The sequence below is a fragment of the Sylvia atricapilla genome, chromosome 4 (genome assembly GCF_009819655.1).
Source record: "Sylvia atricapilla isolate bSylAtr1 chromosome 4, bSylAtr1.pri, whole genome shotgun sequence".
Lineage (NCBI taxonomy): Eukaryota > Metazoa > Chordata > Aves > Passeriformes > Sylviidae > Sylvia > Sylvia atricapilla.
The window spans coordinates 8255509-8327597 of record NC_089143.1 but is presented as its reverse complement, the minus strand read 5'-3'; the positions used below and the strand labels follow the sequence as shown (position 1 = coordinate 8327597).

General features: G+C 37.1%; 2 protein-coding genes across 5 annotated transcripts in view; one reads left to right on the top strand and one right to left on the bottom strand.

Moving 5' to 3' along the window:
* Positions 1-11967: 11967 nt before the first annotated feature.
* YIPF7 (Yip1 domain family member 7) lies at positions 11968-41533 on the bottom strand. 2 transcript variants are annotated; one of them, XM_066317069.1, is made up of 6 exons: positions 41390-41533; positions 39546-39662; positions 38321-38484; positions 36365-36510; positions 31749-31930; positions 27095-27731 (listed from the first exon to the last, which is right to left on the bottom strand). In XM_066317069.1, the coding sequence occupies exons 2-6, from the start codon at positions 39659-39661 to the stop codon at positions 27569-27571; spliced, it is 771 nt and encodes a 256-aa protein (XP_066173166.1). In that variant the 5' UTR covers position 39662; positions 41390-41533; the 3' UTR covers positions 27095-27568. The 2 variants fall into 2 exon arrangements, 1 of the variants encoding a protein (XP_066173166.1); XR_010743416.1 differs by lacking the exons at positions 39546-39662; positions 41390-41533 and adding an exon at positions 11968-11983 and having other exon boundaries at positions 27369-27731; positions 38321-38476.
* Positions 41534-60644: 19111 nt separating this feature from the next.
* The window catches only part of GUF1 (GTP binding elongation factor GUF1), an 18475-nt gene continuing 7030 nt past the window's right edge, over positions 60645-72089 (top strand). The window contains exons 1-11 of one of the 3 annotated variants that reach the window (XM_066317055.1): positions 60645-60824; positions 62106-62217; positions 63048-63196; positions 63385-63465; positions 65013-65090; positions 65906-65989; positions 66444-66508; positions 68305-68508; positions 70050-70189; positions 70760-70883; positions 71269-71401. In XM_066317055.1, the coding sequence (XP_066173152.1) occupies positions 60684-60824; positions 62106-62217; positions 63048-63196; positions 63385-63465; positions 65013-65090; positions 65906-65989; positions 66444-66508; positions 68305-68508; positions 70050-70189; positions 70760-70883; positions 71269-71401 (1311 nt within the window). In that variant the 5' untranslated portion in view covers positions 60645-60683. Of the gene's footprint in view, positions 60825-62105; positions 62218-63047; positions 63197-63384; positions 63466-65012; positions 65091-65905; positions 65990-66443; positions 66509-68304; positions 68509-68864; positions 69005-69456; positions 69492-70049; positions 70190-70759; positions 70884-71268; positions 71402-72089 lie in introns of those variants that run through there. The other 2 variants (XM_066317056.1, XM_066317058.1) reach the window with 2 other exon arrangements.

Here is a 72089-nt window from a genome sequence, read left to right as displayed (position 1 = left end):
CTCATTATACAGAGAGTTAGGTTACATTTATATTCAAATGACAAGTTATGATTCATATTTTAAAAAGTTTTTTTTTTGATAATGCTAAATAGCCTGATTAGAAATATATCATTATGGTACATTATGTCAACCAAATCTTTATGAGGCAACAATGAAACTGCCTTTAATGTTTATCTTCAGTGACGTCCAGAAACAGAAACTGAAGCCAAGCATGATCATGCCAAGAATGGAAATGGAGGAGTTGTCCTCATTTATAACAAACACACAGCTGGGTGCACAGCTGCTAACCAAGGGGCCAAAGCACTAGCTTCCTGCTACCTTGGAGGGTCTAATTACAAAACCCAACTGGACTGGCTTTGAAAACTGCAAACGCGGAGTCAGGGTTAATTTAAGCGTGGTCTGGAATACTGTCGAGGTAAGACATCTGAAACAACATCATGTCACTAAGTGGGGATATTTTATACAGGTCCAAAGGGCTATTAAATGAAAAGAAAGTACTCTACTTCCTGGGGTACTTATCTTCAAAGTCCTAACTAACCGAGTTTGCTCGATCTCATTTTACAACACCATATGGAAAAAAAAAAAACACAAAAATAAAAAAGAAGGAAAAGCACGCCAAGCCAATCCTCCAGATTCTTCTTCACTTCTTCAAAGTGGAAGTCAACACATAAACAGAAAAATTGCACTTTTCAGTCCGACTTATTTAGCACATCTCATTAAAAGAAGATCTAGAAAATCAGATAGAAAAATACAATATATGGGTCCATCTTCATTATTCTTGTTGTATAAACCAATGTTACGGCAAACTAGGAAACAAAACTGTCTTCGCTATATTTAGATATTATTGTAATTTCACCACAGTTTCCTGCATTTTGAAAGATTTTAAGATAGCACAGGAAAAGGATTTCATAACAATTAAAAACTGAATTTAATTAGTGTCTAGTGGGTTATTAACAATCGCGGATCAGCTGTTTTAATGGAAGGACCCCAACTATAAAGTCTGCAAAAGGTTTCTTTTGCTTGTGTGCATCACAATATTTTGAGATGGGACTTAATATCTGGCAAAAATTTGTATTTTAGATAAAATTTGTCTTCCAGATTTGGTGATTATATCACTTCATTTTACATTTCCTCTTTCTGATAATCTCTTTTTAAAATTTTTCCTAGTTTAGAATATTGTTTTTTATAAACACTTAAAAATGAAAAATTCAATTATTGTACATATATTGTACTGTAAAGAAAAGTGGGCAAACCAGTTATAATCCAAATATGTCACTTAATAATATAAACTGAATACATTTTGTCCAAAGAGTAGATCCAGCATGCATTCTTAAAATATTGGTAAATATAATTTTATCAAGTTCAAATATAAAATTCATCATCAAGTGATGAATCGATGGTGTAAGAGGGTAACACAACAGGAGGATTTATGAAATAATGTGCAAGATCCTTTCTGCATTTCCTCTGATATCTGCCTTACTTGTTCTCCCATTCTGCAACTTTATCTTTTGTCACTCCCTGCCTTACTCCCTGTCTTCGCTTTAAGTTTCAGGGACCTCCCACTTTTCTATGGAAGTGTCAGGAAACATTCTTTAGAAGCAGCTGGTGAAAATGCTTTGTCTTGCCTCTTTGCTTAAAAAATTGGAGCAAGCTGTTGAAGAAGGGCAAATCCTTCCTCCATCTCGGCACTTCCTTTTGCCCCTGCATGGAAAGGACAGCTGCTCCAGAAGAACATAGTTTTCTTTTTTCTTAGCACAAACTGATAACTGCATGACATTTGCTCAGGAAGTCTGAAAAGCCAAAAGCTTTCTCAGATACCTTTTAATGCTCTTTGGGATTACTTTGTTACAGTGAGGCATGCAAAATTTCATGGAAGGAGTGGGGAGTTTTCTTCTTTCTTTGTCCTTTGGAGCATTTTGATCACTTCTGAGTTCTTTGACTTCAACAGTCAGATGGTTCACCGCTACGAGACAGGAATCTTGTGGGAATTCATGAAGTGCTATTGCCCTGCACTGTCACTTTCACATGACTTGTAATGTGCTTTTCATGCTTTCTGCTCTTGGGCAGATGCAGAAGAATGTCACATTCAGACCAACTAAGGTAATGTTTGCCTGTCAGTTCTGTTTAAATGAGTTCATATACCCCCAATAACTACAAATCACATCTAAAGGATAGCTTGATCCACATGGATTTTGGGTTTGGGGATTTATAGTCACCATGGTTTTGAAAAATAGACAGCACTACAATAGTATCTTTAATGTGCTTATGTTGTTTCCCTTCATGTTGTATCATAAAGTCATGGCAGACAACAGCAAAAGTTCAGGCATCTCTCTTTCAGACAAATTAATCCCTTTCCTACAAGCACAATTTTGTTTTCATTCCAAATCAGTTAAAGTCCAGGTACTTGGATAATTTGTGCAGCTATCATTGAAGGATGCAGTTTTTTCTTGAAATCTGCTTCTGAGTATGTTTTTCCTTTGTTACAGGTACTAATAATTTTCTTAAATACTGTTTTAACTTCATTTCTCTCCCATCTTCCTGTTCTTGCAGATTCTCTTTGCACAGTCTGGAGTGCATTTCTGCAGGTGCCTCCACTGCTCCAAGTGGAACTGCTGGAGGCTGGACAAGGCTGAAGAACATGTGGGGAAGCACCTCCAGACTCGAGCAGCTCTGATCAACAGCCTGGAAGTGAAAGGCAAACAATTAAATGGAGGAGAACATTATTTACCTTCTTCCTACATTTCTGACATCATACATATTACATTACAAAAGGGTTCAGGACTCAGGAATAGATGCTCGCCTGTGAGAATGCAAGGCATAGATTGTATATGCATTTGTGAGTGTGTTGCTTAGGATCAGAGGATAAAAGCAAGTTTAACCTTTTTTATTAATTAATCAGCTGCAAATCTGCTTTTTATAAGTTTATAAGGGTTCTGTTATCTATTCTCTAGACATCAGCTTCCTTTGACATGAATGAGGATTATGTAAACTCAGTTGTGGCGACATTAATTTAGCTATAGGAAAACATTTTTCCAAGTAATGTAACAGCACTTTTCTAGGGCATACATGTACCCTTTTTCATCAATAGATGTTCTTGTGGTTTAGAGGAACACTAGCTAAATACTGTACAGTATTTATTTAACATACAATGTGGACAATTCTTTTTTCCTTAGTATTTTCATCATGTGGAAGAACTTAACTCTGATTATGTGATACACCTGTACCTCATTGAAATTTTCTCACATTGAAAATTTTCTTCTATGGAAAACAGAACTACAGGTGCAAAGTGGTTGTTTTCAGTGACTCATCTGTTGCTACTGATTTCTAAAACTGTCCATTTGTTATTATCTAGAGTTGTAATTCCTTAACCACACCTTACACCTATGTTGTCCTGCTAATTTAGAATCTTCGCTTCTTCTGTAGATGGATAACTCTGTTAATTGTGCAGCAGACTCAGATAAATTTCTACCTGTTGTTACCATAACAGTAATGGAATAGGGGAAAAAAGAACTCAGGATTGCATCAAATCTGAACCATTCAAATCTTCCTTGCTTATTCAATGCAGGAAATAACACCCTCACAAAATCAGTTTTGTACCTACTGTCAGATGGTATTTCTCTGGTCCGTGTAGGAAAGTACAGCTCTTTCATTTCCTCTTTCATACAGGCACATGTATGGCAATCTTCTATCTTGTCTTTTATCAGAGGAAAAGTCAGGCAAAGAAAATGCAAGGCTAATTATCTATTTAATCACTACTGCAGTGATTAAAGGGTGAAGTCATAGATAATGGTTCTTCGTTGGTTCTGAGAAAGGTTGTTACAGCAGCCAAAAGACACAAGGATATCATAAAGCAGTGCCACATCTAGCAAAAAAAGCTTGATGCTGCCAGCTCCCTGGTAAAAATCCCTTTTAAATCACAATAAAAGACTAAATCCCTAGCATAATACTTTCTGAAAAGAAAAATACAGCCTGCCAGTATCCTGTCTTAGCTGGGAGGTAAGGAAGATTTCATTCACTGTTTATCAGTGTTTATGCCCATGCCCTTTCTGTACAGATGGAAATGTAGTGAAGCAGAAGCTATTTGGGAAATAGAAGCAGGCTGGCAAAGACTTAGAGCAAGATATGAAAATAAAAGGCTCAGTACTATTTGTTAGAAATGGCAATGCAGACTAGCTCCATATCTGGAATGAATGCTTAACTTTTTCAAGTGCAGTTAGCTTGTTGGTTGTTTGTGGTTTTTTTCCACAGTTTCTAGTCTTGAATAGTTATTAATAAGTGTTCTTAATCAAATGGCTGGTTTACATTTGAATTATATAGGAATGGATAGCTGAGGAAGGAGGAAAAAAACCTAAGGTGTCAAATCACTGTGTCTAAAGGTTTGCTGAACTTTTTTAAGACTGTTTATGTGCCAGTGTCAGTGCTCGGTTCTAGCATGTATTTTTCTGGCTCCTGTACTAATAAATGAGCTTGATGTCTCCTGAGGGATTGACACAGTATGACCTTGGATAAAAGAAGATATTGTTTTTTTCTGTTAAATATAGGATAGCTCTGCAGTCCTACAGAAGTGTGTGTTTCAAAATATTGGAAGCAATAATTGAAATAATTAAATACTCATACCCAAGCATATGTAAGACTTTTTCTTGAAGGCTAAACAAATCATGGATACATAAAACAAGGGCAAGAAGAAATTCTTCAGAATCTTTCACACAGATATAGTGTCTTGAAGTCAGTGCTTAGAAAAGGCAGCTGAGCTTGACAGGAAATCAAGAAACAAAAGAAAATATATGGACATGCTCCAATCCCCAAGGGATTAATTTCTCTGCCCTTCCTCCACCTTACCTGTGCTGCCAGAAGGCTTACCCTTGTGCACTGCACTCTAGTGCTGATCCAGGACTCACACTGCTTTTTTTCCAGAGGAAAGCCTACTTAAGAGGGGCTGCCTTTGCCCCTGGCACAGAAACTCTTCTCATCTGCTTTGAAAAAGTAAAGGGTCAAGCTGAAGTAGTTAAAGCAGTCAGCTTATTTATTGAAACAAGATGAAAAGCAGAATGATCAGAGTGAGGTATGTAGTTTAGAATAGAATATCTCTGGAGTCCTTAAGCTCTTCACAATTAAAATATCATGAGAGATTTTAATATTTTGAAATCTCTCCCTTTTTCTCTACTACTTCCAGAAAAACCTTGATGTTCAATATTAGGAAAAGTTTATAGATAGTCTAGTCTGTCTAATGTCAGGATTGTGTTCACTGGTATTATGCCAGTTTTCTAGCCACCTCCTGAGCAGCAGCTTGTTTTTTTTGTTTTAGTCAAGGATAGTGTTTTACTGGCAAGAATAGTATGAAAAAAATACTGCAGTATTTTTTGTGAATTCCAGCCAAAAAAAAAAAAAAAAAAAAAAAAAAAAAAAAAAAAAAAAAAAAAAAAGACAGTGGAGAAAAAAAATGAAATAGAAAAGAAGGAAAGGAATATGGCAACAGCACAAGAAATTAAGAAAGACATTAATAAGCAAACAAGATTATCAGGAACTATAGCAAATATCCAAACCCAAAATTCTTAAAAAAATTATTGGTGAAAAAAGGAGGAAAATAATTGTTTTAAAAATCCTAAAATAGTGTTATGTTGACATATAGTTTCCAGAAAGACAAAAAGGTAAGAAAACTTAGTCATTTTACTTCTCCTCCTACTTTTTTCCTTTTTTCAGTTCCTTGGTATTTTCTTGCCCTCTACTAATAAAATTTTTTGCCATACTTTTTTTCCCCCTTGAATAACTTTTTGCTTTTACTTTTTAGCCAGGTATCTTAAGCATTTTTTTTCTAGATTATTGAGGCATCCTCCCATTTCTAATTTTGCTGTGGTGCATCAACCTTCACTATATATCAGTGCAGTGTTTTATTCATCATACAATGGCCACTGTCTCTGGCTATCTACTATCATCAGTTTTAATACATCTCTTTTAAGTGATTTCTTCTTCCTTATCAAATAGATGGAAAATAATAACAGGGACTCAAAAGACAAAAGCAATTTCAATCTGTATTTCAAATAAAATGAGAATTACTAGTAACACACTTATTTTTGCATATCTGAAACTACAGCACAGTTTTCATTGACCTGGGGATATGAGGACAGCCAAGGATGAACAAAAACTCTGAATCCACCCTTTTTTGTAAAAGTATTAATTTTTGCAAGAAGGTATAGCTATAATCCAACTTTGTCAATATATACAAAGATATTATTAGGAAGAATAAATATGCAGACCTTTGCCAAGATATTCAAGATTAAATTTCCACATCTTATTTCTCTTTGCTATCTCTGTTGTTTGTATAAATATATTTCCATGTATAATTCTGTACACAAGAGTGGCACTGTGCCCATGAAAATTTTGGTCATTCTTTTTCTCTCAGAAAACTTTGAACAAACTGCATTTCATTAAGAAGTGTATGTGTACTTCTGTACTGTCCTCCACAGTATATGCAGAAACTAAGAATTTGTATCTTAAAGGCTAAAACAGAATCCAGAGAGTTACCAGTGTCCCAGAGTCATATAGTGACTTGGAATTTATCAGTGACTTGAAAATTTCCAGGACATCAATTCCTGTTGCTTGCAAATACAGACAGGCACATCACATCAGGTCTTTTAGAGTCCTCTCATAGATAAATCTTCCATTTTGTTTTTCACAGCAACAAGATCTTGGCATCTTATCTGGTGGCATGCTACGAGTTATTTAATATTAAAGCAATTACTACTACTACTCCTCTTTCATTTTCATCAGAAAAGGCCACTGTCTGTAGAAGAAATTCTTGCTTTAAGCCACTAGGTTCATGCCCTCACCTTTAATATTGTAAATTTTCAGGTTTGTTTTAGCCTAAGGCCAAGTTTTGAATATGATATTCCAGTCCTTCTCTAAACTGAAAATATTCTCATCTGAGTTCTTCACATTTTGTAGCAAAAATTGTGGAAGTACTATCAAAGTTGCAATACAATCAGTATGACTTTTGTAATACCGATGAGATCTACAAATGGGGAATTTTTATTGCTGCTTACTTAATTGCTGCAGGGTTTTTATTCTCTTCAAAAACAGTGGCAACTGAATTCAACAACAGAAAATGCTCTTACATACTAGGCTGATAGTTCCTTTCAAGTCTTCTTGCAAAAATTTTCCCTGTATTATTTATCAAAATTGGTAAAAGTTCAAGATGGGTCATCCAAATAACTTTCTCAATATAGATGCCTTGCTGAAAGTGCTCATTTTTTTCCTACATAACCCTTCTAGGTGAGAAAGTCAAATCTGCCATGGTACTGAGGACCATGCTCTCAGATTTTGGTGGGGAATGGCACAAATAAACAGAAATTGAGAGAAGACTTCCAAGAAACACTGAGTTACAGGTGAAAAAATACAGCAACTCTTTGAAATATATAAACTAATTCAAATAACATCTAAAGCTGTCAAAATTTATTAGCTTTCTTTGGATATCTGAAAAGTAAATCCTGCTAAATCTCACATATGCCTGCAACTACATGCAGAGACTACAACAAAGTATAACACTGATTTTTCAATTTTTTTTTTTCCCTTGCTGGGTTATTTTGCTTCTAGTATTGTCTTCCTCCTAACATTTCTTTAGGTTAGTATCTCTGGGGGAGTTTAGTGGTAACAACAGAGAGAGTGCTGTCTCAAGGTGGAAATAGTAGCCATTTAAATAACACACTGCTTGCAGCTGCTTAGCACAAACCAGGTAAGATAACGTAGTGGTTAAATTCCCCATAGCTATTACAGCTTGCCTGCATTTATGTTCCATTCTAAATGCTGAATAGAGTCCACAGGACAAAGCTGAAATGCTCAGTCTGTTGCTTAGATACTACTTTCACAGGCTTCATATGAAAAATCTGTGTATACAGGCAAATAAACAGATAAGTTAATAGGCTGAACCTGCAATGGACAAACATTAATCACTCCTTTTGTACTATCTTTTGTACTATATTTCAGGATGGAAGAAACAGGTGTGGAATAAATAGACTAACACAGTGCAAATGAAAATATCTATGCCTTGCTGGGATGCCTCCTCCATGCATAGATATTTGTGGCCACTCTACCCTAATGAAACAAGTTACATGTTTCTGCATTCATTTGGGTCACTTGACTTATCTTTGTCTATTCTTGCTGTATAGGATACAGAAATTAATATCCCATTTGTTTACTTATGCAAGAGTCACTTATAATTTGTGACATTGCAACAACAGCTCAAAACCAAGATCATATCCTAAAGTTAGAAAGTCACCTTTGTCAAATACATTATTGGCTTTATTCCAGAACTGGGAGGAGTTAAATTTGAAATGGTTCAAATATTCTATTCAGAATGCCCAAATTATATCTAGTGAAAACTGCTTTACTAAAAATAGATGCTGTTCTGCATAAGCATTAGATTGGTTCCTGCTATGCCATTTCCTCAGTAGAAGAAAAAAAAAAAAAAAGAAAAAAAAAAAAAAGAAGAAAAAGCAATTTTGGTATGTGTTCTGCTCTGCTAATATTCAAAAATTAATTTGTTAATTTTTTTTAGCACCAATAATTTATGACTTAGAGCAACATGCTCAACAACCCCGGTGTTATGTAAAAGCTGACTGTTACAACATCACAATACAACAGCATTACCTATTATGTAGTTTAGGTGATACATACTACTCTTGTGAAACACACCACAAATTATAAAGCACTTTGGAGCAAATCCATTCTGCTCCGCTCAGCAAAATGAAATGGCTACACAAATTACTGCGTTTTGCCTTTTGTTATATTTTTTTGTTAATCCCCTGCAAGAGAAGTGTGTATTTTCACAGGCTTTGCATTAAGGAACAATTGTGAAAGCAACAGAAACAGAGCAGAATTCAATACCTAGATTCAATGCCTGGTACCTCTTTGCTGGAGGGAAGAATAGATAGCAAAATAATTCTGAATAAGGAAACAGTTATGGTTTGTAAACAAATTTTTAGCCCTTGAACTAGATATAATCAGTTATTTAGTTCTGCCTTAAGGATTGTTTTTTATATCAGTTTGTTATTTAGTTCATATAATTACTGCAAAGATTAAAAAAATCAGTCAAGATATTTAAAATGACTAATCAATCTAGCTATCCACATTATTTGTACTTTCCATCAATTTCCACTACCAAAGAGTATAAATAGCTGCTAAAGACCACTTCTGTTGCAACTTCAGGTTGAATAATTCTTTAAATGTGCCAATTTTTATATTTCTGAACCTGGATTTTTTATCTGGCAGGGATATAGTAACTACTGACAGAATTACTGGTCTTTAAAATTCTTCTGTAAAGAGTTATTGTAACAATAATGACATTCCTTACATTATGTGCTGTCTACAAAGTTATCCTATAGTAGATTATAATTTTCCAGGCATGGGGTTTGGTGAGAGAGACTGAATTTTAGTGATTGGTTTCTATATTTACTTTTATGAAATGAGCCATGCTTAAATATTACCAGTATAAATATGCTTATTAAAAAGAAAAACTTAATCTTCTCACCAAGAACCACATCTCAGTAGACTTGATCAGTTGTTTGGGTTAATTTTTCTTTAAAAGAATATTATTAAATACTGTATTTCTATTAAATACCATGCTTGATTTTTTTCTCACCTTTTCCCTAAAATGTGTTTACAAGTCTTTTTTGTCTACAGGAATCGGTGGTTATTTAACATCTATTTTCTACTAAAAACCAAGAAAACAAAGAGACACAAGCATTTAACCAAATCTTTTGACAATTTATAACTTATAATTTATAAACAAATCAAAGTCATATTACAGATTTTCTGCTGTGAGCAAGGTAACATTCTTCAGTTCCTTCCACTTGCATAACACAATATCTAACTTTTTTTGCATCCTAGCAATCCCTTAGTTTGTGCAAAGGGATGCACACTGAAAAAGGGATGAGGGAATGTTTTTATAGCAAACCAATTCAACTACTTGATACTTCTAGGCTTTCCAGAATGGAGAGGAGTAATTTAGGTACCTAAATTCCTCACCGGGGATGGGGAGCACAGAAATGGGAAGGAAAAGTCTCTTCAGCCTTCAGGTTAGATGATCCTGATGTGCCATGGAGATCCCTGATGGTTTGGGTTGAGCACTCACCAGAGCAACTGGCAGCTCCCTCCTGGCCAGTCCCTGCAGAAATCAGGGTATTCAAATGCAGGGAACATGTGCTCAGGTCTTCTGGAGTCAGAAGTCCTGGAGGGCACCTCTGACAGCGTGAGAGCTGGGCAGGGTTCCCATACCCCACAATGCAGCTATTTCCTGAGATACCTTCTTGAGTCTTCCCTTCTTCTGAACTTCTCTTTTCAACCAAGGGCTGGATCTTGTTACACTCTAAAACCATCTATTTCATGATAAAAGGTGATGAGAAGCAAAATCACCTTATGGAAGTTATTCTGATGTTTAGAGTATCACAGGGAGAGGGAGCAAGCTCATTACAGCATGGCCTCCAACTGCATGAACCAGCATGGAGAAGAGGCCTTTGCAGAGGAGTGACCTTATGCCTCTCAATATACTGTTTTAGTGATAATGCAGAGGTACAGTTGGATGGAGCTTTTAGTGTTTGAAAGAATTACATCATGTATTAGACTGTGGTTTCATTTACTGTAATTAAAGCACTTTGATGCCTCATGGCTAGATGGTTCCTTTCTGGTTTTAATGTAAGTGAAACCATATATAATACTGGAACTATCATAAATACAGGTACTTCAGCTCATAACTCATAATCAGTCAAACTCTACTTTTGTTCATAAAAGAGCTCATGGAATGGCCATGTTGACATAATGAGAGGCACTGTAGATTATTCTTTTATTTGAACATTTATTCATTCATCTGTTCATTTACTTATCATTCATGATTTTATTTTTATGATTTTTGCACTCATCTTGAACAATACAGTTACAGAAAGCTGCAGTTCAGCAAAAGTATGTAAGCATTTAAGCATGTGAGTTGCCACTTTGAAGTCGCATATATTACATGTATTACATAAGGTAGTGCAAGTGGTCTCAGGAGAGCTTTGCCAATGGTAGGGTTTGCTCAAAATGCCTGGGTAGATCTTTTAGTCAGCCCTTCTGTGACGGGACAATAAAAAGCTGACATTGCATGTTTGATACAGTTTATTTTGGCAAATAATAAAAAACTATTTGAAAATTAATTCGTTTCTACTGTTATCAACAATCTGTTCAGAAGCTCTTGTCCTTGAAGACAAGAATCTTAAGAATTCACCATAGGGGCTGAATTTTCTGGATTCATGTGGAATAATGCAAGCCATTTATATTAGTCATCTGCTACAGGAAAATATGTATGTGTGTATGACAGAGATATATATATTCTACTGGTGGAGCTAGGCATCAGGACTGACTTCTGAAAGGCATTCCAGCATTCTGAGAAGATGTTTGAGGGTGCTTAAAGCTTGAATGAATGCAAGCATACAATGGTGAGGAGCCACAGCCAACAGCAGGAATTTCCCAAGTTAAGAGAGTTCAATGAGGACAGGACAGCTGATAATATTTTTCTCTCATTATTTTTTATTTATTTATTAAAAGAAAAACAACAACAACAACCCAAAAAAACCCCAAAAAGCATATAAGGAACAAGAAACCCATTCTTTGCAACCAAACACAAGTGTTAGTTAGTTGGGGTTTTTTAATCACCAAATTAACCTAAGAGCTTTTTTGTCAATCTGGGGAAATCGGGAGGAGATTTAGAAGCAAAGTCAATGAACTTTTGAATGTTATATTCTGTTCTATATGATTTAGTACTCTGCCTCCATATGGAAAATCAAGTTAATTTCAGTATATGATTCCAACTTGTATATAACCTTGTCTCCTGATGATGTCTGCACTGACATCTCATGTCTATGAGCTGGTATGGAGTCAATATTCCTGTGTAAGGAATGCATCTAAATTGCACAAGTTTCACCATGCAGTCAGCCTAACACTTGTAAGACTGTGCACACTGGTGGGCTGCCCTACCATGCAACTATACTAACAAAACAATACCACAAGAAATTAAAAGAGTTCTACAAAAAGCAAAAGGGGGATAAAGCATACGTAGACATCTAATTCTTACAAGGCTACATTAACAAGATAGCAACATAAGAAGTAGTAGAAATTATTGGTATCAGGAGGGGATCACTAACTTAAAGGAATTAAGTAGAATTTACCAGGGCAAACATACCAGATATGGTGAAGTGATATAAAATTAGGGACAACATTAGGTAAAGAGTAAAGACAAAAAGCTTGTTTACTTGGGAGTGGATGAGAGTGGTAAAGGGAAAAAACTGAGAAGTTGAAAAAGGAGAAAAAGGGAATGTAAGCAGAAGTGTGTTCTTTGACTAGCAGTTTAGCAGTATCTGTTGGGTAGTCTTCTGTCTATCCCACTTAAAGAAGGTAAATAAATCTGTTATTATGCAGATAATATGTTTCTGTGGTCAGTAGGGTTACTTGAGGAGTTTTCTCCAAAAGTGGTGAGGGGATACATGGAGGGGGTGGACCAATCCTAGTAGCTGTAATACTGAACTTTTAGCAGAATCCATATTCAGGGTTAGGCATTGAAGCTCACAGTGAATTTACTTACAAAGGCTAGCAAGGTAAATGATGCATCTCTAAATGCTGAAAACACTCAGCCCCTTATTCTAAATTAAATTCAGTATTCAGTATGGCTGTCAGCTGCCAAAACTGCTTGTGACTTATCTGTATTAGCATGGAAGTAGTGAGAGCCATATTTACTCAATCCTGTAATGGCTATATGGGATGAGTGAGACTCAGATTCAGTTCTGTTCCTTACCTGAATTAGACCCACATCTTCCCCAGCACAGCAAGAAATTATATCACTTGGTATCTCCTGATCTGTTTTGGGATATTTTCTGCAAAATTCTTCTAAAATTACTGGATCATAATTGATGTTTACCAGTCTTCTATTTATGCCTAGAGGCTTAGATAGCCTTACCAGGGTTATAAGGAAATTTGGAGTTCTTTAGTTCTGAATGTGCAAGCATCATTGTCAAACCTCAAGCACATATGTGGGGTTTGGATGTGTTCCAGTTGTAATGCTAAGGACTCCAGATACCTTCTTTTGAGTACAGCTAACTTTTGGGTTGGGTTCATAATTTTTTGGAATCTGCAGGAATTTTGCAGTAATTTTATATTTTGCTGATCACAGCTGAATGTCTTACGATCGTTTTCTGAAACAGTAGACAATATGCAGCACAGAAGTTTCTGTACAGTACAGAAGCTCAACATATGCTGTTTACAGTTTTACATTACCTTCAGTATCATAAGGCTCCAGTGGCTGATACATGCTTTAGAAACACTGAGAATTTCTGCAAGTTTGTGGTTTTAAGTGGTCTATGATTGTCCTGCTGTGAAATTACAGAAACAGCATACTTTGTAACAAATTCCATTTTAAGTTTTCCCCCTTCCACTTGTAAAAGCAACCAAATAACACTTCATTTATTGTCTACTAAATTAAACAGTTGTAGAATTACTGTAATGTTCCCAGTGGCTTCCATTTTGCTGTATACAAGCTGATAAAACTGAAATCTTCTCATAATGTCCTGCTGGGAGAGAGGCTTGGGCTTTGTTTTGATCTGAACATTTTCTGTGTAATTTCTCTCTTGCTTTTTATTCTACTAGCCATCTTTTTGTGCTGCTTGACCACTTCCCATTAGAAAAGCAGACAATCTAAATTTAAGTGTTCACTAAAATGTGGTAATCCTAGACTCATTAAAATTAGACTTCTTCAGATATTTCAGTGTACTGTACAGGCCTTGATACTAAACTCTTATATCTCATCTCAGATATTTACTTAACTCAAGTTATTGGCAGTTGCCAATAAAAAAAAATTATTGCCAATAAAAAAAAATTCACAGTGAAATGTTGAGAATTATCCTGATGTTAGAAAATAGAAGATGTATTCACAGGCTTACAGTGCATGTATCAGGAAGAGAAGCTGAGACAGCAAATTGTCACAAAGACAAGGTTAAGGGGCAACCTAATAATAGCTTACAAATTTCTGAAAAACATACGAAAATGCAGAGACAATCTCTTCTCACCTGTGGCAAATGGCAAAAGAGGAAGGTTGGAAGAAAGGAGGAACTTCACAAAGAGCTTGGTGCAGCACTGGAACAGGTTGCCCATGGATGATATGGACATTCTAGGAAGTTTTCAGGATCTGACTAGATAAACTGACAGCTGACACAGCTCAGTGCTAGGAATAGTAATGCTTTGATGGGGAGGCTGCACAATATGCCCCTCTGATGTTCCTTCCAAACAACATTTCTCCAAACCTGTAATGTACCTCTGTCATTCTCACTTCTTAATTTAGTGGAAGTGCATGTGCAAAAGTTTTGTGGATTTTCCTTCTGAAAATGGATGATTATGTTAATTGTTTAAAAAATTTAACAGAACTGCATTTTTTTTTTCCTACAGAAAATAAGCACATCCATGAAAAGCAACAAGGCCTCATTGTACAGTAAAGCTTCCTTTGTCTCGTGAAGAACATGGTGATGATGGAAAGTCAGAGACTGTAAATTACCCACATGGAGCCTTAGGTTTTAAGGGGATATGGACTGCAACTCTTAAAGTCTTGGACATTTATGAGAGATGTTTTATTCCCTACCCAAAAACCTCTTTGGCTTCTTATCCTTCCATTATTCAAGGAGCATGACTGAATTATTAGCCAATATTATAATTCCTTTCTTATCTAAAACTGAAATCTTTATGCCCCCTATTAAAGAGTGCAGAGAGACAATACCAGTAAAGGAGCATTCAGTGAAATCCTTTCATGCACATTCACACCCAATGCAAGCTACTTCAGCAGACAGAGCACTGCCGTGAGAATGTATTCTCCCTCCTTTCTTGCATCCGCTTCCTTCAGCTGTATAACATCTTTGCTTTTTGTCATAGAAGAAAAACCTGCAGCAATGCAGCCAGGGGTATCCTAGCACTTAATGGCCAGGCTCTGAGCCCACACTGGTGGGAGCAGTGTATGTTTGCTGCTGTCTGTGTTGTACAGAGATGGTGTGCATATGATGCATTACTTTTAAGATTCACAGGAACAATGAAATAAATCCTATGGGAAGAAATCAAATCCGGAAATGACCAATACAACAAAAATGATCAAATAATTATTTTTTCATTGGACTAAATCTATGTAATTTCTGCCTCAAACCTTGCTTGGGAAAGTGATTTTACAGGCATGATTTAAAGGTAATCAGAGATTACCTATCATGCTTGTCAATCTTTGCATTGCATTGATAGTTTACAAAAATAGCTTTAAAACTAAGTAAGGTATATTTCCTGATTCACTTAAGAATATGTATGAGCTTGCAATAGAGTAGACACTCCAAGGGACTTTTCAGAGCTTTAGCAAGGAAAAGCTTTTGGATCCCAGTTGAGTTCTTCAGTGTATAAGTCTGCTGGGCTAAATATGCATCTCATGAAGAGAAAGTTTGGTACTGAATAATGAATTCTGCCCAAGCCTCAAGCTTTGTTGGACTTTTCCCTATAAATTTCTGATGAATTGGTAATGCTGCACTAAAGAAATAGATTAGAAACTGGCTGATTCCCTTCACAATAGTGACCTCAATTTTGTAGATGCTAAGAATCACAAACTAATCAAACAGTCTCCTTCTTTTCATTAGAGACAAGCATTTTATTTTACTTCTGATTCGTATTTATTTTTTTCCCAAGGACCTTTTTAGATTCTATCAACAAGTAAGACCATTTTCCCTAAGGTATATTGTGATTTCTCAGCTTCTGAAGCAAAAAAGATATAGAGGAGGTTCTGGCATGAGTTAATTTATTTACAAGTACTTGCTTCTACTGATTAATGTTTTTCTGAACCAGAAGGAATCTGCTTTCGGGTTTTGTCATTAAAAATGTGAAAGCAATTCTGGTAATGCAAACTTTTCTTTCTCTGGCATGTCACAGCTATTTTACAGTCCACAGAAAGTAGCAAACTGTCTATTTTTCTGTCCTTAAACCAAACTCCTTCTGTTGACCAGCAGGACGATGTTGTCCAGTCATTTCAGGTCTTGATATTCCTACAATCTGCACATTGATATTTGATAATGATCTTACTCCAATTTTTACTGTAGTGCAACTCAGAGTGAAAGCCTATATATATATTTTTTTTGCATTATTTTCCCACCCTAAGCACTAGAATTATCTTTATTATCATCCTTGGCTTGTAGAGAGGAGTAATTCCCCTTTCTGCAAGAACTTGTGGACAAAACTGTACATTCTGCATCAGCTTGGAGGACAGCCTACTCAATCAGTGCTCTCCATTACTCCGAAATGTAAAAAAAGTATTTAATTTTTGCATTCAGCAGCATCTGGTGTTTTCAACTTTAGCATGCCCACCTCCCCATTAATCTACCAGAAACAATGCCAAAGTGAAGCCAAGTGAAGCCAAGTTTAGGTGGTTGTAGAAATTCAGCACTGTGAGAAAGCTGTGAGGAAGCCTGTAGCAGAGTCATAAGGAAAACAGAAGCATATAAAATCTTTAAGGAAACACAAGGACTTGGAGGACAGCAGCTGGAGACTGGGAAAGACTGCCCAGCAGAAACCCTGTGCGTGTCTCCTTGACATAGCCCTGCAGCTCACTGAAGCCCTTTGACATCTCTTACATGTGTTAGACAATGAAAGATTGCTTTATATTTTGAGACCAGATGTGTTTTGATCACAGCATCTCTTTGTGCACGCCTAATTGTGCCTGAACAGTAGGACAGAGTTACAAAGGTACCATGAATCATCACCAGTATAAAAATCCTAAGGCCTGGTCCCAGCCTATCTGCCAACCAGTCTGATTAGCAAGTAAGAGACAAAAAGAGAGACCGATTTGTCCCTTTGTCCCTTGTGCACTTTTCCAAAAGTTTTATGTTGATATTGGTTATACTCTATTTGGTGTACAATTTATGAACAGCTGAAATGCTCTCCACCATCACTACCAGAAATTTATGTATTCTCAGTTTTCATCAAGAACATTAAAAGCTCTACCCTAATGCCAGTGAATCTAGGGAGAGGGTTTCTATTGACTTGGATGAGGGATGGAGCAGTATCCAAATGAGGTAGAAAATTATTTTCTCTGTTTGCTGCTTATCAGGAATTAATCTGAAGAACAGCTGACTTTTAAAGAAAATAATGAAAATAGTTAATTCATTCTAATTGCTCTGATGATATAGAAATATTCCAGCCCAGGATCTGACTAATTAGTTTGAAAGAAATATTTTGGACTGATTGAAAATCTTCTTTCCTTGCTATTAAATTTCAGTTCACATTGCTTAATAATGGAATGTAACTCTAGAAAATCCCCACTGCAATAGAAAAGGGATAAGCAAAATGATACAAGCACCTCTGAGATTAAGGCATTGACTGAGTTCTCTGTGTCTATATTCAAAAGTATAAAGAATAGTGCAATTTCCTTTTCTCCATACTTCTAACTAGCACTAAGCTATGCAATGTTCTTTCAGTGATCCAAGTTAACTGAAATTTGAGACATAGCAGCTTAAGTCAGCTTTGTATTCCTGAAATTGAAAACAGCCCACTCTTGTCATTTGATTCTTTCTGGATATCTTATCTACCTGTGCCTGTGCCACACCAAATTTGCATTCAACCCATTATTTGTTTTTAAATGTCATACACTTAAGCACATCCTGGACATACTAAGGTAAAAGAGCAAAACAATTTCTATTTCCTCAAAAGTTTGATGACTGTTGACATCTAATTCTCCCTCAAATTTCCAGCACTAAGGTTGTATTGCTGTTAATTCAGATGGAATGGAAATTTGTATATCTGTTTCAAATAAATATGCAGACTTGTAAAAAAAAAAAAAGTTATCTGGGACAAAAAACTTTACACCAGATCTATCAAAAAAAAGCACTTGTGCATCTATTTGCTAAAATGGAGTATGCCCTATCAAGGGCAAAGAAGTTACTATAAATAGTAATAAATATATTATCAAGAGCATATGGTGGATTGTAAAGAGTTACTGCTGACATGCACATTGCCTTGTCACACTGGACTGCAGAATATATAGTACTTGGTGGAGTTTGCTGCAAAAATATTTCTGGAATTCACTGGACTGATTACACAGTAACAGACTGACCAACAGATTTAAAGATATTTGATTATTTAAAACATCACAGGCTATTTATAAAATAAAGCCTTTTACTGAGTTAGCTCATAGCTAATATATTGTTGAGGTCAAAGAAGCAATTTACTGAGCTCCATCTAATGGGGAACAGTGTGCTTAAACTAGTTCTGCCAGCCAGGCTGATTCTGCATAGCTCTCACCCTTGGCTGTGGGCAGCAACTGTGAGTTGAAAAGTCAGAAAACATGCAGAACATACTGAATATTTTACAAGAAACTAAGGCCCATCAGATATTGAGGAGGCTGAATGTCTGGGTAAGAGTCACTCCATAGCCCGGACTCAGAGTCTGGATTCCAGCAGTACTGATTTTTGGTGGAGTCCTTTCCCTAACAGTTGCTGTGGGAAAGAGGAGCTAAATCTTCCTGAACTTCATCCTGCCTGAACAGTACAGTGGCTAAGGTCCACAGGTGTGAGTGCTGGGTGTAGATCTGGCTCAAAGACCTCTACTCCTCTGAGCTGCCTCACATAGGATATGTCCCTCTTGTCATAAACAGTGTAAATATCTCCCGGTTCTGCTGTAGTTTATGTCTCTCATATTTTAAAGAGACTCCTGAGACTCCTAAGCAAGGAAGGGGAGTTGTCACATTTGCTCCCATCCTGGTCTCAGAACAGTTGTGTTTTCCACTCCTCTGATTACTCCCTGAAGGTTTTAATGAGGATCATCAAAGGAAGACACACACTCTGCCTGAGGTCTTTTTTTTGCCCTCCCCACGCTAGATAGATGTGCTCACTGGGAAGATGTGAGGTGTTTTACAGTGACAGGGAAAAGGCAGAGGAGAAGAATATGGCAAGTAAGAGAGAATCTTGCTGGCTGGAGGCTACCCATGTCATATTTGTCATATTCCATCTTTTGTCATTAGGGCCACATCGTCTGATATGAAGTGCACTGCGTTTAAAGACTGGGGACCATGCATGTGGGGGCTGCGTATATAAGTGAGAACTTGCTAATTTGGGAAAGGATATTTCACCTGACTATTTTTGTGAGAATTCACCTTAGGCTCCATCATCTGAGTGCCTGATTTTTTAAGAATTTTTTAAAGAAACTAAACTCTCCTCACAGCATGTTTATGGAATGTGAAAGAATCGTTATCCTTACTGAGAAGTCTCCAGGCCAGATGCTGAGAGATGCTTGTACCTAAAGGATATCAGTGGGATATGTCACTAAGCACCTATAGGATTCACAGCCCAAATGTCTGCCCAGGGTCTGATAGGAAATCCAGCAAAGTGACCGAGTTGAATTTACGTGCACTAAGTCTCAATCCAGTTTATTAGACACAATTCCTTTTTTTAACAGAAAAAAAACCTTATCCCCTTAACTCCTTGAACTGCTTGAAAAATGTTGGTAAACATATGTAAACAATTTATGTAGCAACTGATGCTGTAGCTTCACATTGCCCAGTTCATTCAAATCTGAACACATGACATTGCATACATAGGGATTTGTAGGCACAAAGGGTATTATTACTCTTGCCATGCATTGTATTTGCATTGTGATTTTCCTTAAATGTGCAGCATTGTTTTGTTAAGCAATCAGAATGCAAATACCACTGGCACAGCTAGAATACATTCAAATGCCCAAGTACACAAAGAATGCAAACTGTGCAGTAAAGCACACAAAGCCCAACAAGCTCATTAGTACCATACTGCAGTGATTACAGAGCAAAGTGCCTTCTGAGGTGCACCAGGCAGGCTATACAGAGGGAAAGCTTTGCAGTGTTTTAATGCAATGATATTTTTAATGCAATTGTGAGCTGCCACAGTAGTCATATTTCACCAGCATAAGCTGCTCTGGAAAAGAGGCACTATTCTCTGCTTGTACCTTGCCTAGGTATCATTCTTGATTAGCCATTAGGTACTGCATAATAGTTATGGGGATGAGGATACTAATTCTAAGGATAAGAGCTATGATCAGCCAGACCAAAGCTCCATCTAGTTCCACATCTCTTTTCTGATAAAACTCAGAAGCATATTTTTAAGCAAAAAACAAGAGAAAACAGGCATATATAGAGTGACTCCTTCTCTGGTATGGCTTTTGAGATTCCAGCAATCAGCAGTAAGGATGTGAAAATTTGAACTAGACTCCATGAGGGTCCTCTAGCAGTTTGATTAGTTTCATGGTCTCTGTTGTAACTTAATGACTCAAAAGCGGATAACCAACTGTCTATCGTACTATTCAGCATCCCTGCCAGTACATACACATACATGCCTACACACACAGGGAAAAAAAACAACCGTACACTGTCCAGTATAGGCCACCTACCACTAAAACATTGTGGTATGTCAGTATAGTGATTTGAAAGGACTGCTGAGAGAAAGGTTAAAGTTTTAAAGGAAAGCCACTGTGTGGCTGTCATGGTGTCAGAAACCATGTCAACCCTTCTTTGAGACAGAAGATGTACTAAAATGTCCTCTTGGTGTTCTTTCCTGCACTGATTTTTTTTCATGAGTCTATGATAATTCAGCTGTTATAACAGCTAGAAAGTTCTAGTTTTAAAAAAGTTTTAATTAGTCTGAAATACAAAAATGTCTTTCATTCTGCTTGAAAATGTAACACACATAATGTTTCATCTGGTGGAACCAGATGAAGACCTGTAAAAGCTGTGGTCATGTAGGGACCATAGCTCTTCAATAAGCCCTAGCCATAGCCTAGGAACTGAACAACCATACATATATCTTCTGGCCATGAGCAGCACAGAGAGAAGCACGATTTCTCTTAGCAAAAACGTGTCTACCTTATTCACTGAACAAAGTTTGTGGGTCTAGTGGACATTTCTGTGGAGCTTCTTTCTGCACTGTAGGGTATTCTTAGCAACTGATCTGAGCTTCCTCTTTTTCAGCAGGACCCAAGCAGTAAATCAGACTGGTTTAAGAGAATAAGTGCTGGAATAAGAGAATTTAAGTATATAGGCGGGGATGGTGGTGAAGCAAACTGCAAAGTGCTCCATTAAACATATCACCTCTATGTCTGCCCTCAGAAATTCACATCTCCAGGGTGATCTTCTCTTTTGAGAAGTGGTCCTTTTTATAAGGCAGGAAGAATTAGGTATGCCTATATCTCAGTCAAAGAGTTTCCTACGCAGTGCCAAGTTATTCAGCAGCACTCATTATGCAGGTGAGCTACATCACAGTGCTGCTACTCTGCAACACTCTGCAGATCCCTATGCGCCATGTGCACAGTGTCTGAAACACAAGCAAATTTATGCTGCACTCATCCTTTTTGTGGTTATTAGTGTCACTTAGTATCATCTTCCTCCAGCAAATTGACTCACCAAGCAAAATGCACAAGTGCACTTTAGAGCGGATCACATTAGCATGCCTACTTCTTCTGAAGAGCCAAGTGTCATTACTACTTTTCACAAGGAATAACTGCCTAAACTGTTTCACATTCTGCAGTGCATCAACAGTGCTCTTCCTCCACTCAGTTTGCAGTTCAGAAGAGTGATGGAACAGTAATGCATGTCTATCTCATTGTTCTACACGGAGAGATAAAATCTAGTGCTCACTTTACGCTTCTTTAAAAGTTAGAGTATTTGTTTCTGGAGTCTTGTCATCAAGATACGCAGTTGTAAATCACCGTTAAGGCCCTGATCATATTTCAGGTGTCAACGAGGTATTTGCATGAAAATTACTGTGTTTACTCAAAAAGCATATTAGAGGTTTCTCTCTCAACACTACTGATTAGATGACATATCCCAACTGCACAGTTAATTCCACACTCAGGTGTGGACAAAAAGGACTATCAGTGGCCAAGTGCTGATTTTACTTCCAAAATATTTTCACATTATTCACTAGTACTCTTTCTTCCTCTTTGTGTATTTTCTAGAAGGTAGATGGAGTGTTAAAGAAATACAAGGGTGTAGACTGTTAAATGGTAAGATTATGACTAAAACCATGAATTTGGAACCAGAAACTAGGAAATAAAATATTAGAAAGAAGAATTTTGGCTAAGAAAGAGAGCAAGAAGAGGTGCTATGGGTCAGAATTATGAACAACCAGCAATTTACTAAGCAAAATCAGAGCCCAGTAAAACTCCATATTATACATTTAGAGCTGAGATGAGAAGCTGCCAGTACTTGAGACAGAGAAAATATGACCACTCAATATCCAGAGATGAGGTTTAAATAAACTAGAAAATAACCAAAGGAATAAAGTTGTAGCCAGGGTTTACATTATGCAACCACACATTGAGAGGGCTTCTTATGCTTGATTGGTACTGCTGTGTCTACCCAGAATTTTATGTGGGCCACCAGTCTTCTGGGATACTGCCTGTGGTAGCCTGGTGGCTTTTTGCACTTTTCTCAGGAGTGCTTGTCAAGAGATTGTCAGGGAAACCACCAAAGTAGACACCGAGGCCAGACCTCAGTGGCTTTTGAGGTCTTTTACCAAACTTTGTGCTTTTAAAGATCAACCCCTTGTTCTCTGCGAAGGGGTGGCTTCCCACCTGGTCTGTTGTGTTTACAAATAGGAGTGTTTGGTGTTTTGTGACCTCTTCTCACTCATTACCACTTCACTTACTGACATTGCAAGAGAAGGGTAATGATTCTTTTTTTTTTTTTTGCAATTGTAACTAAAGTGCTACCAGAGCAGAGGGTATGTGTTGGCCAAGGTCTTCATTATGCAACTGTATGCAGATCACTGTGAATTGCATCGTCCATCTAGTTCAGTGATGCAGCACCAAGGTCACTGGGCAGCTTTAAGCTAATGATGTGACCATAAGTCTAATAAATGTGCTTGGTAATCACAGCAAATATATTGTCATTGTCGCAGATGTTATTCTTTCAAAAGCACTTGGCAAACAACTAAAACACAGCCCTTGTGTTTGCTTTGACCTCTCCAAAGAATGCACCATCAGGAACGTTGAGGAGATGAGGCTATTTAAGAAGACATGAAGGCCTACAGCTACAGAAGGGTACTGCTCACAGCACTCTTGCAGTTTGCTTAGAATAAACAGGCAAGAGGGTAACTGAACATGAATCAGTAAAATTTTGATAGAGAGTAGGTTTTGGAAAGGAATATATCCATGAGTGATAACAACACAGGTAGAGATCAATTTCTTATTTCAATGATCTAGGCAGCTTGACATTAATTATGCAGTTGATTTTTTTAGCCATCATGCTGGAGTAACCCATTACTTGCTGATCCAGTAGCCTTTTGTTATCTTTCAGGAAATACATTAACCAGTAAATGCATTCTGTCACCATGAGCTTTGTCATTATGTGCAGTGATTCCCCACAGGGCTTATCAAATGCTGCAATTGCTGTTTCTTTGGAAGGATATAGATCATCTCACAGCCTGGGTTCAACAGATGGTTTGTACAATGCCCTGAAAAGTGGAAATCTACTGTTCAGAACTTGTTGCAGCACCAGTGTCTTGCACCCTAACATATATATACATATCTCTATTTTTACATATGTATATGGATATCATATATTCTTATGTACATCATGTATTATTTTCATGCCAGGCATGAAGAAGCCCACAATGGTCTGACCACTAAATAAGCTCTTGAAAATAAGGGGGGGAAAGAAAATTTAAAACTGGCACAGTTTCTTGAATTCTTACTTCATTTATAGCGATTATTGATAGGAATAAAAGATGAGTAATTCAGCCTTACTGTAAAATTCACTTAAGATCATTCAGTGAGCAGAAAATGCCAATATGTGAAGATTGCTCTTTAGCAAGGCGCTGAAATAAAGTGGTGGCAAGAGAGGTCTAAGTCAAGACAGAGAGCTGTCTTTTCTCATTCTCAAATGACATAAACAACACAGTCATGAAATGAGGTCACTGTTTTGTATATAAGCCCTCTGTGGCTTGTAAGCTAAAAAATCTGGAAACATATTACCCTTTGCTAATGGAGCTTTTTCACCAAGAAGCACAACACATGCCCAATTCAATGTGCCAGCAGCTTTCTGCCCTCAATTCAGCTTACCAACAGTTAAACTATTCAAGGTCAGATTATAACCTATTAGAGATGACATGTGACAAGATGATTTTTGATAAAGAGAAGAACTTTGGTACTACAGAACTGGCCTGGGAGACGAGGTCTCCGGATGCAACCTGACATTTTGTCAGCAACTGCGAGTCAGATATAAAACCATTTTATTGCCCTTGCACAGTCAGCCACATGCTATAGTTTTCTCTCACTCAGAATTCACTTTTTACCCCCCTGCATTTAGTTGCAATAGAACAGCAAAATGTTTATATTATAGCCGAATGCTGCATGCTTTTTTCTGAGGGTGACCTTGAGTATGCCTGGCACACAAGAAATGCAGTGCAAGGCAGGCAAACACTTTTTCTCCTACACCTATGCCATACTGCCTGTGTCCAACACCTATAGCACCCTTTGAATTAAAAGAAAGGACCTATGTAAAAGCCCATTTTTGCATGTGAATGCACGTTCAGAACGTTTCATGTGCATGCAATGAAGAACAAGAAACTAAAGGACAGATCAGAAAGCTTCGTGCTCCAAAACCATAATTATTTTTCCCTTTATGTTCTGAAGATTATTTGTAAGTCTCGTGAATTTTTTTAACTTTTTGGGATGGGAAGCCTGAATTAAAAATCAGTATGTGACTTATTACTGTTTTGTAATCCTCTATTGCAAGCTGAAAGAAACACAACCTTGCATTTAAACTATCATGGAAAAATATGAAGGAGTTAAATATGAGGGCCCAAGCAAAAGCAAATACAAGAAAACAGGATGGTGTTGGGAAAGTCTGTCCAGAAAGTCAAAACAAGTGCTTATTACCAAATATACATGTTTTAAATTGACCTTAGATCAAAATAACTTTTTTTCTTTTTTGATGAACCAAGTGTTTGTGATAGTGACCATAACATTTTTCGATTTAGGAAGTACACAAAAGAATAACATGGTCAAAAGCATCACCATGGCTATGCTGACCTTCAGAAAGGAGAGCTGGGTAATAATAAGGAATCTTGTTTTGAAGAAGTAGAAGGACATCTCAGACAGTTAAACCCTCCCTGTCAGCACAGAGACTCCTGAGGGACACCATACGGGAGGACAGCACCAGCATGTACCACTTACTGGAAGTCCCTTGGGAACAGGTAAAAGGAAATTGGCACAGAAAAACAGTAAAGCAAGGGAAGTTACTGGAATTAAGATGTTAGCACTCAAAATTATGAAGATGTGCCTCAGTGAAGAAAAGGAAGAAGTTATAGATTCTAAGAAAATAAACATAAAGCTATAATTAGACTACCATTTGCTTTGCAAATGTTGTGGCAAAATTTCAAGGTGTTCATTTTTCCCATAAGTAATTTGACTTGTCTATGACATCAAAAGACAAATTGATGGCTCAATTCACTGCTTCCCCTGCTATTCATATCATGCGGATCAGTATGAAAATGATCATAAAGTGCAGTAGAATAGAGCCATTTTATACTTGTTTTAGACAGTATGAATGATAATAGGAACTGTAGGACAAAAATGGATCCAAATGTTTCTAAACCATCTTTTCTGAACTCCACAACTAGTGCAACCACATGAATCTGTCCCCATTCAGACATGAGAATGCCATTAATGCACAGTAAATCAAAGTGCCTGATTTTTATATCTGTACCCTGCAGTAACCTGACGTGTTTATCTGTGCCTTATTACTGTCAGATTTACTCCCCGATACAGCAGGGCCAAATTTGTCATGTTTACAATTGCTGATTTTCCAAATTCACACAATTCCCACTTACATGCAACTGGATCCTGCCTAGTTATAGCCACAAATTGCTTCAGGGTCGTGCCTCCAATTTGGCCTCTCTGTTCCTGTTTTCATAGCCTTGCAGTAAAGAAATGGATAAATGTAGAATTTTTTCCATAAATGAGTTGTGATTTTTTAAGGGATTAGCCAAGTATATTACTTGTTTATTTCTCATGACCTCTACTTTGAACTAGTTTCACGGGAATTCAGTAAAATTAATTCCAGAATGGCTTGCATAAGAGTTCTTAAAAAAACCCCAAATATGACAGCAATGAGAAATATTTATACCAAAGGCTCTTGCAATTCAGAAAGAGAGTTACTAGCTTGAGGACAAACTGATCATCTAATTTACCTCTGACCTGAAAAGGATTCGGAATAAAATTACTTTTGTGTATCCTTGAGCAGCTTTGCCATACTAAGCTCCTACCACTGTGCTTGCAGCATCAGGACCCTCTGTCCCAGAATCACTGGCCCTCTGTCTAGGAAGAAATTATTTTGTAGATAATTCACCAAAGAGTTCAAAGCAATCAATTGAGGATAATCAAAATCATAAGAATATGCATCAAGAAGACAGACACCATAAGATACTGAAGAAATAATCTGCCACCATTTATTTCCCTCAAATTTCCATTTATTTAATTTGTTCACTTTTCCTAGTTTTCTACACCTACCTTCATTTTATCTTCTACTTAATACTTGGATTTTTTTCATGTTGTGACTCACCCATCTCCAATTCCTCTTGATGGCTCCGTATTTCTAATATTATATTTAAAAATATAATCTTGTGCTTTCTGTGCTTTATTTCCATTTTATAAATGTTCGGTTCCCCTAAAACTAAAAACAGCAAATTAATTTTTGAGGGACAGATAAAATTATGGAGATTTTTGTTTTGCCTGTTCAAATACAGTTCTGTCTTTCAGAACACATTTTTGAGGGTTGCCTTTACTTTGTTTGGTGCTTTCTTGCAATTACAGCAGTGGTTTAGTGAAAATTTTAAAATATAACATTACTGTGCATTAACAACAGTACAATGGTGTTTTAGACACCACCATCTTTAAAAAAAAAGAAAAGAGAAAAAAGAAGACAGAATTCCTAAGTTCCCTCTGTTGTATCAGCTCATTCCTGGACAACTCTTCAATGTCACAAAAGAGGGTCATTCAGTCATCTGCCAAAAAAAAAAAAAAAAAAAAAAAAAAAAAACAACACCCCAAAACCAAACATATAAATTCTGGATATTAATTAGTAATTATATGAGTTGGCAAGCTGGGTTTTTTTAAAACAAATAAATATGCATTTTTGCTTGATTTACTATGTCCATTAAATATTTACATAATTGCCTTCTAGTTACTCTCTAGCATATGTACTATATTATAAATACTCAGGACAGGATTTTTTATTTTAATTTTAATTTATTTATTTTTTTTTTTTCACTTTTACTACCTTCTCAATACAACTTCATTTATTTAAGCTGCAAGACTGTCATTATTTTAAGGCCATCTACCTGTTAGCTTGATTTTTTTTATTTCATTATCAGCCATTAGGAAAAAACCAGTAAGTCATAGAATCTAATTTTGTTAATGGAACTTAACACAACTCTAGGCAATCTGAAAACAAGTAAATAAACCCTTGTCCCTCCAACAAACATAAACAGACTGTAAGACCACCAGGAAATACACCTCAGAAAACTGTTAAAAGTGCAAAAAGTCCATAAAGTAAAGCACATGGGTATGCAATCAGGAGCTGCTGTCCTTCCATAGCCAATGCAGACGTAAAAATTTTGGAGGCTGACAAACTGCACCATCCAATAATAAACAGAGCTAACACAGTTCCTGGGATCCCCCTAGGAGAAAACAAAAGAAACATGACAGAGTCTACCTATTATTGAATGTAGCATTAAATCTTCCCAATCTCAGGTTCATGTCTGGCAGCATGTTGTTGATAGATAACAATGGAAGAACCAAGAACTAACAGATATAATGAAAGTCAAGCATGAGAGCAAATTAAAATTTCAACCATAAACCAAAAGGTAACATGTTCAAGATGGATAAAAGCTTCATCAGGAATACTGCTAAAAGGACTGTATATTTACAAATAAATCTTCTGGGTCTCCAGCAGATGCAGCTTCTAAGCTTTAATATTAAATTTAGCCAAGTTCCTATTTCAGCCAAAATCATCTTACAGGAATTGCTAGGTTCTAAAATGACACTACAGACCTACCTGATGATCTGGAGGGGTTGCATTTTTGTAACACAGAGAACAGATTTTAGCTGTGTTTTAGACACTCAGAGAGGCTCTGAAAGACTCACACCAGCTGGATGGGCAAAAAGGTCTCCCAGGAAAAAGCTTTGCTGGCCTTTTAAAAAAGGGAGCACACTGAGCACAAAGTAAGGAGCAGGAAAAGAACCACCACAGAAAAATATTTTGCTTATCCTGTCATCCTTCTCTGCACCCTGAAAGGACTGTGACTTTCCACCCTACCTCTTAGTGACAGCTGAGCCCTTTTGAAGTTATACAGTGCCCCCTTTCAGGAGCAGGGAGGCCTGGAGAACTGATGATTATGGGACTAGAGTTAAAAGCCCACTGAAATACTCCTGCAGATTACAGAGGGTTCACTATTAAACCCTGTGGGAACAAAATCTTGCCAATAAATAATGTTTCACATATGCTTTATTTGCACTCTATTTGCAGCCTGCTTCTGTAAAATGCATGAGATCATGTACATAATACACTGCTGAAGTACATAATGAGATAGTTGCTTTACACACTTTTGCTATGTCAATCTCAAGGACTTTGAGAAAGAATAAATCTCTGCCATTTCCTAAAGACCTTCCTGGTGCCTCACTCTTCCAAAGCATCAGCATAACACAAGCAGAAGGGAAAAACAGACTGTGTATATATGTATACATATACATATACCTCAGGTAGGTCCTTTTATCAGAAATTATCTCCACTAATATAATTATTACAACTAAACTATGATGAATAGAGCTGTCCTTATGCAATTGACTGAGTTTACTTAATGCATTCCCATCACATAAAATAGTTGGTGTCTTAGCAATCCAGTCACCAGGCCAATAAGGTACTTGGCGTTGTCAGCTCTTGGGCCTTTGAGGGAGGAAGGAAAGAATTGATTTTACGGTGACTCAGCACCTCATTGCAACTTCAACAAGTTAAAAATACAACATTAAAACCCACGTGATTTAATATCCTCAGTTTAAGTGTTTTTTAAACCTATATAGTGGCATTTAGGGAAATTATACTAGGCTTTGCAAAGCAAGTTCCTGGCCTCTCCTCCAAGAAGAGATGCTAAGGTGCTCACCTAAACAGTGAGCCAAAAATTCAAAGCTACTATGGATGGCTCTTTGAGCAGGTACTCACGCTGGCAGAGGGATGGGATGCAATAGGAACATACTGTGCAATGACAATTTTCAGCTAACATAAGGACTCTTTAGGGGGCTACCACAACGTGGCACAATTTAGAGCTCTGGCTGCTCCACCTTGCACTGAAGTCCAATGGCCTCTCATGGTTTGTTCCAGGACTAGCAGATAACAGGATGGAAAGGTGGCATAAAAATCATATTGGAATCAAGAGGTACCACAGTGCACTTACAAATTCAGCCCTTGAGCTAACAATGTGTTACTGCTAAAAAGAATGGTTTGGCAGAGAGCTTTGTGTCTGGCATGTCCATGAGGGTCAACTCCTCTAGCTTTTTGCCCTTTTTTTACCCTCTAGGGAGAAGGGTAAAAAGCACATGCCATGCTCACAGTGACCAAGAGGACTGGGGCTGTACTGGTGTGAGACTGAGATGGAGGGACACATGTGAGTGGACCCTTTCCACTTCTCTTTCTCTCACATCCTGCAGATGCTGTCATTGAATAAATCCTTTCCATCACCTGGGTCTAAGAATTTCTTTCTTCATGCTTACATTCATTTCCTTCACTGTTTATTTAAGGAAGTACCTTTACCACCCTGTTTGGGAATTTTATATTAGAGAATTGTTGTTGCTTTCTGCAGGAAAAAAGTCTATTGATGTTTCTCCCAGAAAGATGGCCTAATAAACTTGGGCTCACACATGATAACAGCATAGATACTATTCAGTAGCCCAAATGTCCCATATTTTGCTTTATTTAGTTACAGGGAAATAGATAATCATGGTAATTGAAAAAAATTTGATTACTATGTATCTTTGCCATAGATGAGTGCATTACCTTATGTATATTTTTGGTGAAAAAATTCAGATTACTTCTTTGAACTTTGAAATAGAAGTAATGTTTTTCACAAAGAGTTTTAAAAATCATGATTGTACTGCTTGTTCTTTTATCATTTAAAAATTAATCAAAAAATTAAATGCATGTTGGATTTAAAATTTGCCTCTTAATTTTAATAGTATGTTTGCAATAATTAACCTTGGTACTTATTTGTTAAAGCAGTTTCATATACCAAATGAGAAAGGACTGCAGAACCCTGTCAATAGGTACTTAATGTTATCAATTCATTTTAAAAATAACAGGTTAATTTTGTAAAACTATCACATTTTAGTATTTATAGATTTTTCAAAAGGTGTGGTTTCTGTAAATTCACAGCATTTTAGAAAAGTGTGGTGTGTGCTTGGGGATTCCATGTACAGAAAATCATACTCTGCCCAGTTGTAACAGCTGGTTTGGAATTCACCCCATCTGTCTTATGATTATGTATCTGCACATTTTATTAGGCTGGATTATTAAACAGGTTAATCAAGAAAATATGGGAAGTGTAGGAGAACAGAGAATAAGCAGCTCCTTCAGTGTCACTATCATCCATCTTATCAAGGACAGCTCAGAAACACTTTAATACATGGAATATGGTCAGGTTAAGTCATCATAGCTCCACAGAAACGCGCAACAAGAATTTTTCCAAAACTTCATTCCACCACATAATTTCTTTAAAAAAAAAAAAAACTATGTATATATGTAAGAATTATGCTTTTCCAAAGAAAACAAACAGGCTGCTAGGTTCCATATGTAACAGCTTGGAGAGTTTAAAATACGAGAGAACAAAAAAGACTAAGGAGGGAAAGCAACATTAATAACATGTCAACAATGGGTAAAAGCACTGCTCAGGGCCTTCAGGCAAGATCTGGAACTTGCCTGTACTTTACTCACTTTAGTGAACAGGGAGATAAACACTGTGTCTCACAGGGCTTACTGAATGAGGAGAAATGAGAGGCTTGCCAAAAAGTTTCCTATCCAGAGAATATTCAGAACAAGCCCCTACACATGCACAGATAAATACCACATTACACATTTGGTTTTTCAGAAATATTCAGTTATTTTCAGTGGTGCAATTGCACCACAACTATACCTCAAAATACACAAGTCTACTGTATCTTAAACACTTGTCCTGATTCTCCACACCATCAAGGGTTACTTGGCTATTTCATCCTGTGCCACAGAAGTCAGTAGGAAAGGAAACATAGATAGGAGGCCTGATGCTATGAACAAAAAAGAAACAAGAGAACCAGCTATATAAACCCAAAGTTTAGTAGTTACTTTCAAAACTGATACCTGAGCTTGTCCACTGTTGACTCTGCAAAACAAAAATCACAACTGAGGCTGCAGCAAAAATTAACAGCACTCTCAGTGCAAGTGGAAAGCAGTGGAATTAAAGACTTAATTAATTTGATCTTAATTTGGTATACCAGACCTCTCAAATACAGCCCATTTTTGTCTGCTTCCACCTGTACATACAAACAAAATGGTGTTACAATTTCAGAAGCCAAAATTTACTGCGTGACCATTTATAAAATGTTTTGCACAACACTAGAAATCTGAGTCACTGTCCTTCATAGGACTCCTGTTGCCACAGGCTGGTACTTACTGCAGGGAGAAGACAACTGCAGCAGAGGACAGGATGACCATGGGCAGCAGGCAGTAGCCCAGGACACTTGCAACACAGCCGTGTGAGACTCCCGAGGTGCTCATCAGGTTCAGCAGGGCATGCATGGCCAGGCAGCCCATGGCACTCATCCCATACACGTAGCCAAAATGAACTTTTCCTGCCTGCAATAAATATGAGGAGGCATGAGGTGACAGAAGTGAGCAGTGATCGCAAAGTGCTAGAAGAAGACAGTTTTAGGTTTAGGTTTGTTGTTTCTTGTTGTCGACACTCTCTCTGTTTCATTTACATCAGTTCAGTTGTGAACCACAGGTGATACTTTTGGGTGATTTTTGCATACAAATAATTCCAAGGCGCAGTTGACAAAATGTGCTTGTTGCTAACTTAAAGTTACAAGGCTGGTTCTAAGTCTTACTGTTATTGGGCTCTGAACACAACTGGAATTGGTTGGGAAATTTGGGAAAGCAACAAACTAAGAAGAAATTATAGAAAGCACATTTTAGCCATTAAAAATCAGTTTAGGCTCAGGAAAGATCTTTTCAATAAGTGTATACGGGGCTGTAAAAAGTGTCCTAAGTAATATGATGACCCAGGTTACCTGATATGCTTCACATTTTATTACAAACCTTCAGCTTTAAGCAGATCTGCAAAAAAATTTGGAAAATTTTGTTTAAATCATGGTGGTTTTCAGGGCAAATGTGACTGTTCTTCCCCTTGACTACCATGAGAAAGAAACATCTCTGTGTTCAAACCAACACGACATGTTCATTTCAACATAAAACTCAGTAGTAACTGTCAGCTTGTGTTCTTTTTTTTTTCTAATGAATAAAAAAGAAAATCCCAGATTTTTTTTCCTTCTAGGTTTTATTCCTTTGTTTGAATTTATTGCCTATGAAAGGTACCAGCCTGGCAGCCTGGAGGTTGATGTTTTCTAATTTATACACAAAGCTAGTAAAACAGGCAACTGTGGCCACAGAACTACCAATTCCTTCATCTCCTGCCATCATTTTGAAGGATTACCTCCAGGCATAAGGGCATTGTTCACTCCCCAAAACAAACAGTCACAAAAGACTTAAATATTTTTTTGTCTCTCTTCAAGCGTCTAACAAATTAAATACTGAATGTTGGCTATGCAATACTGTCATTTTCACATCTGTACCTCAGAAAAACATTCATAAATCAGAAATCGGCTTTTTGCTTGGAGCTTTGTATCCTAATGATAAAATGCACCTGTGAAGGAGAAAGTTCAGATCTGGAACTTAACCATTAACCCAGAATCATGGAGTATCCTTCTTAAATGAAGGGAGACTATGCATCACCTTCCTGACCTGTAATAAGGTATATGTACATACATGAAACACAAGTGTGTTTGCTCATACACACACATACACACACAATCTATGTGTTGCACACACACTATATTATATAAATATATATATTGCGCATGATAAACCACATAAGATGCAAAACTAATAGATAGTCTCAGTTTCCTCACGATGTTGTGGTTTATGGTTGGATTCTGTTATGAGGGATTAGGTGGAAACATTGTTGAAGCTTTTATCATGTTTTTTGATACTTGCTAGTTTACCTCCCATGACGGCTGAGGATTGAGGAGACCTCTGACTTTACTTATCCAAACATCTTAATGAAATCTGGGGGAAATCGACTTTGAGGACCCTTCTCTGCCCTCTCTTCCTGTATCTGTGCATGTGGAAATTGATCAGTGGATGCCAGCAGTATTTGAGCTGGACATACAGAAAGCAACACTGGCCACACCTAGTGATGACACAGCTTGAAAGTCCTGATGCTGCAGGCTGGTGGCAGCTCACCAGCTCTTACTGGAGAGCAGTGCATGAACATGAAAGGCAACCTGAGTTAGTAAGGCCTGACTTTACATCAGCAACATCATCTTGTCTGCAGATTGACCTGGCTCACTGCTGAGCTCTCCTCTGGTCCCAGTCCTCAAGGTTAAGTCAGGTACAGCCAGGTTGACTATATCCTGCCAGCATCCTGGCCTTTTCCCCATTACTGTTTTCCACCATAAAAAATAATCTATTCCTGAAATAACAGCATAAGAAATCTGCCTACTTAAGTACAGACTCCTGCTAGCATTTGCATAGTAGTAGTATAAAATAATTAGGAAAAATTGCTTGAACAAATAAAATTAATGATAGCTAGAGATAGTGTGGGAGAGCAATACTATCTCAGATGATTATCAACTAGAATTTCAGTCATTAAGGATATTTATTTAGCTTAACACCCATAATAGTTTGGGGCAGCCTTTGCTATACACCAGGTAAGCAAAGTTCTTTCTCAAAACAGATGCATCAACTACAAGCTATATTTTAAACTGGTTTTTTCAGTGTATTTAACTGTTCTATACAGCACTATTTCTTTATTAGCTTAGTTTAAGACTAAAAAGTTCCTGAGCCAGAGATAAAGGGAGCACTAGCACCAGCAGCTAGCTGAGGTCTATGGTTGATGAAATGTTGGATTTGTGATGCAAGGATATGAGAGAAGAAAAAAAAAAAAAAAGGCAGCTGAACATGTTGGTTCTGATTTTAGTCTTACTTAACATATGTAAATATATTGACTCACACACACAGGAAGACTCCCAGTTCACAGTGATGTAAGCAAAACCAGAATCAGGCTTGATTAGTCTGACAGGCCTTGATGAATGGAAAGAGCTAAATTTGTCCTGCAGAAGGAGCAAGGTTAGGAGAAAGTCAGACTTTGTGTTCTTGTTCGCATCTGCCTGGAGTGGGTACTATTACCTTTAGCTGAAGCAGATGGAGAAGTCTGATTTCATACAAATGACAGGGTAAAATGCTAAGCAGGTGAGACTTTGGCTTCTTCTAAATTTTGTTCTGCCATTGTTTCTCTACCTAGAAAGGAGCTGCCCTCTTTTACACTAACATGAGGAAGAACAAGTCCTGCTGCCAGGCTAGCAGCCCTTTCCTCTTTTTCTCTGAAAGAACTGCTACCCTTTGAAGAATATCTTTGCATAATTTTCCATAGTTAAAAGGCTGAAACTAAAGAAAATGTATACATTATTTTTAGAAACAAGCTCTCAACCAAATTATGTTCCTGGTGCTTTCAGAAGATACTTATTTAAGTACAGAAGGATATCATAGTTTACACAGCTGAAGAGACACGTTAGTATTCAAATACATCTGGGATAAAATGGTAGCCTGAATTTCTAAGATAAATGCATAGACTTACTGCAGTGAAGTTATGGAGCAAAAACTCTGGATTGTATCAGAGGTATTCTGCTGCCCTAAAACACGAGCATTGAAAACACTTAGTTTTCTAATGACATCTAAAATGTGTGATATCTCAGAAAAAGTATGATAATTAAAGTAATTTATTTCAATAATAATAGTTTATTATTCCTTATAACTATTTTCTCCCTGTTTCTCAGGAGAAAAATCATCATGAAACATTTTTTCCATTCTTTCTTTTAGCTTTTCTTTCATTTTCTTGATTATAACAAATTCAACTTTCTCTTTTTACTACCCTCATACATTTATTTCTCCAGGTGGAAAATAGCCTGTCTTCTCTAGCTTCCCACCTTCTTTTCCTTTTATTCCCTTTCCTTCTGCCCCTTCCACCCTTTTAAAAGATTTTTATTTTTATAGGAACATAAATAATAATACTACTTGCCATTTATATTGCAGTTTGCGCATTCAAGGTACTGCACTGACATTAAAAATTGAGCAAGAACTTGCAAGAATCTTCTGACTCAGCACTATTTATCACGGAGGAAATGGAGAATTAGAGCCCCTTTCCTCTCACCTCTGTTGCAGGGCAGTAAAGCCCTTCCCAGAATGGTCCCACCTTATCTCTGTCTGATGAATTGCTGTCGGCAGTCAGAGCAGGAGAGCCCCTGTTGCCAGTGATATATGGATGAATTTGGAGCTCTGTACAACCCTGTTAAACTTTCCTCCTGAAGGAAAGCTATATTCATAAAGAAGAAGGAGGTCAAATACAGGCTACTATATTTTATTAAGCAGACAATATAAAAGAATACAAAATAAGGAAGTACTAGCAACTTTTGTAGGAAGGTATTGCAAATTTAAGTGGGTGGGGGGAAAAGACTATTTCCATTTCTTTTTTTTTTCTTTTTTTTAATTATTTCAGTTGTGTAAAGATTTTTTTTAGTCTATGTGTCTCTGCACTCTCTAAGATAACATTGAAAGAAGATAATTCCAAAAAAGTAAGCAAGAGTGTTAGGAAAGCAGGGCTGGCCTGTTATCCCTTTTTATTCCCTCCTTTAAAACCTGTTCAGAGCCTCTCCAGATTATATATGGCACAGATCTGTCCTTTTGTTCATATTAAATCCCACCCCAAAAATGGTGTGGTCTCTTCTTTCCACTGGAAGTAATACATCACTTTACTTGTGTCACCTTTACGTTACATTTAAATTTCATGCAGATACTTCCAAAGTAGGAAGAATTTTTAATACATAATCCCAGAACAACTGGCAGTAAATTACTCCTTTTATGCCAGTACTACATCTTCTACAACTTCACACTCATTATCACCTAGGCATGACCTTGCCAGAAAAGAAATCCCTGAGGATTTTTACCACATCCTACCATCAGCAATGTTGCTCCAAGGGCCAAACAGAAAACCATGGGTCCAGTGAGGTCTGTCTCGTTCATAATGCTGCCATCTGCAGGCTTCATTGGGTTCAGAACTGTTAATGTTTTTTGCCATATATGCTCAAAATTGATCCCAAGTTCTGCAACAAGAAATTCCAGGATTTTGTTAATTGCTCACAAGAAAATAACACTTTTACAAAAGCATGTTAGGTACCACAAAACTACAAACAAATGCTTCAGTGAAGATAATATTGTAAGGTGACATATTCTGTAGTAGGAATAGAATATCCCTGCTATATACTCAGTATATTTGAGAGTCAGCTCTCATACAAGATTGGAATATTAAGTTTTAAATCTGATTTTAGGCAGTGAAACAAAAAATAGCCTCATAATTTTTGAGTTAATTTTTTTCCTGTGTTTAAAACACATATATCTGATGCCACACTAACTTAGATGTTGAAAAACACATTAATTTACAATAACTGCAGAATTTAAGATACTCTACAACACTGAGGACAGACACGTTTGCATTAATTCTAGAAAATCTTCTGCTTTAATTCTAGAAAATCTGACAAGAAATGTGTCTTAAGCCTGAACTGCCAAAAGCACTTAAAAATGACATTTGTCCCTTCAAGGCAAGTTCATACTACTTTATACAGTGCTTTATAAGTTTGGTGGGGGTTTTTTGATGTTTTCTTTTTTGTGTGTGTGTTGTTTGGGGTTGTTTTTTTTCTTTGTTTGTTTTTGTGTTTGTTTTTTGAGGAGGTTGGTTTGTTTGGATGTTTGCATTTAAAAAGTAATTCGTGAGACCCCTGGAAACAGATCAAAATTCTGTCCCATTAAAGGTGATGGGAATCCTGACATTAACTTTGCTGGGGCAAATCTTTATCCTATAACTTTTGGAGAAACACTTCAGCTTGCACGAGTAATCATCCTCCCTGAAATTCTCCAGTAAAGGCAAAGTTAGGTTCAGATTTGCTGCCACAGTGAATGAGATTGACAGTGTGTTAGATCTGTATGGAAAGCCAAGTCTTTATCTTGTTCCACCTCTCTATCATCTTGACCTCAGCCAAAACATTGTATATAAAACGCCATTCTGCATTAAAATGTGTGGTTTTGGTTAGATTTCTGTGGCACACGGATAGGAATATCTCTGAAGCCTTGCAGATCACAAGCAAGATCATTACAACATCCTTTTCCCAGGGTGAAAATTTCCCACATGGTGAGTTAAATGGTTGGAGGTCCTAGAGGAAGAGATCTAGCAGTTATCTATATCAGACAGAACGATCTTGCCGGCTTTAAGGCAGTAGTAGTGGCTTTTGAGTAATAAAAATCCCAGCTGCCTTCCAGTATGCCAAACTAGCAGGCTGAATATTCTTGTTTTACATTATGCTGAAATAATTCCAGACAAATTCTCCATTTTTTTTTTTCTTTTTTCCTAATGTAGCCCAAGTATTTTGCTAGGGACAAAATCAGCCACTAGCATTGGAATGGTCAATCATCATCAAGAACGACATTGCTCATATAGTTAAATGATCAACTAATTGAAAGTGAAAGCAGCTTTCTCAATTCCTTTCCCACTGAAACAAGAGACTTAGCATCTGAAAAATAATAAATACATTCCTAGATATGCCAAAAAAAAAATTACTATCCATCTTTATTAATTATAGATTTTCCGATATGTGTGCAAACACGAGAGCGGGAAACAAATTTGGGAAGGCGAATGCAAAACTATTGTTCTGCTGTCCTCTAGCGGTGTCACGGCGTGTCTGCCCCACGCAGGAACGCAGCTCGGAGCAGAAAATAAACGCGGGTTTGGGCCCGGGAGGTTTGGCTGAAGCTCACACGGCGAGGTTTCTCAGCCCCGCTGCAGTTTCCACCAGCTGGCACAAAAAAAAGTTAGAGGCACATGCAGGAATCACGCGTGTTTTTCCGTGGGATTAGTTTTACCTTCCAGCAAAGGAGGCTCCTCGTCAAAGCCGTCAGTGTAGCCGAGCTGAGGAGTGTCGGGGCTGAACGCCGGCTGTAAAATCTGCCCCGTGTAGCTCTGAGGGGACGGAAACATGTCTGAGGGGACAAAAGCCGCACCTGCAGCATGCTCTTCTGCCTGGCCCCTAGGACAAGAAGCGAAGCACACCCAAACTCACAACCACAGCTGGAAACGCCTTAGAGTTACCGAGGACATCACTTTTTGGGGGATTTTCTGGGTACAATCCTGGCTGTGGGTAACGAGGTGCTGATGGTACCTTGCTCTCCATCCCTGCAGCTCCCTGTGTAAGCGGGCAGAGCCTGCAGCTGCCAGCCAAAGAACCAGACATTTAGATTTTTCCCCTCGAATCTCAGAAGGATCCTAAAGAATTTCCTGCGATACGCGCCCTGAATTTCACTTAGAAAATTAATTAGTAACATGAAGCTCAGTTACTCCCGTCAGGTGGTGAAAAATGAGATTCACTTTTTACGTATATTTTAAGAAATAGGTTTAATAAAAGATAAGACAATTAGGAGATAAGGAAAAAAAGCAAAGTACGGCTGGGTGACTTAGCACTCAGCCAAGTCCACAAACTGCTATTTCACAGGCTTTTTAAAAATATCCTTTCTATTGTATCAATCTGTTGGATATTCATATTTTTCCATAAACTAGTTTCCATATTGCAGGGACTGTTTTGCATGGCCCCTCCTTGGGTCTGCCTTTTTAGAGCATTTGTGTTTCTTGGCTGTGTCTTCATCATCACCTCCAGCTTGGGCCTTGGTCCGTGCTTTCTTCAGATGGGAGATGCTGATAGTTGGTGTATCAATAACAGAGTCTTCTTTACATGTTCACTGGATGTTATCCCGTCCAGACAGTTTTTACATCAACTGCTACCACTATGCCTAATTTTCTTTACTAACAGCAGAAATAAAAACTTATATCCTCACCACAAAGTTATTAATCATATAGCATACGCCTTGCGAAAAGCCAGCTTTATAATAGGCGTTTATAACAAGGTAAACAACCTGTAACACCTCGACTAATAAAAGTAGCAAGAAAATCAGATCCTTTAAAACAAAAATTTGCTTACAAGCTTTCTGCTTTTCTGAAAGTCTAGATGATGTCTTGAACCTCTTTCCTGCCCCAAAGCCAGCCCCAGAACCAGCATCTGTTGAAGATGGAAGCTGAAACAACACTTGCACTTACCTTCTGCTGGCACAGAGGTTTGTATCTGAGCCAGAGCTGTTGCAACCTTCTTCCTGGTCCTCTATGGTGTAATTAGATTGGTAAAAGTCGAGGTGAAACTGCTCAAAATTTGACATTCTGGTTGGAAAAATAATTGCAAATATCAGGAAATCGCCTTTACAACAAGCCAAAATCTGTTTTGAACTGTCTTAAACTTAAATTAAAATAGCTAACTCGAAAGACACAAGCTCCACAGAATCTTCCTTTAGAAGCTCATGATAATTTGGAAATGACAAAAATCCAAAACCAAAACAAAACAAAACAAAAAAAAAAAAAAAAAAAAAAAAAAACCAAAACAAACAAAACAAAACAAAACAAACCAACCTCACAAAAAACCCAAAACCAACCAACCAGCCAAACAATAAAAACCCCAACAAACTCCCCAAAAAACCAACCAAACAAACAAAAAAACCAACCCAAAACAAAAAAACCCAAGCAAAAAACAAAGCAAACCCTCAAACATATAGTTTCTTTAGCTGTAACAAGAGGAATTAATCTGCTGTTGCTGTAAATGACAGTATATATTAATTTAAAAGTGGTGTACAAGGCTTTCTTTCCTGTTGCTGTGACCAAAAATAATGATTGAAATAATAATGATTGAAATAATGATTTCAAATAATTTTGAAATAAGAGATATATCTGTAAACTATTGTTTTAGACAATTCATTTTCCTACTTTCAATAAAAAATTAGTAACCATATCTCAATGTTTAGAAATTAAGGGTTTAGGAAGTATTTTGGATTTCAAAAACAATTATTATTTACAGCTATTTAGGTTTTGCAATATTATATCTGACTCTCATTAAACAACAGAAAAAACCAGAATTGCTCACAAAATCTGTGATTTCTATTCAAGGACACAACTGGCACATCAGTGGTAGCAGAGAAACAGTCTCACTGGCTAGGAACATGACTGGTAAAAGACAACATGCTGAATGATTGAATTGGATTGATGTTTGGATGATTCCTTGGTGAAAGAAAACATGTTTAAGCATATCTTTCTTTCCTACTGCCTGTGTTTCACTATTTGGCTAGCACTTAGGTATTTAAATCCTTAAAACCCACAGAGAAGTTACATAACCTGACAGATAACCATAGCCATATCCAATTCACTTAGATTTTCATGTAAGATATTCATCTCTCCTAATATTTCCCATTTTTTTTTTCACTTTTGTTCTCATTTCCAACTTTCCAAATGCCATTGGCAAAATATGCTTTGGACCTTGCAGTTATTCTTACAGTTATCCCAATATTTATCAAGCATACTCTACTTATGTGGAAGGTCTTTGCAAATCTTTTTGTAAGATAAAAGTGATAAAGATTAGTAATTCATCAGGGACCTTGAAATGCTACAAATTAGTTTCTGATTTTTTCCCCATTATCAGACTAATCTTTGGGGACCTATTTCCTTATTTTACTTAGAGTTCAAAGTAGAAATTTCTCCTATATTATTTTCTTAACTGCTGATCAATTGTGCATGTTTTCCAAATCGAGAAAAGAAATAATTTTTACATTTTAAATATGAATTATTGGAAAATAATTGTACCAAGCCATTTACTGTGGCTTTATTTGGAATTGCACACCACGTAGGCATTCATTCAATGAAGATTTCACATGGAGCATGTTTGAAGAAACTTTAGTTGGTAGCTCTCCCTCAATAGTTCAGTTCCAGTAAGTATTTAATGTCCTTTGCTGTCACTATACAGAATGAAATAATTACTTAACCAGGTATGGTTAACTCTGTATAACAGAGTTCAGAAAAGAGAAATAATTTTTCCAAAAGAATTTGGAGTTAAGGTTACTTACTTTTTAAGATATTTGGTGAAAAATCCAGTCTGTTGAATTTACATGTTGGAGAAGACCTAAAATATCCTCTTGCTTCAACAGGGATGAGCTTAGTGCTATTTATAAAGTTCTAAATTTGATATTTGAACAGATGCACATGAAGGAAAAAAACCTCACAACCTGTCAATATCAGGGCTAGCATTTAACAAGAGCTAACAACAGTGGGCAGAAAAGGGTAGGAACCTTCGAGGAAAAATTAACAAAATGAACAAATATTGTTCCATACAGTACAACTCAATCATCTATATTCCTCCTTAAGCAGGTATTTATGAAGATCTTGGTGGAGCTCTCATTAGCTGAGCTGTCAGACATTAAAAACTTTTAAGAGTGTATAAAATCAGCTGTTAAATTGGTGAGGGTGAGGGTGTTTCCAGCTCCCAGAGCCCCAGAACTGCTGTGGGATGCAGAGGGAGGCTGAACGCCCTGCTGGTCCAGTGCCAGAGCCCTCCAGGCACATCCCCTGCTCCATTGCTTCTCCAGGAGTTCCTGTCCATTTCCAAAACTTGAAACAGTACCCACCACATCAGGACCAGGGCAAGGAACCTCTGTTCCACAGTCCTGGCTATAGGAAATAGTAGCACCATATTGATTTTTAAATAGACTTTAAACTTCAAAAATGACTTTTCAATTTACACCTGCTTTTGTTTGACATACTTAACTAACCACAACAAAGGCTGCTTTTTCCACTTCTTTTATTTATTAGATAGTTTCCCAATAAGCACTTGGGCTGTTAAATTTAAGGAATGGGACATTAAACTATATGTATTATCAGGTTATAAATCTATGCCTCAGGTGCATATTCTATCCTGTGATGCTGAAGGCCAAATAATTCCATTTCATTAGCAGACCAATGATGCACTGTTAGCACATGACTTACAATGCTACAGAAGAGTTATAACATACATGCATTTTAAAATAACTTAAAATGAAGTTTACCAAGTTTTTGCTCAGTAAGTATGTGCAAGAAAAGGTACAGAAGTAAGAATGGTGAGAAGCAGAAAAATGTAACATTTGATTCTGCAGATTAAAGGTAATCTAACTACAGGTTTTATTACAATTATTGTTAAGTCTCCATCATGTTCTGCTATTTCTAGAGTAACAGTTCAGTGCTGCCACGTCCACCAAGGTGAATTTTCATTTTTAACTTTTAGCAAACTGCTGATCTCTATAATGTCTAAACATCTCCATTTGGATAACATGGCTTCATCTTGTTTATACCGAATCAGTGGGGCAATGATACAGGATTAACTTCTGTCCCTCAGGAAGGTAATTAAAATATTTCTTTTTAGGAACAGAAAAATCCAGATTTGCTAGAGTTTTCCCTGTTTATTTACACTTGAAAAGTTATTTGATTACTTTTGCTACTTTCTGTTAGAAATACAAATATATATACATCTATACAAAAACTAGGAATAAATATCAGTCAAAAAACTTCAGGGAAGGAATTTAAATAGAAAAAAATACAATGAATAGTAGTGGAACATGGTCAAATAATACTTTAATAGCCATTTAATATACCATAGTTAGACAACAAAGCCACCTGTAAATTAAAACAAAAGTAAAAAATGGAATTTAAAATTGAGCCATATGTATTTTGCTCCTTATTTAAAATTATTATATACTTTATGATACGTATTATACATAAATTATACGCATATATTACATTGTGTATATACACATATAAATGGACACATAAAATACAAAAATGGAAAATAATATTAGTTGGAAATGAGAAGCAGATGATCAAAAAATAAAAAGCAGGTAGTGTAAGTAGTTGATAGGAAAGCGACAAATAGAAATAAGGACTGCCCAAGTGCATTAAAGGCAGATAAAAAAGTGCTACTGCCATGCTCCTATCAGATGTAAAAATGAAAGTATCAATAAAACAAAACCAGAATGATTTAATTAGAAATGCTAAAGTCACCATTTTAAAATTCTGCATCCAAAAATTTTAGAAGAAATGGTTAAAAACTTTCTATTTTGTTGAGTAACAAAACAACAAGAAAGTTTGGGAAGATCAAAAGTAAGCAAACATGCTCTCTTGTAAAAGGCTAAATAAGGTGCCTTGAGTAATTATTGGCCTGTCCCCATGAGATTGATCCCAGCAAATTATGGGCTCAAATAATAACTAACTGCATTGATGAATTCAATCAACCTGGGCTTTTAGAAACTAGCTCATTTCAAAGTAATTAATTTCCTAACAAGATTTGTAGTTGAGAATGGTAACCACCAATGACCCATATTTATTCAAGGCCTTTTATTTTATTTTGGTTCAATAGATATGAAACCATCACTGCTTGGTGTGACACCTGTCATAATGATTCAATAAGTGCTACCTGATGTGCCTCAAATGTAATTGTGAAAGAGGGGAGGATTTCCACTGATGCCTTACAGGACAGAAACTTTGCAATGATCATCTAGCAGACACTTACAGGTATGTCACTGATGTTCAGTCCATCACTGAGAGACCACACTACACGAGGCTGTCACAGATGCAATAACATAAAAGAAAAAATTATTGCATTTGACGGCTTTAGAACAGTTTGAATGTAAGTTTACTTTCTTTGAATGGCAGGTACAGAGGATGCTAATAATATCTGAGGAAGATAGTTTGGGCGAGGTCTAATCCTCAAAAATGAAAATGAGAATTGAAGCAGGGGAATGCAAAAAGGATGAAGAAAATTGATGAAAAATGTGAGAATTTCTACAAGAAATTCAAAACTTCTCTTTAAAGTTAACTCCTAGCTTTTCTTTTACCTACTTTTTTCCATCTTTCCTGCAAAGGGAAATAGATGCGGTGAGAAGTGAAATGCCATCCGTTTTCTTAAGTTTCATACATTTCCATTTTCAGGGGATTTTTTAATGAAATGGGATGATACTTCAACTTGTTTAAACTTTCAGGTGAACATTTTATTGAAAAAAGAAGAATTGAATGAGATTAAATGGGAAAAGATAGAAAGACTATAGAACTCTGGCTTTAGACTCAGCTATGTAACTTGACATTTATTACTCAAAGTAAACTGATGAGTATTGAAAATCCATTATGATAATTAGTCAATTATTCTATATTTTTTTGAAATGTAAAAATTGATCTTACTAAGGATTAATTCAGCAAGCCTTCAGCTTAATTACTTACATTTACAGGTCCCACTAATACTTTTTTAAGTGGACATTATTAAAACGAGCTCCTAAAAAAGAGAGGAAAATTTAATTGCAAAGAAGTATACCATTTACTATGAAATAGAGGGGGTTTTACCAAATTAATTACTTGCATTATATAAAGTGGCTGCTTAATGAATTTTATGTCTCAAACACATCTATTGCAAGAGATGAATTATCTCCTGTTACTGATCTTCAGAGAGTAGATAAGATGCAAAGAAAAAATGAAATACGAACCTATTGGTGCTTTCTTTTTTATGCTTAACAAGTTTGCTAGACTTGAACAAACGAGAAGTTACAGGTTCCTGCATGAATAATTCTACCTAGCAATACCCATCACAAATGAAACACTCAGGTCTCCTGCTAGTCCGTACTGGGAAAAGACAGGAAAACAGAGGGCATCATTGTATCTGTGTGTCTGTGATTCACAGACAGGTTGAATATCGTAAGCAGTTCTAGCTGTGCTCCCTCAGGAAGTGTTTGGGAGGATGGTGACATGCTGAGAGAAGAGCAGGGGGTTGGCTGTGTGTGGAACAGGGTTTATGTAACAACAACCAGGTCAGATCCCTGGGCTGGAGAAGCAATCATTAATTGGGGTTTATGAAACTGTGTGACAAGGACTGGTGGGGAGGGAAAGGCAGTTGCCTCTTTCTTCTGTAAGACAAACAAAACTCACAAGTTGTTAAAACTAGGAAAAAAAGGGTTCATGGGCAACAGGATGGTGGAAATCCATGCCAAAGGAAGTTATGCACGTTAAATATCTATATAGATCTAGAACAAGTCCATGAAAGTTAAAGCAACCAAGAATCACTGAATGCATAGAAACAGTATGCAGCTCAAGGAGCCAATAAACAAGAATTAGTAGAAGACTAGAAAAATATTTGTGGGAAGAATTCATGGTCATCCTTGTGTATTCAATCATTGTCATTGTTAAACAGGGAGTTCCTGTTTTGACTTATATGACCGTTTAAATCCTTTATGTTTGTGAAGGAGGAAAACAACACTAAAGATGGCACACTCAAATCTAAGACAAGGGAAGAAACTCGTTGCATGAGACCTTAATGCTACTTAATGGGCTGGATTTGTTGACTTCCAACAATTACCAAAAGACTGATTAGTACGACTTCAGTGACACCTTTCCTTCCAATCAGCTTTTACTTCTGATTGGAGTCCTTGATCTTCCGCCTCTGTTGTGAGTTAGCTGACTTCCAGCTTCTGATTCATAATATATATCTCCCCCATGAAGAATTTTTTTCTATCAGAAGCACCAAAAAAACAAAACCAAAACCAAACCAACCAATCAACCAACACAACCAGGAAAAAACAAACGAACAAACAAAAAATCCCCTTTAGATGAAGCATTTTTTGATGTATGAACCACACATAATAGCTGGTTCTTGGGTTGATTCTTTGGTGTCTGATAAACATGAGTGATGCTTTCATGCTTTGCTCAGTGTAGGTACTTATATGATTTCTTACCTTTTGGTAGTGGCCTATTTTCATGAAATTTGTAGAAACCTTATAAGCATTAAGAGCTCTCCCTCTCTGTTCAACATATTCAAAATTGCCCACCAAATTCAAAATTGTTGTGCAGAATGCCAAAACAGGTAGATAAGGAGCATGGTGCAGTGCAGCAATATTTTGTCCTTAAGAAATAAAAGTTTGTATATAATTAAAAAATAGCAATAAATAAATAAATTCTAATTTATTTAGTTTGTATGCAATAGAAAAGACAGCAATAAACACATTAATTTATTTATTTTTCTTATTTTTGTTTTCTTGTATCCTTTCTGTTGTGTCACTCTAGAGCCATTTCTTTCAAATCTTCCTTTTCTTGTGGCGAATCAAAATATAGAAGCATATAAAGTACATTATGTATTTACTCTGCAAGAGAGTTCAATTAGAAAAAAATACAAGTAACAATATAAAATAGAAAATTTGTTTCTTGAGGTACACTTGTTTGAAGTGCAAGTATCTAATTATATTGGCTTATGCTTGCATTAAATAAATTTTCAGGCATACTGAACTAATAGTCAATGTAAAGAAAACACAATGTTTAAAAATTGTTGTTGTTGTAGGAGTTGCTCTATAGAATCTGAAGGGTTTTATGCAGAAAGTAGGAATTATCACTGGTATAGAACTGAAAACAGAGCTTAGGCAACCTTATTAACTATTTATTTAAACAATCACAATAAAGATATTCAACATTTCAGAAATGTGATGCATGTCTGCTTTTCATGGGCCTCTTGAAGTAACAAAACTGCAACACTGCATCCTGCATAAGCATATTTATTATTCCAAAATTGAACTGGGAACAGAGATGTGGCAATATTTAAGAAAAAAAGTGTCTTCTCTGTGGAGGTCACAAAGCTCCTAAGGACAACTGTAATTATTTCTTTAGAATAAGCAGATTTAGACTGTATAGACTGCAAAAGCTATAAAGGTTTCAAAAGTGCAGTTACAGCACTTTATGTCAATAATCTCTGGATCACAAATTGCCTTAGGGGAGTGTTAACTCCACAAAGTGAGTTTTACTTTTTTTGTAAAAACAAATAAATTAATTTGGCATCCTTAAACAGCTTCTCAGGCAAAATTTCAGCTTCTTGTCTGTGCCTAGCGTGATTATATACATACCAATATAGCCAGGCTTGGGGCCAGATGAAGAGCAGAAAAAAGATGATGGTGATTTGTAAAATTTGCAGTAGATCTGTGGATGTATTTGCTGCTTTGTATTATTTTACCTATGTAGTGGTCCCATAGGACAGAAATGTTAAACTAGGAGAAACCCATAGATTAAAAGCCTATGTTGCCTGTTTTACTCTGAACAGAAGAGGAGGAAAGGAAAAAGGAAATAAATCCAAATCTTGGAAACAAACCTAAATCAACAGAGAAACATTTGCTATTAATTAAACTGGCCATCCTGATGAAATTCTATTTGGCTGAATATATTTTGACCTTGCCCAGACATCAGACATATCCAACAAGCCAATGCTAGGAAGGAAGGCACAGGGTCTATTCCCTTGAGTGGCCAAATCTGTTGTTGCAGGCAGAGTTCCTGGGCCCAGCCAGGAAAAAGATTTATGGGCCACATTTGTTTAGAAGCAAATTCCACACACTCTCAGAATGCTGGATGCCAAAACGGAGTGGCAGGGGTCTGTGAACCCAGGATTCATCCCAGCCAAGGTCATTCAGGGTGCAGGCTTGTTATGACACAGTGTACACTCAGTTGTAATCCAAGGAACAGATTAGTGCCACAGTCCACACTGTGATTAAAGGCCTTATATAAAGATCTTGCTGCTTATAAATTTGCAAAGTCTTAAGTGTCTGGGATGAGACTCCCCATATGTTTTATTTTCGCAGTGAATTAAATTCAGTGAAAAAAATGCTCGCTGTTTTCTGAGGAACATTTTAGAAATAACTAAAAAAATATGGTTTATAAAATTAAAAGCATTTGATCAAGAATGAAAATGAATGAGCAGTATAATTAAAATTATATTTGTCCCTAGGATCTCACTCCTAATGTTTTCAGACTTCATAGATAGCCTTTCCTCAGCCGAAGTTTTATGTGTTGTTACTCTATATCACAGTAGCCATATACAAATACAGATGCAGAAACAGGAAGAAATTTACTGGTTAAAAGCCAACAGCAGACATTCCACCAACAGGGAGCCAAAGTAATTTTTTTTCCTCTCAACATATAAAAGATTGTCAGTGGAATTAAAAAAAAAAAAAGTAAATACTACAACTATAGGTGTAGAAACACTAGAGTCAAAATTCAAAGAGATGAATTGTTTTTGAAAATGCTTATTAAAATGATAGCTCTCTACTGTTAGCTTTATTTTAGCATTTAGATAAAGAAAGAGAAAAAAAGCTAAAAAACAATTCTGCTGAGATAATTAAGAAAGGAAAAAATGCAAAAGTTGATAAGATTTACTAAAGTGCTTGCTGCATTCCAGTTTACTCCTTTTAAAACACCTTTCTGAAAGATAAAAAGGAAAAGACTCTCATATATTGTACTAATAAGCAATTCTTACTTATTGATGCAGAATGAAGAAATAACCAGAAATATATCATGTAATGTTGAAACAGAGACATTAATTTAATGGGTTGGACAAGTCATAGAATATAGATACTGCTAGCTCACAGGAAACTAATATGGACCAAAAAGTTAAGCGCGATGGTTCAGAAGATGTGTATCCTTCTATTGTCATTGAAAATAAAAAGCAGGAATACAATTATCATTCACAAGATACTGTGCTTTGAAAATCAAATCCTCAAAGCTGTTTTTTTTGGAATACCTTTAATACATATGTCCAATATGAACAATCCTTTCTCTTCTACTCAGAAATATTTTCTTTACCTGCAACTCTTTTCAGACAATAACCATCAAAAAGATTTTAATTGTCCTTTTTCTACAGCTGGATGGATCTAGCTTTCTAACACAGCGAACTTAATGAGAGAGAAAAGCAATTAAAATTGGGATTAATGACCCTGGCCTGATCTGTGTCTGGAGGGAACTGAATCACAGCAAGGTACATGGATTGTGTTCCTTCAGACATGGTTCTCTACATAACTGAACTCTGTTGTCGTCCTCAGGTCTGTCCCGGTCATTGGGACCTCATTTTTAAAAAATAAAGCGCTAAATTATCTTTTCTGTTTCCAAAACTAAGCTCTTAACAAGAGATGGCAAGCAAACAGAATTAAAGAGGACATAACAAGTGTCAAGAATAATGATTAAAAGGATGGAGGTTGGAATTCATGCTGGAAAAAAGGAAAAGAGACATGATTGAGGGCAAGAGGAATGCACTGGAGGCCTTGCCCAAGCCTGTGTGTTCCCAGTAAGTAGCACCCCCTGCTTTGGTGCTGAAGGAAAAAAACTGTTCTGGGGAAAACATTCATCTCATCCAGAAAGGCATTGTCTTATGTCCTTACTGTTTTCAGCTACTGTTGTAAGTTATCCTAAAGTATACATTTAATCAATGGAAAGCAGAGGTGAGTCAGGTCTGATGAGTTTTGTAAGATCTTTTTCTACTATACTTACGAAGAAATTAAGTGAGGCCATTTGTAATGGATAATGAAGTTAGCCATATTAAGCTGTATATAACGTCTTTGATTTTTTTTTGACTTTAAGAAAGGCTGGTGTTCCCATCAATCTCCATTCTCCTGCTACCCCTGCACCATGTATTGCAAAGTATGCACTGGGCTGCCAGAGGTGACCAAGGCTTCCCTGAGAGAAAAACCCAGCAGCTCCCAATCCACTGAAGTGCTGAGAAGTATGAGATGGTTGTGAGGGCAGCTGGGATGGTGGGAAGCTGATGATGAAACATGGCTTTTGCCCTACACAAGACCATCAGATATAGGTTCCACATGGGCAACTACATTACTAAGTACACAGGCCATGCAGTCACAGGCTGGCTAGCTTTCCTTTTTCTAGGAAACTAGAAACTTTAAATATTTTGCTTATGTGTTTTGTCTATTTTGTAAATGTCTTTTAACATTTTGGAAAATTTATTTTCCAAAGAATTTTATTGTTCCCATACTCTGGATTTTCTATATTTAGTCAGAAACTACTTGAAGTTGGCTGCACCAAACCAAACACTAGTTTTAAGAAAATGTTATTTCTTTGCTAGGCTGTCATGGGGAAGTACTGAGTCCCTGAGACACCCATACTGAGGGAAGAGAAATGACTGCAGTGTTGCATTCCCACAAACATTCCCAGTTAATGTAATTGTTTTATAACTACTAAATGCAAAGAAAAGGTTAACCTCAGAAGATGGGCAGGAGAATGGAATGGATCCAGCCCTAGAAGAGGAAAGACCTGAGGGTGGGGAAAAAGGAGGACATGACATTATGCTATAGCATGCCATACTTCATGTGGCACACAAGACATTTTATTACAGCACAAAGTCAGGGAAATCATAAAATGAGGACAGATAGCAGACATCTGCCTTGGAAGGAAGCCAAAAGGACTAGATACTGCAGCAGACAGCGACTGACTTATCTACAGCAACAACAAAGGAAATACCTATTTCCTTGAAGAGCTTAGGAGCAGGATTTGCTCAGACTTCAAACAAATCAGGCCAAAAGGCCTAGGTCTTAAAGAAAATGAAAAGATGACAAATGCTCAACAGACTGGAGCCGTTGAGAAATTTTGAAGGTGGAGCTGGACCAGGGCAACTTCACAGGATTGCTGTCAATATAAACTCTAAATACATGAGCTCATGGAAACAGGTGGAGTAAGTTCCCCACCTGCTTTCAGACCTGAGCTTGGGAATCATTGCTTTTGGTAATGGAGCTGCAGCTTCTTATAAGCTTATCAAAAACCTTGCTGTAGTTGAAAGTAAGCTGCATCTTTTGGATTTTTTTCTTCTGTATTCATCAGGTCAAATAGTCTGAAAAGACAGGTTTCTAACTTTAAAAACTTTTTCCATTAATCCCTTTTTTTTTTTTTTTTTTTTTTTTTTTATGAGCATTATAAATTAAATAGTTAGCACTAATGTTTTTCTGGCTATCAAAGTGAGTGATTACTGGGCCTTCCTCTTCTTGCTGTTAGGTCTGTCCTTCTCTAAGGAGAACTGCCTGTCTGCCGTGACATCTCAAGGACAAATAATAATGCAAATGAGCTCTCTTCTCTGTAGACTCTCACCCTTCATAACCTTATTTTTTAATGCCATGGGTAAGGAGCTTTAGGAATAGGTAAAATGAATTGATCAACACATCACTGAGCAGACCTCTGGCATCCTGAAAACACATCTCCAGGCCTCATATAGAATAGACAAGGCATACATTATGGTTTAGCAGCAATCTTTATTCTCACCGAAGCAGAGGTAATTAAAATCACCACATGTACAGAGGCACTTGCAATTTTATACCAAAGGCAAACTTGGGACACACATACCCCACACCCTTTCCCGCTCCAGATTTAGCGTGATGTAAGATAAAAATGTGGAAATAATTACTGCTTTGATGCTGCAGGTGCTGTACTGCTCAAAACATCTATAACTAGTAGGTACTCATTCTCATGTACTGCTGGTAACTTTTTTTTTGCTGTTTTCTAATTATCATTGAATCACTTGATTTCCAGGCATCTATTGTGGTAATGTAGATGTAAAATAAGTTTCAAAATGGAATTGAATTTTGTTCAAGTTAGCTCACATTGACTTAATCTTTAAAGTCCCTATGAAAAAGCAGATTCAGAACCACTAATCTGGGAAAATTCAGGTCCATTGTAAGTAGTCTAAAAAAGTAATGTACTTCCTCCACCTTGGCAGATAATAAGTAAAATATGTGAACTATGAAAAAGATAGAGAGCATTTTTTAACATTTATGAGCCACATTCTTAAAAACGTTGTTACAATTTTTTAAGTCTAAGCAGCATATTTATTAAATGGTTAAAAACCAACTTGTGATAGACCAAGGCACATTTTTATGTTCTATAAACCAGGCATCCATGTACAGAAAATCAACTTTCTATATTAACAAGTGACTATCTCAACTTTCAAGCTCTGTTTACTCATGCCTAATTACAGAATGTCTCTTGCAGTATTCCTATTAAATATTTACTCAGATAAATAATGGCTGTACTATAGAAAGAGCACAACATTAACTGAAACAGAATGTATTTAACAAAGGGAAAGAGCAGAAATGGTTCTATACTAAATAAGCTACAAAACTTTGGTCAGTACCATATAGAAGGAAGAAAATACAAGGTAAATCTAATATTCAATTAATTGTTTTGTCATTTACCTAGTCAAGACCTCCTAAACTGTAACAATCTCACGATCTCATCTGTCTGCTAGGATTTTTGACTAGTTTTCTTTCACTATACCTGTAGGTTATGTAACTCATGGCCTTACACCTCTTAAAGTTTTTTTAAAAACAAAACAAGGTGTTTTCATGAGGTATTTTAAGATGTTCTTGAAAAGCACTTGGCTGACATTCATCTACTCATGCTAACAGAAGACAGAACTACAAGGTTAATCAAACTGTATCTTCTCCAGCATGACTCAATTACTAGAGGTCCACATGGTGAATCTGGGTTCATTAATTCTGTCAATACCACTTATGTTTTGCTAGAGGGAAAACGAAATGGCTTTTGGGGAAACAAAAAGTATTTTTATACCTTCTTGGAAAGGATGGGGAAAAGAACAAATGCAAAGTAGCATTCTACATCTGAGATTCCTTGGAGAATGGCTAGGGCTGGGCTGCCTTAAAATGGCAATTCCACAAATTTGATTTGTTTTTGAGAGAATAAGACAACTGTTAATATTTTAAAATGAAGCAACTTGTAGGGTGCTATGCCTTTAACTCCTCTTAAAAACCAAAGGACAGAAGTATGGCCTGGGTTACAGAGCTCAAACTGCAGTCCAGAACACTGTCAAGAGCAGTGCCCAAAGAGTCACAGGGCACTCAGCAAAGACACAGGCCACACTGGTTCAACAAACCATTAATCTTAGACAGGAAGAAGAGGTATAAGAAAAAAATGAAAAATAAATGAAAGAAGGTGTAAAGTGGCAATAATTCCTGTAAATAAGGAGATGAGAACTACAGATTCTTGGTAAGAGAGTTCTTTAGGAAGTTTAAAGATGATTCATTGCTGAGTCCAATATTTTCAGAGAACAAAATCCATTCCTCAGGAGAAAAAACCTCCAATCACATTTATGCATTGAGTGATTCACTTTTTAGAAGAAAAATAATATTTTTTAAAGAGAACACTTATCTTTTGACAAAATCCTATCCCTCAACCTTTATATATGTATGTCACATAATAGGGAGGGTTATATTTGTTACATTCTAATAGCAATATCAGAAAACATTGTGCAGTTTGACTTTAAAATATCTGTATCCAGATAATTTGCCTACAAAACTTTTAATATTGCTGCCTGACAAATTCTGTGAACCATTAACATGGCTTTCCAGCAACTCTTGAAGCACTCAGTTCAAGAACAGTGACAGAGAGGAAATGTGATTCAGTTTTTAAAGAGGGCAATTATAGACCTGTCAGCTAGATGCCAATCATATGCAAAATAATGGAACGGGTGCTACAGGACTATAATCAAGAATTAAAGAAGGACAATATTATTAATGCCAGTCAACTCGGATACGTGAAAAATATAACTGCATTGAAATAATTTGATTTCTTGTTTAAAATAAGGTTACACATTAAGTTGACAGTGGTGGTAAATAACACTCTCAAAACAAAATATGTAGATCTCTATTTGGTATGTAACTTTAATAACATGCTAATTTTTATTATAAAATTGCAACAAAACTTTTAAACTGAATATCAAATGGATTGCTATACTTGCTAGGTCTCAAAGGTTTGATGAGAGGAAATGACCATCATGTACTTATGTGTCTAGTGAAGTCTAGGAGAGCTTTTCCTTGCTTATAAACATTTTAACAATTCTGCTTATTATTTCTAGGAAAGTAATTTTTAATACAATTAAAACTAACACAAAGATTGAAGATTATTTAGATAATGAGAAGCACAAGTCACTGATATAAAGCAATCTGAATTGAACTGTAGGGTGGGCATTGTCAAACCTGGCATTTGTGATGGCGCCAAATGTAGTTACCTGTCTAGGTACAAAGAAAGTGGTTTCTGTTTCTATGGCAGCAGCATCAGCTTCAGAAATTTTGTGGCAACAAAATTACCCTTGAACGCATAAATAGTTCAATAACGAGAAAGGGAAAGCTATGCTACTGGCCTTTTCTCATTAAAAAATCATTAGCAGAGAACAATGCAAATGTGATAGGAAAATCGATTATCCGGGAAATAAAGGAAAACAATAAAAAGAAATGTAATTCCTTCAATTAAAACCTTAGGGAACTTAGTCTGACTTACAAAGAAGACCTTAAGGAGAGATTCATAATCAGGTAAGAGCTTATACAAGAATCTTTCCTAATGGTCTTTTCCGTACTGGAAACAGGCAGCTGAGTAATTCCAAACAGATAAAATTCTACTTTTTAAAAGATTTAAAACTAGGCAGCTGTTAGAATAATCCAATTTAAGGTATTCTACATTGTTAGCAGCCTTCCAAATCAAGACTCTTTAGTTTTTATTAATAATTGTATCACAGTGTAATGAAGAATTAAATCCAGAAAGTACTAGAAACTCTAGAAACTAGAAACAGGTGAAACATGAAGTTTTTTTTTTCTGTCTTTGTCCAGATACATATGAATATTTTTGAATATTTTGAAATGCCTAGAATGAACTTTGGATGAGTTCAATTTACTTAATTAACTTTATGCTTTTTCTATTCAGAATGCTATAGTATATTCCTCATGAAGCGTCCTCTAAGATTTAGAGGATGCTTCTAAGATTTCTAAGATGTTCTAAGATTTAGAACATTTTCAATAAAACTAACTGGATAATAGAAGGGTGAAAACATATTTTAAAGTGCTGCATGTCTACGAAAAAGCTATTTCATTAGAAATAAAAAAAACCCCCATCATTTTTCTCAACATGTAGTATGTTAAAATAATGAAATCATAGAATAGTTTGCATTGGAAGGGACCTTTGAAGGTCATCTACTCCAATCCTCCTACAACAAACAGTGACATCTTCTACTAGATCTGGTTGCTCAGAGCCTTGTTGAACCTGACCTTGAATGTTTCCAAGGATGGGACATCTACCGTGTCTCTTGTTGACCTGTTCCAGTGTTTCACCACCCTCACTGTTAAAAACTTCTAATCTATCTTGGCCCTCTTTGAGTTTAACATCACTACCCTGATAAAAAGAAGTTTGTCTTCGGTCTTTGTTCAAAACCTTGTATGAATACTGAAAGTCCACACTGAGCTCTCCTTGGAGCCTTTTCTCCAGGCTGAACAATTCCAGCTCACTTAACCTTTCCTCACAGAAGAGGTGCTCCATACCTCTCATCATCTTAGTGGCCCTCCTCTGGACTTGCTCCAACAGGTCCCTGTCCTTCCTGTGCTGGGCCCCCAGAGCTGAAGCAGCCCTGCAGGTGGGTCTCACAGGGCAGAGCAGAGGGGCAGAATCCCCTCCCTGGCCCTGCTGCCCACGGTGCTCTGGATGCAGCCCAGGGCACGTTTGGCTGTCTGGGCTGGGAGTGCCCATGGCTGGGTCATGTCCAGCCTCTCACCCACCAGCACCCCTGAGTCGTTCTCAACTGGGCTGCTCTCAAACTGTTTGACCCCAATCTCATATCAACAGGGATGAACCTATTAAATATGTTCAAACTATTTTGTAAACACAAATCAAGCTAATAGGAACCCATCTTATATTAAGCCTTCCAAGGAAATCTTAAAATAGGCTATTTTCCATTAGACTGGTAAAGGCATGCAAAGCTCTGAATACTAAGAAAATAATATAGAGGATAGGAAGAGGAAAAAACTTTCCTAATCACTGCTTATTAAAAATATGCTCAAATTACAAGCCAAAGAAAGTAAACAGAATATAATTCTAAAATATTGTCTTTCTGGTAAGTAGAATATAGAAGATACATGTCTTAAATGAAAAAAGTTTCCAATATAAAGAAAACCAGGAATTATTCAGTTACATATTTTATTATATACTTGTCTTCCTCTGTAGGCTATGGCCTAGAAACATGCAGTTTGTCATTATTTATAGAAACAAGGAAAAATGCATTTTAAAAAAAAATTTATTAGACATAGGCTTTCTTTCATAGACCAAACCACTGACGTTTCCCCCAGTTTCTGCTGTGACTTTTGAAGATTAGACAGGAAGATGCTAACTACCTTTTCTGCTTATTTTAAGACAAGAAGTATATATGTGTCTGGCTAAACAGAAGTATATGACCATCTGTACCATGAAGTGCCAAGAAACAAAAGATTAAACCACATTTTCAAGCACAATTGGAGATAAACTTGATATATTGCAGCAACATGACAAGTCAGTGTCAAGAAAAGGCTCCAAAATGGAAATTTGTCCCAACTGGCAAAATAATCACTCCAGTCGCTGCTGCCTCTTTGTCCACCATTACTTTGGTTAAGAATGGTGTAGAGCAGATACAATGGCAAATGTGGGCACTGCAGAGACACTTTTTGATGACAAAAAAAGTAGGAAAGGAAGAAAGGAAGAAAGGACTTGCTAATTTTTGTCCTCTCAAGAACAACAAGGGCTGTCAAACCTAAATACCCTGAGGAAAACTAGGTGACTACTCCAGTTAAAAAACTAGCAGACCATGTTAGTTAATTAAGGTGTCTGTTCAGGCACCTCACTCTGCTCATAGACATTCATTTAGAAGACAAATGCTAGTGACCTGTACTGTAATGTGTTTAGTTTGAGACTTTAGGTTTTTTCAGGGTAAGCTTTTTTAATTCAGGTGATTACTGTGTAATATAAAGTCTCTGAATTTGGCTTAGGAGAATGTATTTTACAGATGTAGAAATTTCTGCCAAAGTTATCTTTTAGGTAGTAATTCACTTTTAGCATCTGCTGGCAGCACTGCTTCCCAGTGACAAGAAAGGCTTTTGTCACAGCTATTTCATTTGCACAGTAAGTATTTGTGGAGAATAGAAATCTGTTCTGTTACAGAAATCCTCACCAATGAAATAAAGAAATGTTCCTCTTTTTCCTTACCACAGCTGTTGAATGTTGCTTTGTTCTTATTTCTGCATTTCCACAATCTCTCAATGCTACCAAAGATTGCTTCCAAAGGAGGTTCACATCAGCGTAGAAAGATTGAGTAGACAGTGGTGCAGTGTCTGCTGTGTTTCACAGCTACCACTGATTATGGATCTGTTTGACCTTCTGCAGGCATATATATGCTACACCGTGAAATCCTAGTTGCATTTTATCAGCTCATGCTTCACTATCAGGGAAATGCTTCTTTACCTTTTATATTATTCATGGTATTAGGGTGTGCTATTTCACCCTGTGTGACTCTTGCAGAAGTTTAGCAGATAACTCTAATCCCTGACTGGGTAAATGCTTAATTTTGCCATCTTTTCATTTAATGGGAAAACACAGTTCCTGTTAAAACTCAGGCTATGAAACCATGTCAATTAGGGAGCATATTTGTTTCTATTGAGCACAACTGCCAGGAGATAACACGTAACGTGGACTGGTTTGCATTTATGGCAATCACATTATGTCCTCAACTTAAATGATTACTGATAGGACATTCAATACCTGCATTCAAGTGTAGTTGAAATAAGATACTTGGGAATTAGATAAGAAATTCATGCTTGTTTTTTGTTTTCACCTTTTCAGTCATGAATCTGAAAATATCTGAATTTACCATTTAAATGGTTGGCTTCAGTATTAGGAAATGCATCTAGTGACAGGTACATTTATTTACCCTCATTAAAACAAATGGCTTTTAAAGTTCAGGAAATGTGTGCATCCATCCATCATATTTTGGCATGTAAATGATCACTTGAAAATTTATTTTTCTTGCTTCTGGCTTGCTGTCCCATAAATAATTTAATATTTATTATTCTGCTGAACTGTACATCTTCCTTTAATATTTCCAGTGAATGTGTTCCATTGCATACAGAGCTCAAATTGATCAAAAAATCTTAATATTTGATGCATATATTTATCTGAGACGAAAAGTGAAAATAAAGACAGATGACTGTAATTTTTACTGTGCTCTATCCGGGCTTATGATGGACCTCCAATATTAACTTCTAGTTAATATATTTTGCTCATATGATTAGGAGTCATGCTTGAAATGCAGTTCTGTTCCTGCTTTTTTTACTTATCTCAGAACTCTAAAACACATGGACCTGCAAATAGTTTTACATCAGAGACTGCTGTCTCTCTGCATGGACCAGCAGTGACTCCACAAATGTTCACTCAATGGCAATAAGACAAGAAAAAGTTCCAGGATGAAGATGCAGCACATGAGCTTATTCTATTAGTCCAGCACAGCTCCTTGAATCCAGCCAGCTGATGGTGCATGTGGTGCAAACAAGTATTCACTCTCAAAGGTGTAGATATGGAGTACAAGTGCAACCTATTTTGTTTGAATTATGTTTTTTCAGCTATTTTTGAGCTGTGTGACTTTGCACTTCCCTACATGTCCTGCTAGTGTGAATGTGTGGTTTAGCTACGCCTGCTGCTGTTCTTCTGGAATTCCTGAAATCTGCCATCTATATAAATACTCAGCACAAGAGAGTCCTCTCTCTTTATTACAGTATGTAAAGCATATTAGTTTAATTTCTCCTAATAGAGCACTTTCTTAGATTTTTTGATATTCATGTACCTTTGGCCAGCAAAGACAATTATCCCTTTAGGAATGACAGGATTGCTATGTGTTTGTGTTCTCTGCTATTGAACACAGCTAAGGCAATGCCTACAGTGCATCAAATTAATCTGTGTGCAGCAGGGACCATGTTTTTCTCCAAATACAGCTGTGATACTCATACACCTGCTCCGGATCATGGCTTTGGATTCTTGGTTCCTGTTGCATTCATTCACCATTCAAAGACATAGTTCACATAGTACACATCTTCATGAATTTGCCAAAGGATTCTCTTTGTCCATTACTACCCAAATTTCATGGGATCAACCCAGCAGTGAACTATGTTAGCAAATTCATTACTGCACAATCCCAAGTCATTTTACATGGAACTCATGCTGTCTGCACTATCACTTTTATGCAGCCTTTTGAGACCAAATCCTTCTAACTCAAAAAGGAGTATGAATTTCATGCTGATATCCTGGAATTAAACATCCTTTAAACGATCTGTCCCTCAAAATTTACTGTTTTCCTTTATTTAGCACATCTCTAGATTGTGAATCAGATTAAATATTTGCAGTTTTCTTAGCTAAATGGTCTGCTGGCATTTCTGAAATATTTTGCATAGCTACAGCTGAAATCTCAATTAGATTGAGCAAAAGAGAAAGGAGGAGCCAATATATATAAACAGCACAGTGACCATTGCCCACGTTTCCCCAGGTCTGTGAAACCTTAATGCGAAAATGTAAAGTAAAAAACAAAGGTACACACGGTCACTAATAAACACCAAGCCAGAAAAGATACAAATTAGAAGAGCATCTGGAAGCCCCTCAAAGGCTGTGACGAAGAGAAACAGAGGGAAAACGTATCTGAGAATACTGATTTGTTAAAAAAATATGGATATTGATCTAATAACAATATCCAACTATGACGGACAAAGACTCTCTAACAGTTTGAAGTTAGAAAGTGTATGTTTATTACGACGCCGGGCAGCGTGCGGGATAGCTCCCAAATACACACCACAATTCACAGATGATCACAGGGTCTTTTTATGTCCAAAAGTGTTGAATACCCAAAACACAAATGCATATTCATAACTCTGGTCCATCCCATTCCCCGCTTCGTATGGCAATTAGCCAAAAAGCAATTAAGCATGCGTAGTTTGTTCTTTGAAATGGGTCGGTGGTCCTTCTTATGGGGTGGGGTCTCAAAATGATGAAGTAAGATGGGTCTTCCTTGCTTTGACTTTTTAACCTTTTGGTGTTGGTGACACCTGGATCCTGTTTTCTCAAGACTATCTGATTTATGATCACATTGTGTTCTTGGAGTCTATTGATTAAGTTGACAGGCTTCCTCATTTATCGGTTCCTTAAATCCGGCTTATGTTAAAAAAAGGGGAAGTTTACCTCAACCATGTCTAGTTAGTAAAGGGAAGCCTACGTCAGCAACATCTAGTTTAACTAAAATCCTTTATTCTTCAAAATGTAAAGGGAAGCCTACGTCAGCAACATCTAGTTTAACTAAAATCCTTTATTCTTCAAAATTAATATCTCAATACGACAACCTTCGTCTGCCTCCATAATTTACCAAAGCACGGCTTGCACGGCAGTACAGCCGTATGCCAGCAGAGCGGCAGGCAGACCATGCAATAAACCCGTCTGTAATATTGCCAGCAGAGCAATATTTGCCCTCAAACCCCGCCGAGCGATATTTCCCCTCAAACCCCGCCGATGAGCCCGCCTCGGGCCAAACCCAGCCCCGGCCCCGGCAGCGCTCCCTCAGCGGCACGGCGCGGCCGCCGCCTCCCTCACACGTCCTTTCCGGGGCGCCGTGCCCGCCCTGCTCGGCGCGGCCCGGGGCCATGGCGGGCTGTGCTCGGCTGGGCTGAGCTGAGCTGAGCTGAGCTGAGCGCCGCCAGCGCCATGGTGCTCGCCGGCAGGGCAGTGCTGCGCTGTGGGGCACGGCTGCCCAGCCCCTGCCCCTGCCGCTGCCCCGCCGCCCCGCTCCGCCGGCCGGCCGGGCTGCCCGCGGCGTGCCCGCGGCCATACAGCTCCCGCGGCAAGGTGAGTCCTGGCCCGGCCTCGCCTCACGGCCCTCGCCGCCTCCCGGGGTGACGGGGACGCCTTACTCGCCGGTGGAATTGCCTTGCCGAGTTTAGGCTTGGCGTGTTTGGGGTGATCTCGGTTCTAGGGAGCAGGTTAGCAAAGCTTGGGGAGAGAGGTGCGCCGTGAGTAGTGGGCACGAAAAATGCTGAATTCGTGGGCCGGAAGGATATTTGACAGAACTCCTAAGATAAGGAAGGAACTAAGCATTCTCATTTTATACTACCTTTTCTTGACATGGAAGGTGGCGTCTGAAGTTTCTGTACGTTTAATTATTACTAAAATTTCTGATATTTTTTGCTCTTCTAGTGTTGCTTGTGGTTTTAGACTCTCAGTTGTGTAGTGTTACAGATGTATGGACTTTGTGGTTGAGATTGGCCTATGTGTAGGCATAAGGAAGTAGCCTTGATCCGTTTAAAGAACATTTAACAAAGGCAGCTCAGCAAGTGTGCTGAAATCGGCTCTAGCTGGGTAAAAAGGTAATTCTGGCAGGAGGAGCTCACGACCTCAGAGCCAAGAAACCCACCGACTCAAGGGAAGGATTCCACGCTGGCTAACTAGCATGAGAAGTGAGGGAATCGTTTAACCAACAGAACTAATTAGAAGACAGCTATGTAACTTTTATGCAGTGGGTATTAATGCCTTTGTTTGCTAAAATGTGTAAGTAGTATAAAGTTTTGATAGTTGTTTGCTGGCTTTGCAGATTTTCCACTAAGCGCCCCTTTCTGCACAGAACTGAATATAAATAAAATACTTTGGCTTTCGTGTCTGGATTGGCTTCTTGCACACTGTAGCATCCTTTTCCACTGTCTGCTCTCTTCTTGTCATAACAGACTCTCTAGGTAGTGGCTCTGTATTCATATCATATTTGTGAAGAATGATGTCCTTAATGACCCCCTGAATCCAGTTCTCTTAATCCTTAAGTTTAGTAGTTTCACAGACGTGAAACTGTAAAGCAAAGTTTTCCAGCTGCCAATATACATAGGAACATAGTACCTTTCACACACTTTCCAGCGTAGTTCATGATTGTTTAGTGATAAAAAAATACATATATCTGTATGACTAAAGTGTAATGCTGACATTTTAAGCCATGGTGACAAGTCAAGTTTTTGTATCTCTGTTCAACCTGTGCTTCTTCTGGAGAAAACTTATTAAAAGAATTAATTTGGTTTTTAAAGTATAGGTCATACAGTGTATAGGGACTGTAACCTTGATTTATGAAAAGACATTTCTGTTTTTCAGGAAAAGTTAGATATGTCGACGTATCCTGTGGAAAGCATTAGAAACTTCAGTATTATAGCTCATGTAGATCATGGCAAAAGTACACTAGCAGACAGATTGCTGGAACTTACAGGTAAGCATTCTCATTTTATACTGCCTTTCCTTGACATGGAAGGTGGCGTCTAAAGTTTCTGTACCTTTAATTATTACTTAAATTTCTAATATTTTTTGCTCTTCTAGTGTTGCTTGTGGTTTTAGACTCTCAGTTGTGTAGTGTTACAGATGTATGGACTTTGTGGTTGAGATCAGCCTACGTGTAGGCATAAGGAAGTAGCCATAATCCATTTAAAGAAATACATACTTTGGAATGAGACTGAAAAGGAGTTTAGTGCCTTATTCAAGCTGTCATTCCAACCAGTCATCCATTGAATCAGTACATGGCAAGTTTATGATGGTTACTGTCAGAGGTTAGGGTGGACTGAAGGGCTGGGACTGTCAAGACCTGGGAGTTCTGGACTCTCATTTAAGGATAAGTGAAACAAAACCAGGGAGAGAAACTTCTGATCAAAGTTATGTTTTATAATTACCTCCCATGTATCACTGCCAGTATTTTTGCCTGATGCCTGTGATAGAATGGGATTTTGAATTCAGGTCTGTTGCTCTGTGCTAATGCTCGTCTGGCACTTGAGATTGGATTTAGAGCTTTGGGCCACTCCCTTTCAGTGATAGGAGGGGAAATTTCCCTAAGTGTCAGAATTCAAGGGAATTTTTGCTGCTTCTTAATCTCTTTATTTGACAAATGTAAAGAGTTGATGCACAGATTTGTTTTTGATTGAAAATCTTGGTTAAGCTTAATTTGTATGGGAAAGCTTAATTTGCTCTTGGTTAACTCTTGATTAATGGCACTTTCAGGATTTAGGTAGTAAATTAGTTAATAAAGTGCTTTTTTTTTCTTTTTTGTAGGAACAATTTCTAAAACTGACCGTAATAAACAAGTGCTGGATAAACTACAAGTGGAACGTGAAAGAGGAATTACAGTTAAAGCGCAATCTGCATCTCTCTTTTACAATCATGAAGGCATAAACTATCTCTTAAATCTTATTGACACGCCTGTAAGTTAAATATAAACAAATCTGAATGTCTTCATAGTTAAAAGTAGGAGATTTCTGGCTTCTTGTGTTTATTCAATTCCTCTTCTATAAGACTGTGAACATATATACAAGTGAAAACAACTTAGTACAGAAATCTTTGCAAAAGACTCTAGAAATACTTGAAATGTAAACGTTTGTTTTCTCCACAGGGCCATGTAGATTTCAGCTATGAAGTATCACGGTCACTATCTGCCTGTCAAGGTGTCATACTTGTTGTGGATGCAAATGAGGTGTAGTACTTAATTCTTGTTTTCTATTTAATATTTCAGTATTTCCTTAAGCTGGAGGGAAACTAGGTGGTGGGGTTTTTTCAGTTTTTCCACTAGTGTTTTTGCTTCTGTTCTATGTCCATAAAAGTATTAGGTTGCAGAAACAGAGTAATGGGAGTTTAAAAATTATCTAGAGATAGACACTGGTATTGACAGATAGCAGAGTTCCATGACATAGCAATAATAACACTGAATGGATTAGTGAAGAATCAGATCCTGTTTTTTAGGGAGTATGAATTCTGCAAATGGCAGCCTGGAGGATTCTAGCTATTGTGCTGACACCCATTTGAGTATCTTCAGTTAACAGACTAGAATATGAGGATTATTAAATCATGATTTTAAAGGTGGGCACATTATCATTAAAATACTTTGTGAGATTTTTTTTTCTATGGCATATTGATGATTGTATTGTACAAGGGTCAAATGAGTGCTACTGTTTCCCTTGTTATATAAAAAAACCCCAAACCAAACTAGGTAACTTTTAGTGATTGTGAACATTTGCTCGCTCTTAGCTTGAGGGGCAAGTTAACTTCCTAAGAGAGCCTCAGTAATAAATGCGTTTCCTAAATGTACTGGAGTTTGGTGGGGTTTTGTTCTTTTTATGTCACATTTAAATATTATGTGATTACTTAGTAGTCTGTATTTGTCCTTCAGTCAGAATGCTTACAAACTCAATATTCTCTTTATAATTTTTTTAACAAGTGTTCTTTGTTGCTGCTTTATATTGCCTACAATGTTAGGCCCATATATTTGTAGTGAATATCCCCATATAAATAATAATCCACTTGATTTGTTCTGAGCAAAGGCAAGACAGGAAGTTAGCTTCTGTTTTCTCCCTTCTCTAAGCCCCCTACATGCACTTCTGCCCTCTCTGATCCAGTTGTGATATTATTGCTTTATAGTCTCGTTCATTAGCATCTTTATCTCTTTGTTTTCCCTTGTCTGGTACTTGGATTTTGAAGGGAATCTTTCTTTCTTCTAATCAGAGCTATTGGTTTAGCCATCCTTTTGAAAAAAATGTGAGGTAAAAACTATAATTTGTTTTCTTTTATAAAAGTAACGGAATGGTAAGTTGACAGTACCTTCCTGCTCTGTGGAGTAATTATAGTCTTGTCACCATCATAAGAGTCTCGTTTTCTTTGTCAGAGTCCATTTGTAAATAGTTTATTGAGAACTAAAATGTCTGTTACTTATTTTGGAATAGCAGAAAAATATTTACTTGGTGCATAATGTGAGCATACTGTGCTACCTATAAATAATTCCAAGAAAGTGGTCATACTGCTTTCTTTAATTATTTTCAGATTTCAAGAAATTATAATTAGGAAAGCTGTTTTTTTTCTCAGCCGGTGCATATCATCAATCACCTTTTATTTATCCATCTCCTAAATGAAAGAGTTAATAGAATAGGCAAGTAATTTTAAATTGTATAGTATGCCTAAAAATACTTCCCAAAACCACACCAAAACTGAGGAGGTGTCTGTGTTAAACTTTATAATGTTATTTTCTAGGGTATTCAGGCTCAGACAGTGGCAAACTTCTATCTCGCCTTTGAAGCACAGCTTTCAATAATTCCTGTCATAAATAAGGTAATAAAGTTTTTAGTGTTTTCTGTTAAATAGTTGTGTTGTTTAAATGTGTATAGGGCTGATCAGAAATGTAGCCTCAAAGAGAAGTATATAACAAAGAAAGATACTTGTTACAATATTTATAGGATTTAGATACAACATTACTAGAGTGTAATAGGAATTTTCTGTATTTGCTCTCTGTGTAAAATTTCACAGTAACTGCGGTGAATTTTTTAATTTCATGAAATACATTTAGGTATTTAAAAATGTAGCAGTTAAGTACATGCTTATTGGTGGACTTTACAGTGCTGCTTTTATGGTTGGAATTGGTGATGTTAAAAGTTCATTAATATTGAGGAAATGACATGAGTAGGAGCTCAATATTTAAAAAGCAGAGTCTTAGTTTTAAACGAAATTCAAGTGTTATTTTCCATACAATTTTGATGGCTGTGTTATTGGAATCACAAGATTAATTACTGCTCAGCTTATGTTAATTGCTTTTTGTAGATTTATATTGTACTTGATATGTGATCCTAGAAACACTGTAGGTAGTACTTAATGATTTCAAATTTCTTCGTAAACTAAAGATTTTTACCAGCTCTTGGACAAAGGTGTTTTCCCTAATGAAACAAGCCAAAACTAAACTGGTTACAGAGGGATCCTTCCTGAAATCAAGGAAGAAAGACTTTATAAAATGAAAATTGATTTTTTCCTAAAGATGTAGAGTTTTTACTCATAAATTCATAAAGGTTCTTTGTTGTACTTTTGAAAGCTCCAGTACCGGATGATGTGGGAGATGTGATTGCTTGTATATTTAACAGTTTGTTGTTTTACAGATTGACTTGAAAAATGCAGACCCTGAAAGAGTTGAAAAACAAATTGAGAAGCTGTTTGATATACCTACAGATGAATGTATAAGGGTAAGTTCTCTATGTTTTATAACATGGCTGATAATATAACTTTGTAACAAATGAATTATATATGCATGTTGTAAATTAAGAGAATGCTATCTGTCTGCCTGTTCTTGTAGGAATTCTTATGAAATAAGAATTTCTTTAAAGTTTGTCTCCTGTAAGAGTGGAGACAATAACTTTCAGCTAAAAATTCTAGGGTTTTTTGGTGGAATGGAATCTGAAGTTTTAAATTATTTCTCACTGTCAATCCACAAATGGTTTTCATTTCTATCATAAAAATAATTGCCACTCACAAAAGAAAAAACCAGTATTTCTTAGTAATAGCATTCTAGAGTTTCCTTTTGAGTGCTTTTATGGGTAGTACTATCTGTGGCCACCCAAACTGTCTAAGTAAACGTGACACTATTTAATTAATAAGTGTAAGACATGTCTTACAAAATTGTTGTTGGATTTGTTTTAGATTTCTGCTAAACAAGGAACAAATGTTGAAGAAGTTCTTCAAAAGGTCATTGAAAAGATCCCACCGTAAGTCTGTTTTTAATTATGTATCTAATTAATCTTATAAAGTAATTAGAAAATCGTGAATTGCATTTATACAGTATAGGGAGTAGTTTTACATTTGATATGCATCTGATTTAGAGAAAATACTTTGTAGAGAGGTGTAGGAGAAACAGAAGGAAAGTAGTGACTTGCACTTACACAGGAGAGGTGAATGGGTTACCAGCAAGACTGAAAAGCAGAGGTACATTTTCTTTGTCTGTCTTTACCTAAAGCACTGTTGGGCTTTAGGCCTTGGGAGCAAAAATGCAAGTTGATGCACAGACCCACTGTCAGCAAAGAAGGAGCTGGTATGTGAACTGTTACAGGAGCCTGAACTCTACACAAGCAAGGGCCCTGATGGTATCTACCTGAGGATTGTAGGAAAGCTGGCTATGTCTGGTCAAAGCTGCTCTTTGTAACATTTGAGATGTCGTGGAGATCAGGGGACGTCCCAGAAGACTGGAAGAATGCTAATGTCCAGTTTACAAGAAGAGCTTAAAGGATCCAGGAATTTATAGGCCCATCAGTCTTACTGCAGTCCCTGGGAATGGTATGGAACAAATCCTCCTGGGGGCTATCACAAGTCAGATGAAGTCAGTGATTGGGAAAAGTGAGCAGGGATTCGCCAAGGGTGTGCTGTGCTGGACAAACCTGATCACCTTCTACAGTAGAGTAACCTGCTGTGTAGTGTGAGTGGTAAACACTGGCTACCTGGATTTCTCTTTACCTGGATGTTTAAGGTTTTTGATAAAATTTCTCACAGACTCCTGGAGAAACCACGTTGTTAGAGTCTGGAGTGGTGTGGATGGGGAACTGTCTGACAGGCTACACCCAGAGGGTGATGATAAATAGCTTCTTTTTAGACTGGCCACAAGTAGGGTTTGCCAAGGTTCAACATTGGGCTCCATGCTGTTTCAAATCACCATAAGTGATCTGGAAGTTGGGACATGTGCCCTTGTAAAGTTTGACAGCAATACCAAATTGAGAGGGGAAGTAGACATTTCAGAAAGGGGGAGCAACTTTGCAGGAAGACCTAACAAGACCTAACAAGTGGCCTAACAAGAACCTTATGAAATTCAACAGAGGCAAAGGTCATGCACCTGGGAATACATAATCCAGGAGTGCAGCACAGGCTGGAATCTACTTAGCTAGGGAGCAACTGTGTGGGAATGGACCTGGAGGTCTGTGAATAACAAAGTCAATATGAGTGAGCAGTGTGCTGCTGCAGCAAAGAAAAACAATAGCATGCTAGATTGCCTCAACAGGGACATTACCAGCAGAGATGAAGAAGTCATTATTCCACTCTGCTCAGTGGTGATAAGTTCACACCTGGAATACTGTGTTCACTTTTGGTCCCTGCTATGCAGAAAATGTGGACAGGCTGAAGAAGGGCCACAGAAGGGCCACCGAGATGATCGAACAGGTGGGCAGCCTGCCCTTTGAGAAAAATGGACTTGTTCAGCCTTGAGAAAAGAAGGCTTAAGGGAGACCTTTTGCCATGTTCTAGTATTTAAACAGTAGCTACAAAGAGCCATTGGAATAATCTCCCCAGGAAAGTGGTAGATTCCCCCCCATTGGACACTCTTTGATTTGTTTGGGCAGGGTGCTGTGCTGTCTTGTTAAGCCTGTGTTTTCACAGAGAAAAGTTGGATGATACTGGATATCCCCTCCAACCTGATAGGATTCTATTGAAAGTGTTTGAGGTGGGTGTTCTTGCTCATTCAATATTGAATGAAAACACACTGCATAATGTATTGTTTTAATTTTTTTTTTGGTGACAGACCCCAATGTAATACTACTGATCCACTGAAAGCCTTAGTATTTGACTCTACCTTTGACCACTACCGAGGTGTCATAGCTAACATTGCGCTCTTTGGTGGGGAGATTGCAAAAGGACAGAAAATTGTGTCTGCACACACAAAGAAAAGATACGAAGTTAATGAAGTTGGAATTCTGACTCCAGATGAACAGCCAACACATAAGCTGTAAGTAAAAACTTCTTACAGTGGAACAAGTCATATACTGGGGTAAGCTACAATATCCTGCATTTCTGTTAGATTTTTGCTTTGAGAGGTAAAGACTGGGAGATGTCTAGGCTTTTGTTCTTGTTCTTTGGTGGTGGATTTTTTTATAATTACTATTTGCAATTTAATGCTCTGTGTCATTTTTTATTTTGGGCATACTGAGGCAGAAGGTTTTAGGGAGTGCTTTTGGGCATTGCTGTGGGAGGAATCCACTAATCCACTGTCTTCTGTAGTACTTGGAACAGCTGGATAGCTAAGTGTTTAAAGTCTAGTGTTCGATATTCTTATTCAGCTGTCTAATTTATTTCTAGGAACTGTCTTGTTTGAGAGTGGAAGGGAATGGGGCTTCATCTTAGTTATGGCTGCAGCATATTTTGAGGGTGGAAAACTTAAAATCCATGAATGCAACAGCTTTCAGAAACTGGCTTCTCAATGGCAGCAGTGGGAAGAAAATCAGGTACTTAGAATTAGTGGAGAAGTTTTTACCAGTTTGCATCCAAATACACGTTAATGACTTTATTGGGGGCATTCTCAGGTTACATTACTGTGTCTGGTGGGTTGAACCCAGCCAGCCCCTGTTCACTGCCCTAGCAGGATGAGAACTTAGGAGATACTTGTGGCTTGAGATAAAGACACAAGTCTTTCATTTATTAAAGATAATAAATGAAGGAAAGAAAAAAACCAAAACAAAACCAGTGATGCAAAGACAGTCCATTATTCACCTCCTCCAACAAGCAGATGATGTTCTGCTAGTCTAGAAGTAACAGCTATCTTGGAAAGGCTGCACTCCTTTTTTATTGCTCATCATGATGTTCTGTGGTATGGAGTGCCCTTTTGGCCAGTTTGGGTGTGGTGTCACCTCCCAGTCTCTTGCCTGTCCCCTGTTTGCTTGCAGGGACACAATGAGAAACTGAGAGGGCCTGTTCAGCAATACCTAAACATTGGTATGTTATCAACACTTGTTTTAGTCACAGCTCCAAAACACAGCTTCATACAGGGCTGCTTTGAAGAAAGTTACTCCATCCCAGCCAAAATCAGTACACTGTGCTTTATTCAATATTTACCATGTATTCCCCTCCTATTAGCATAATGTGCTGATGGAAAGTGTCTAGTTTCATCCTGCTGGCATATGAAACTTGCTGTGCTGGCAGCTGGGAGCTGTTCTGGTTTCTTTCTCTTAGGAGCTTCTCAAGGGTCTAGCTCCAGCTTTTAAATTGGGAGCAACACAGTATTCAAAATCAAAATCTGTTTAGGATCAGGAACAATGTACTGTTCAGTTGTAATAGAAAAAAAATAAGAAAAAAAAAAGAACAGAAAAAGTTGTGACTGCTCACAACTCAGAGGTGAAACAACTTAAATCTCACTTCTGGACTTTGGATGTGATGTGGGCTTTTAAGGGGGATGATTTATTTGAATTTCTGTCCGGGCTGAATCAAGTAGGAAAATAGTAGAAATACTGCTAATGCCAACAGTCATGTCCATATAATAACAATTTTATTTAGCTATGCAGGACAGGTGGGGTACGTGATTGCTGGAATGAAAGAAGTAACGGAAGCCCAAATAGGAGACACACTGTTTTTGTATAAACAGCCAGTGGAGCCTTTGCCTGGCTTTAAGTCAGCGAAGCCAATGGTTTTTGCAGGTGAGGAGTAAATCAATATAAAGTGCAGTTACTTATTTCCAGTGGCAAGAGTAAGATCTGTTAGAGCTTGTAAAAGAAGACATGTATATTAGGAGTTGGGAAGATTAGAATTTTAGCCGAGGTGCATCACTTATGTAGATTTGTGTGTTTTCCCTGTGACTTAACAGGTTTAGTAATAAATGCTGACTGGTTTTTTAGGAATACAAGACAAACATATATTTTTTGCCTGTGATTATTGTTTGTAATGCCAGTAAACTCTTCATAGCCGGAAAATTAAAAAAAAAAAAAAAAAAAAAAAAAAAGAAGGAATTCTTCATCTGGATGATCAGGTTTCTAGAATTATTGTGTTGGTTTTTCTTCTTTTAAAACTTAGCAGCTGTTTCATTTTTGTTAAATATGGTAAACTGCCAGAGCTAATACTCAGAATGATCCTGTAAAATATTTGACTTTTTGAGCTTGAATAGTTCCATTGAGCTGTTGCCACACTAGCTTCAGTAACTACTACAAAAGCCAGGTACAGAGTACCTAAAGCTCTCTGTCACATCACTTCTATTTAATATATTTTGACAGGAATGTATCCTATAGATCAAACAGAATATAATAATCTCAAAAGTGCTTTGGAAAGGCTGACATTGAATGACTCCAGTGTAACTATTCATCGGGACAGTAGCCTGGCCTTAGGAGCTGGATGGAGGTGAGGTTTTTGTGCTGCTTTCATTTTTGAAACTGTTCAGAAATTGAGAATGCATGTTTAAGTGAACTGAAGGTAGAATTAAATTTAATTCAAAATTAGGAGCTGTAATTCAAATTAATGATAGGCAAAGATTAAAAGCATTTGATTTTCTTACACTCTTTGTTTGCATAGAGAATGAAAACTTTTGTGATTATTGGTTTTTTGCTCTCCAAGGCTCAAATTATTCAATTTATTAATCCCAAGGATTATTTGGTCTCTTGGAGGTTGTTTGCTCTGCCTAATATTGCCACACCAGCACTGTAAACATGCTGGAGGGTGAAAAAGGCCACTGTGAAATTCCAGGGGATACACAAATACTTTTACTAACAGGATATTTATTTTCCAGATTGGGTTTCCTTGGTCTTCTACACATGGAAGTCTTCAATCAACGTTTGGAGCAGGAGTATAACATGTCTGTTATTTTGACTGCACCTACAGTTCCATATAAAGCTGTCCTTTCCTCAGCAAAGTTGATAAAGGTATGTTAAATTAATTAAACAATTATATAAACAGCAGCTTAAATGCATCCTATAATAAGCATCTAGAGTCTCTTTTTATATATAGGCTAGTACTGTATTTTATAGTAAGCATTAGAAACACCAGTATATTACTTAAATAGTTTCTAATTTTTAAAGGATTTTAACTGTTCTTTCCCCTTTCATTTCAAGCATTCTCTTCTTATGTCTTATACTTTTTCTTTTAAAAGGGAGTATAGGACATATCTTGCTGTATTCTTTTAAGTGCTTACTGACTGGACTGTGTTAAAAGCAGGTGAAATAATCTTGTAGGCTTTATCAGTCAGAAAACATGAATGTTTCTAGAAAGAGCTTGTAATGGTACTGTAGATTGACAGAGGCTGGTGAAAGAGCTTTTTGATCACAATTAAATGGGCATGTGCTAACTTTATTAACTGGGTGCAAATAGAATTACTGCTATTTGAGTCCTAGAGAGAGAAGGAGGTGGACTTAGAGCACCTGGTGACAGAGGAGGCTGCAAGTTGACTGGCTGATTATTTAAATTGCTAAAAACTTGTATAAGAAACATTGCTGTACTTGCAAGGTGTAAGGCACAGGCCTTTTATCTCTCTGGCTGTTTTGGTATAGCAGCTATGAATGAAGTAGTCAACACCTTTGGTGTATAAGTGATTCTGGACTGTTGATGTGGGAT

What these genes read in the sequence shown, in the direction of transcription:
- YIPF7 (XM_066317069.1), bottom strand. Translation starts at nt 39,661, where the DNA reads ATGTCAAATTTTGAGCAGTTTCACCTCGACTTTTACCAATCTAATTAC. An exon ending in AACCTCTGTGCCAGCAGAAG is followed by an intron (nt 38,485 to 39,545) that starts GTAAGTGCAAGT and finishes TTCTTGTCCTAG; the next exon opens with GGGCCAGGCAGAAGAGCATG. An exon ending in TTGGAGCAACATTGCTGATG is followed by an intron (nt 31,931 to 36,364) that starts GTAGGATGTGGT and finishes TATTTATTGCAG; the next exon opens with GCAGGAAAAGTTCATTTTGG.